This window comes from Cynocephalus volans, chromosome 11, assembly GCF_027409185.1.
Source record: "Cynocephalus volans isolate mCynVol1 chromosome 11, mCynVol1.pri, whole genome shotgun sequence".
NCBI lineage: Eukaryota > Metazoa > Chordata > Mammalia > Dermoptera > Cynocephalidae > Cynocephalus > Cynocephalus volans.
In genome coordinates this window covers 25,030,037-25,088,719 of record NC_084470.1, presented here as the reverse complement: position 1 = coordinate 25,088,719, position 58,683 = coordinate 25,030,037, and the positions used below count along the sequence as shown (strand labels likewise).

At 41.7% G+C, this 58,683-nt stretch overlaps 1 protein-coding gene across 1 annotated transcript; it reads left to right on the top strand.

Moving 5' to 3' along the window:
* The first annotated feature begins 13,605 nt into the window (after positions 1 to 13,605).
* Positions 13,606 to 50,272, top strand: LOC134390576 (serotransferrin-like). The gene is made up of 17 exons (XM_063114073.1): positions 13,606 to 13,757; positions 15,731 to 15,903; positions 20,222 to 20,330; positions 21,147 to 21,323; positions 22,084 to 22,216; positions 22,995 to 23,050; positions 23,588 to 23,766; positions 24,550 to 24,727; positions 26,203 to 26,357; positions 30,576 to 30,666; positions 31,267 to 31,302; positions 33,386 to 33,541; positions 35,096 to 35,231; positions 37,235 to 37,299; positions 46,521 to 46,705; positions 48,145 to 48,334; positions 50,105 to 50,272. The coding sequence occupies exons 1-17, from the start codon at positions 13,715 to 13,717 to the stop codon at positions 50,137 to 50,139; spliced, it is 2,097 nt and encodes a 698-aa protein (XP_062970143.1). The 5' UTR covers positions 13,606 to 13,714; the 3' UTR covers positions 50,140 to 50,272.
* The last annotated feature ends 8,411 nt before the right edge of the window (positions 50,273 to 58,683 follow it).

Below are 58,683 nucleotides of genomic sequence, written 5' to 3'. Positions count from 1 at the left end.
TAAACTTTAAACAACCAGATCTTCATGGTGAAAAAGACCCTGATTTGTAGCATTTTCCAATTTCATAGAGTGAATACTCCTGCCGTGGATGATTTCAAGCTTCCAAAGTGATGTCAATGAATGCAGAGTTGAGAAGAGATGGCACTCCACTGATTCCCACTTTTCTCCTTGTGCTCTTATCCTCACACGTTTTACTTCTCCATATATTAGAAACTCCACAATACATTTTTTATTTTTACATTGAACAGTCCATTTTAAAGAAATTTTAAAATGAAAAATAAAATCTTCTAAATATTTATTCATGCCTTTACCATTTCTGGTTCTCTACATACCTTTGTGTAGGTCACAGATTTTAGCTGTTTGGCGGACACATTGTTCTGGCATATTTTCATTGTAGAGATGTTATTTTGTTCCTTATTCTATGTTTTCTTATAACAACTTTGTATGGGATTTGACTTTGGTATTTTCTATTGCTCAATTTTAAATTAAATTAGGTTTCCCAAATTTTTAGAATAAGGCTGCTTTCAAGAAAGGTTTCCTAACTTTACAAAGCTCCCTCTTCTGTTGTTTTGTGCAGTGTTCAAAGACGTGGCAGCTTGCTCTCTAGGTTTCTCAGTTTTCTTCTCTCATTCACTTTTGTCTAGATCTTCTCTTTGCTTCATTGTTGTTGTCTCTTCCCATTCAATTTTGATTCCACTTCCAGCAGTGTCTCCTGCTCCATATTGCTCCATGCTCTATAGTCCTTTTTATTGTGGAACCCCTATAGTTACCCAGTGGTGTAGGAGGTAAAATCCTCCCAAGTTCATCTGCTGTTCTCAGATTGGTCTGTCATATTTTCTAATAAAACACCTGTTGCTATGTTGGGGTCTCCTGTTCCTACATCCTTCAAATGCTGCCCTCTTTCTCTCTTCTCTCTGCACAGATACCACGACCTTGTAGGTCTTGTAGCTGTTGGTGACGTGGTCCACTTACTATTATTTGGGGGCTTTGAAGGTAATTTTTTTCTAGTATATTGCAATGTTGTCTGTGGGTTTTTGTTTTTGCTGCCTAGTTGTTTTCTCTCTCTTTTTAATATGGAGATTCAGAGAATTTTAAAAACTATGCTGCCACCACTGCTACCATCTTCCCATACCTTTGGGTATATTTAAATTTCTATTTGGATCATTTGTCTTCAGCCTGAAAACTTCTGTTAATATTTTTTTGGAGTTTACATCTTCTGCAGTAAATACCCTCAGCTCTCGTTAATCTGAAAATGTTTTTGTTTTTTGTGCATTTTCGAAGGATGTTTTGTCTGGAATTACAATTCTAGGTTGACGGTTTTTTTCTTTCAACACTTTAATAATGTTTTTCCATTGTCTTCTGGCTTCCATTGTTTCAGATAAGAAGTCAGTTGATTTCTTATGTTTGTTTCCATGCATATTATGTCTTTTTTAAGATTTTTTTCTCTTTATTACTGGTTTTCATCACTTTGGTTATGATCTAAGTGTACTTTTCTTTGTGTTTAGTTGCTTTGGGTTTGTTGAACTTTTAGATTTGTGAATTTATAGTTTTTATCAATTCTGGAAATATTTTGGCCATCATTTCCTTACATGCTATGTCCTCCCCTTTCCAGATTTCCAGTTATCTATATGTAAACCCACTTGATATCAGCCCACAGGTCACAGAGGCCTGCTCTGCTTTTCCTCTTCATGCCCCAGCTTTTTTCCTCTCTATGCTTCAGTTTAGATGGTTTCTATTACCTTGTATTGAGGTTCACTGATCTTTTCTTCTTCAGTGTCTAAACTGCTGATAAGTTTACCCAGCCATTTTAAAATTTTACATAATATATTTTTTCACACTAGAAGGTTCATTTGGTTCTCTTGTATACCTTGCATTTCTTTTCTTATCCTATTCATGTATTCCTTTATATCATTAAATAAATACTTAAAGTTTGTCTCTGTTAATTTTATTATCTCTGTTTTATCTGGGTCTGTTCCTAATGGCTAATTTTCCTCCTACTTATGGACTACATTTTCCTGATTTTCTGCATGACTGATAATTTTTTATTGGTTATTGGACAGTGTGATTATTATGCTGCTGAGTGTCTGAATTATGCTTCTTTAAAAAAGTATGAGATAGGGATTATTTTCTGGCAAGTTAATGTATTTGCAGATCAGTTTGATTCTTTCAAATTGTATATTTAGGCTTTGTTTGAGTGGATGTGGAATAACCTTAACTCTAGAGCTAATTTGGCTGTACACCTAATGTGTGGCCTTTCTTGGTTCTTTCCTGAATGCTGTATGTGTCCAATAAGGTCTTCCCACTGTATCTGGTCAGATCTCAAATCTCTTCTAGCTCTGTAGATCTCCAAAAGATGTTCAATTTATTGTTCCCCAACAGTTGCTCTTTGTCTAGCCTCATGCAGTCACCCTCTTCTCATACACAGCTTAACATATAGCTCACAATTCTTGTGGACTCTATGCAAGTTTTTGGATATCTTTCTCTGCATAGCTCCCTCCTCTTCAGAACTGTGTCCTGTAAATTCTGGTTCTCCCACATTCCCCTAACTCTGATCTCTGCTCCTTTCACACAGTGAGACTGTCATGCTCTGCTTGGATTACCTGTCATTCTCTGCTTGGTTTTCCTGTCCTTGTGGTTCTGAAAAGTGCTTCAAGACAGAAAGTGAGTGGAATTGTAGAGCTCACTTCTCTCTCTCCTCCCAGGTTTTACAACCTGGTACAGTCAAATATCTGAAAACAGATGTTTAAAATCCTTGACTAATTTTCTACTCATTTATGATGAGAGGGCTAGTCCAACACCCATTACTCTATCAAGATTGGAAGATGAGGTTCTCCTAGTAGCTTTTTTGTGTGTGCTCTATTATTTCTTTTCTTCTTCTTCTCCTTTTTTTTTTTTGTTTTTCTTTTTTCTGTGGTCGCTGGCTTTGTGCTCAATTTCAATCCAGGCATCTTGCTTCCAAAGCCAACAATCTTAGCTTTCACGCAGGTTTCCTCCCAGTACACTATATATTCTTCTGGTGAGCAGATCTGGGAATGCACCTAAAAAAGGCCAGACACCTGGGTTATGACTCATATAAATTGGGCCCCTGTAGCTTTGAGGATCTGGAGTCAGAGGAGCACTGGTCTAGCCTAGGGAAATGAAAAAGAGTGATGGCTCCAAAGTAAAACCCTCAGAAACTGCCCCTAAGTCCTGAGCTACTGTCTTAAGCTCTTTGTCTACCCAGTGAGCTACCAAGTTGACTCTCCCAGTTTATTTAGCTGCCAAGGCTGAAGAAGCCAGCAGCAGGACCTTTCCCCAGCCTAGAACTCGGTCCCAAGGAGAGGAGAAGCAGTAAGGGCCCATGGCTCGGGAGCTTCCAGCCCATGGGTTCCAGAGCTGGGGCCTCACTCTTTCTGGGAATGGCATTTTCATATCTGATCCTATGTCATCTCCCTGCAGGCTGCCCCCAAGAAGTCATAGGCATGCCTATCCTTATGCTGGGGCTTCTGGAAGACTCTCCTCTAGAGTTTCACCTGCTGAAAAGTGCTCAAGCTCTGTTGCCCAAAGCCTTAGAGACTGCTGGCTCTGATGGGCTTGAGTTTCTGCCATTAGTTTCTCCCACCAGGAGAGCCAACTTTACAGTCATAAGTGGCACATACCTGAGGCAGAAGCCTGAACACCCTGGTCCAACAGGGGTCTTTTGCTAGCACTGGGGGAGAGCTGTCAAGTACTCCCACCACCACTTCCTCTTAATTCTGACAACTTGGAAAGAAGGCCAGAGCAGATAATTAATGTTTAACATTTCGAGGTACTAAAGGACCCCTTGAGGGTTAGTAAAACCCGGGACTCTCACCCTTGCACACTCCCTTTGTGTGCAATTTTTGTGCATTTATGGCTCCAGTTCAGTGATTCTTCTGCAAGCTCACACCACTCTCCCCCAGATGGTTGAAGGGTGGGGATGAAGGCTTATTATTCTGTTTTTAGGTAGATGCTACCCTGTGGTGCTGGTAAGTCCTGTTAAATTACACATATAAATAAGTTGCATATATTTATATAAAAGGCCTACATGTGGGGAATATTTAGAACAACTAGAAGGGTAAAATTATACAATAGTAGAAACGAATAATTGACACCATTTGTTTGCAAATCTGGATAGGTCAAAGGTTTACTTTGGACAGCTGAGAAACCAGGTGGACTTTAATCTCTTTCCATGGAGCATGAGGACATTAAACAATAGCATTTACTGTGGGGTCAGTAGAGGGATCAGTGGTCTGTTTGTTTGGGCCCCAGGAGCACTGGACTCTGCTCACTGTAATCAGCCATCTCTCATGGGCCCACCTGAAGATCCTGGGACTTCAGATCTCTTGGTAAAAGAGAATGAGAAGTAAAGCCATGAGTAAAAGAAGCAATGAGAAGTAAAATCCCTAAATAATCTAGGAAGAAAACTTAAATGACACAGGACAGTGGGGACAGCTCAAGATATTTAATCCAAAGTCCTATGTTCTAGCCTTCCCCACCCTGCTGGGTGGCCTACCGGTTATGTCCTCTGGCTGGGCTATTTTTCTATCTGTAAAATGAGGTCACTGCACTAGATGGTCTCTCAGGGTGTGTTTTGCTGAAGGGTCCAGTAGCAATGGCAGGAACCATAAGGAAGTCACACAAAGTCACTTCATTAATTCACTGAACATGTATTATGTTATTCATTCTAGGTGTTATATAACAATGATAGTGGTTATTGCCATCTGTTGCCAGCTGCTACATGTCAGACAAGGCGCCAGCACTTCAATAGCAATGAGAGTAATTTTCATAATGACAAGGTAGATATTTGTATTCCTATTACCAGTGAGAAAATGGAGCCTAGGAATAGATAAGCAGCTTCTAAGTGTCCTAAGATTCAAATTTCAGGAGTCTTTGACTCCAATTGCATGCCTGTTTTATTATTCTGCAGATTACATGTGATAATATTCAGACTCTGTCTTTAAAATGAAAAGGAGAATAAAAGGAGGGCGCAAGTAACTGCTATGTAGAGAAAAAAATGCTGCCAGGATCTGCCTGCCCTATTCTCCATGATGCATTGTCTAGGATCTAGTGGTCAGCACCCTTGCAGAGCCCCTGATGTAGTGAAACATGAGGGGCTGGACTCAGAGGCCTCTGCATACAGAACTTAAAGGGGGAAGATGTTGGTCAGTACACAAATAATGAGAATAATAATGTTCTGGGTACTGCACTAGGTGATTCACTTTACTAATTTAGGTCACACAATAAGTCTATAAAGTAGGCATTATTTTCATTTTCTGGATGGGGAAACTGAGGCACTGAGAGATAAACTAACTTGCCTAATTGACTGTCCAACTTGAAAGTCTTAATGTATAGAAGTGAATGACCAAACCAGCTTCAGTGGTGTTTTCAGTCAGGGGGACCCAGGGCAGTGATCCCCTCTTGTCCTAATCTTTGCAGTTGTGATCCCCTCCTGTGTTTACTTAATGCCACTTTCTACCAACACTATGTTCCTTCTTTGCAGATGATTTCCAAATTCATATCTGGGAATAAACTCCACTTCTGGGAGAAAACTCCTGTATCTGAGATTCTTCCTTTATTTTAAAATCCATACTCTTTGTCACCTGGTGCCCTGGCACAATTTATACCATGCTCTCAAAATTCTCCATCCTTCCACTCCCAATCATTCTACTTTGTCACCTGGCAGAGTGGCCTCTGGAGTAAGGGACTGAAGCAGCACCTGTGACAGATTTTGCCTCTTTCACAATTTTGCCTGAAACCAGCCCTGCCATGGAGTACTAAACTGTGCCCTGGCCCTGACCTCTAATCTCCTTCCCATCTTTGCCAGGCCTGTCCAGGTATCCACTAAACAGCGTTCCAGAGAAGACCAGCATTCCTGCATGCCTGCCTTTGATCAGGGACTTTCCTTCCTTTACACGTGAGAGTTCCCAGAGTCCTCTCAGCTCCAGGGTCGGTGCCTCTCCTGCTACAGTGGCCTAGGAGTCAGGTATGGCTGGGTTAGGTTGAACATTGTATTGATGAGGGAAAGGTCTTCTTAGCAGGCTCTTTTGCTCATAAGGTGGATATCTCTGGCTTTTAAGGTGAGGATAAACAGCCCCCAGTCTCTCCCAGGGGTGACAGAAGAATGACAGAGTTGAGGAAAGGGAGCCTGTGGCTTCGTCACACTGAAGACACTGACATCCGTGGTCAGTTGCTGCTCCCTTCCACACACACCATCCTGCTGTCATCCTTTACGGAACCGTGTGCACTGAGGAGAACAAGATAAAAAGTTCCCCTTCCTCTTCCCTTCCCTACTTCCTCCCTTCTCTTTCCTTTTCTTTTCTCTTTTTCACTTTAAAAATCACGTATTCATCCTCTTCCCTTTCCTTTCCCCAAAGAGGCCGGGGGCAGTCGAGAGACAGGGGCTGAGAAGGTGGCTGGAGTGTCAGGAAGGCAGGAATGAGCAAAGAGCTCAAAACTGGGAGAATGTGGGGACCCAAGTCTCTCACTGCCAGAGAGGGGAACTGCAAATAGTACAGGGAAGAAACCAGAATATATGGTGTTCAATTGGAATTGGAGGAATCAGTGTGAAGTCATGTTTGCTAGAGAGCGAGAGAGCAAGAGAGGTATAGACGCATGCGTGTGTGTGTATGTACAGTACATATGTCCTACCTCTGTCTGTTGAAAGGTCCTAGTATCAGTGACTCTCCAATAGCAGTTACCACCCCTCACACCTGGAATTTGCTTTCTAAATACCATTCTCTACTAAAAGGATAAGTCTCCTTGGAGAATGAGTTTCCAGAAATAGAGATTCCAGAGCTGACTCAGGAAAGTACAAGGTGGACCTGCATATCTTATTCTGCCAGAAAGTGAAGTCCTTAAAAAATGATGGGGCTGGAAAAAGTACACAGGAGTCAGCTTGAAGGGCCTCCTATTGGCCAAATATGCAACACTGAGCATTAGAATAGGTAATGATGGTAATGAGTTATAACCCACTGAATAAAATAGGAACCCTTGAGTCCTTGCTGATAAAAACAAGTAAAAGATAAAAACAAATATATGAAGGAATGGGAACTCTTCCTTACTTTAAAATGACAATTGTTAAATGTAGAAGAAATGATATGATCAGAAAGTCATCATTTGGCAACCAAAATAGCACTAATTTATTCTGGCAAGATTCCAATCAATGCAAAAACTAGTGGGTAAAAGGCTATGAGAAAAAAAAAATTAAAGAGTCTCAAAGTATCTCCCTAGAAAATACTCATTAATTATAAAGGAAAAAAACAGTAAAATTGCAGCAGAGAAACCTGTTAGATACCACCTTAATTTAACCAAGCAAGCAAAGTTAACAGAACCAATAAAGTGACAAATCGGTATTGTGCTCCTGGTGATATGACACACTAAGAACACAGCATCACACCTGTGATGTTACTGCCAAAAAGGCACAACCTGAGCCTAATCATGAGGCCACACCAGAACAACCCAGACAGAGGGACTTTCTAAAAATAGCTGTTAAATACAAAATACCATGTTAAATCATACCACAGGGACATACATCAGCCAAATCCAGAATGTTGGAAATTCCAAAGGACAAATGATTTGCAAGTAAATAGCATAAAATGCAGGGGATTATTTTAGAGTAAAATAGGTTTAAGAGATATAACCAACGTAACATGTGGATCTTGCTTAGGATCCAATTTAAACAACCTAATTTAATTTTTTTTTTAGACAACCAGGGAAATTGGTATACAGACTGGTTTATTAAATGATAATAAGGAATAATTGTTCATTTTGATAGGTGTGATAATAGCATTAAGGTCATGTAAAAAAAAAACCTTACATATTAGAGATGCATACTTTAGTGGGGGAAATTATGATTACAGTTATTCTAGAAAAAAGTAAGTGAGAGGGGATAAATGAAATAAGACTGAGGAAAGATCACAGTTGTTGAAATGGGGCAAGTTGTTCATGGGAATTTATTGCATTATTTTCTCTACTTTTGTGTATGTTTGGAAAATGCCATATATATATATATATATGAAAAAGAAAGAGGAGGAAGTAGAGAAGAATCAGAAAAAGGTCTTAAACCATAGCTGGTCAAGAGTTTAATTTACTTTTTAGCATGGAAGAACTGGAATGAATATAAGAATAGAGTGTATAGAAGTTGTGGTGGATATATGTGTACATTATCCTTAAGTATGTGGTCTGAATGTGTATAATTTTCATTTTATACTATTAGCCTAGAATCATGTTAAAGAACACACTTGGGTAATTTTATGCAAGATCAACACCTGAATTCTATGGACCTGACAACTGTAGTACAGATCTTGGTGCTCAGACTTGAGTAGATAAGGATAGAAAAATTAAATACATTCTGTTCTTATCTTGATATGCCTCACCTTACACAACCAACCAAATGTCTATTTTAGTTATTTTTTATTTTGCATTTCCATATAAACTTTAGGATTATATTGTCATTTGCACCAAAACAAACAAACAAACAAACAAAAACCCCAAAAACACTTCTTTGGAATTTGATTGGGAATACATTGAATCTATAAATCAATTTGGGGAGAATTAACATCTTTACAATATCGGTCTTCCACTCCATGTTCAGAGTATAGTCTCCCATTTACTTAAAGGTTATTTTTTCTCAGTACAATTTTATAGTTTGGTGTGTAAAATTTCAGATGTCTTTTGATAGATTTATTTCTAGACATTTGTTCTTATGCTACTTTAGACAGCATTTTTCATGTTTTTTTTAAATTTTGTATATAGAAATATAATTATAATTGATTTTTGTATATTTACCATGCATCGAAGTATATTTCTTAACTCACTCTAATACATAATCTAGTCTCTTTAGAATTTTATACATATGCAATTATATCATCTATAAAAAGAGAGTTTTATTTTTTCCTTTTCAATCCTTTCACTTGCTGTTTCTTCCTCCTGCCTGACTGGACTGGCAAGGACCTCCAGTAAAAATTTTCACTAGAAATGATAATAGTAGACATTCTGGTCTAATTCTTGATCTCAAAGAAAAAGCTTTCATTCAACATTCCATCACTAAGTATGAATTATGTAGGTTTTTATTATACACATTACTTTTTATCAGATTAAGTATAAAGTTTTTTAAGAGGTTTTGTTATAATGTATGTTGAATTTTACCAAAATGATGTTTCTGTACTGATTGATATGGTCATATAATTTTTTTCCATTATTAGTTAAGGTTATCAATTATACTGATTGACATTTCAAAAGATAGGTTGCATTCCAGGAATAAATGCAATTTGGTAATTATTTATTATCCTTTTTAGATTTAGCTAGATTCTTCTTGCTAATCTATTATATAAGATTTTTGCATTTATGTTCATAAAAGATATTTTAAAAAATCTTTGTCATGATGTCTTTGTTGGTTTTTCCTTTCAAAGTATACATACTGCCCTCAAAACATCAGTCAGGGAGTGTTGCTACTTTTCTGTTCCCTGGAACAGTATGTATAAGATTGGTGCAATTCTCCTTAAAAGTTTGGTAGAATCCATTCCACCTGGTCGTAGACTATCCTTTATGAGAAGGGTATTTTTATGGACTCTCCTGTGAAAAGAATGGAAACCTTGAGAATCTTCCATTGTCCAAGGACCTCTAAGGTGTAGAACAGAGAGAGAGAGAGAGAGACAGAAAGACGTGGTGTAATATGCCATTTCAAAATGCCTGACATTTTCCTAAGACCCTGTCCTGGTTCTCACCTACCTCAACATATTTCCCCTGACCCAGGAGGCCTTCAGGGTGACTGCCTGGTCGCTTCCTCCTAAAGATGACTCAGACTCAGGATTTCAGAGGAGAAGGCTCTGGTGCTGGGCTGAGAACACTGAGGGGGAGGGAGAGGAGGGACTCTTGAGGTAGACAGAGGCTCTTTGTTTGCTCTGCTTCTGTGTAAATTGGGCAACACTTGGAAACAACAAATATTGGTTCAGAGGCCCCCTGCCTTCCTGCCCACCCGCTTCTGGCCAGCTTTCCTAATTCCCCTGCACTGCACGTACACACAAGATCAGCTGTTTCTATAAGAGGGCAAGCTTTGTGGGTGGAATTGAAGAGTTTTATTCCCTTTGTGGTAGAACATTTGGGTCATGCCTGGGTTGGTCAGGAACTGGACGCTCCCTTAACTGCTCTTTCAAGCTCTCTCAAGCCCTCTCAAGCTCCCTCTCTCACTTGCCTCCTTCCCTCCCCTCCTCCTCCAAATAAATGAATAAATAAAGAGAAGATCAATATCAAGGATGGGGGGTAAGAGAGGGTGGGGGCGGGGTTGGGGCTGGCAGGGCTGGCTGGTTAGCTCAGTTGGTTAGAGCACAGCCTTGTAACACCAAGGTTATGGGTATGGATCCTCACACTTGGCAGCCACAAAAAAAAAAAAAAAAAAAAGTCAGCTATGGTCTAGAGAAGGCTGGGAGTTAGGACAGGAAATTTGAGTTCAGGTTCCAGAACTCTATGAACAAAGACCCACCATTTCGTTGCAGTGTCCACATCTGAAAAATGGGGGTACTGATCTTATCTTGTAGAGCTGTTGGTCAAGATCACAAGATCTTGTCTCAGAACTGTGTCTGAAACATGTGAGAAGCTAAAAACATGATACTTGCTTCAAGCTGTGCATAATAAAGCCAGTCTCTATCTGAGATTCTGTAGTCAGGCCATCAGACCTGTCCCAGACTGACAAGCTCCTCTGCAGGTAGAGACCCAGGGCTACGTGTCTGTGAAGACATGGCAAGGCTGGGAGTGTCCTGTCTGTGTCCCTCTCTCTCAGTGTGACCCCAGGTGAACCCCTTGGCCTCTGTGTATCCTGGGAGGGGCAGTGTCTCTGGTGGATGGGCACGTTCTGGAACCAGACTGCCTGATTTTGCATTTTGACTTTGTAGCGGACCTTAGGCAAGGTATTATCCTCTCTGTTCCTCAGTTTCCTTATCTCATCTGTAAGATGGAGATTCTAAAGCACCGATGTCAGAGGCTTGTGGTAAGCGCTCAGTGATGCTCTCAGGAAGTCTCAGCCATCGGTAAGCTGTAAAGAAGGACAACAAGTGTCCTGACTCCAGAGGGTGTCTGGTATAGACTTAAATGACAAGCACAAGTGTCATGGGCCACCAAGGACCGGAGCACTGTAATGTTACCCTCTTACTTCCACATGCCTCTAGAGACATATGACACACCATACAATCAGGGTTGTGCACACAAGTACACCCCCCAGGCCAGCCTCACCCCTGCCTACCCCTCTGAGGAATGGCAGACACAGGGCTCTGCTGCTGCCCTTCTCCTGGGCCAGAACAAGGCCCTGGATCTCTCCACCCAGGTGTGAGCAGATGACATGGGTGCTCCTGTTCTCCGTGTCTCCACTGAGTTCTCTCCATACCCCATGAGGCTGTGCACTTCCATCCCAGAACCCGTCTTGGGCTTGGACTCAGAGGACCCCACCGAAGGCAGGTTATAGGGCTCAGCCTGGCCAGAGGTTTTCCCTGCTGAGGGTCTCTGCTTAGGCTGTGGGCTGTGGCTGGAGGCATGGACTCAGGAGGGAGGATCATTGTCCATCTGCCTTCCGTGACCTGCATGGAGCTTCCCTGAGTTTGTGGCATTAGCTCAACATTTGGCAACTCCCCTTCCTGCTTCCTGGCAGAACTCTCAAGCTCACTGCAGGGCCTGTCCAAGGCATTGGCTGAATGTGCGCATGCTACACTGCTGGGGACACAGCCAGCCCTGACCCTGACTTTCCCCCCTCCATTTTCATGTCCCTACCTCAAGGTCTCCATATGAATCCAGACCACCCCCTAATGCCTGCTGCAGAGAGCTAGAAAGAATATGCCCCTCCTGCCAGAGGTCTTATTTTCCCATGGCTTAAGCACAAGGGGTCCATGAAGGGAGCAGGGGGGCAGTAAGACAGGCCGTAGTCAGTGGTCTCTCATCCTCATCGGTGAAGCACATGTGTGTAACCCCTTTGTGTATGAGACAATCTAACCTAACTTCCAGCTATATTTTTTGTTATTGCAAAAGATAAACGAATTATCATTCATTCATATTTAATGTGTGGATTGGCCTTGTGTCCCCATCTGGATCTGCAGGCCAGACAGTAGCACGTCAGGTGAAGCCTTTGAGGTGTCCTAAGGGAAGATGGGGACCACCTCACCATGGAAGGGGTTAGGGAAGAGGGTGCTGGATGGCTGTGGCCCCCTTGTTTTTGGCATTTTTTGTTTCCACGTTTTGTGGTTTGCATGTGCCAATTTAAATGGATGTACAGATTAGATAATCTGGCTTTAATTCTCCAACCCTCACAAGACACACAAGGGCCTTAAAAAGATTACTGCAAAGAAACCAGAATTAATAATTCTGATAACACAAACATAAGCAAACAAAAATAAAACAGCTGAACTGACACAGCAACTAGGCCTGACATAAGCTCTTCATCAGCTAAAGTATGAGGGAGAATCAGTGACCATCTGATCAGATTGGATAAGAAGTAAAAATAGTCAATTATTTTGATGACTCTATGAATTCTGGATTTACACTTGGTTTGAGGAAACTTGACCTTTCAATAAGTATACATTGTGCTTTAAGATATTATTCCTGTTATTTAAGGAAGTATAAGCAGAACTACATTTAAAAACAAGTGTGAGGCTGGCCAGTTAGCTCGGTTGGTTACAGCATGGTGTTATAATCCCAAGGTCAAGGGTTCGGATTCCAGTATTGGCCAGCCACCAAAAAACAAACAAACAAAAAAAAGAGTGTTTCATTTTTATCTTATCCTTTTATGAATTTCTTTTCCTTGGGCATGATTGAAATGTACATAATTTTTAGTTAAAAAAATACATATAGAGAAGAAACAAGCTCGATATTTTTCGTGATAAGAATATGCAATCAAAACAGTCTGGAGACAGCTTGGCGAGAGGGGGACCAGGCGGCCCAGAGTCTGTAAGAACAGGCCACATCCCTCACAGCCACTTTCTTGGTGCTAACATGGCACATTCTGAGTTTTGCACTGTCTTGACTACATTCCTGGCAGCTTCTTATGGGAGGGAGTGCATCTTTCCTGTGACTTTGTCTCTAGCCCAAGGTGTCCCACAGGAAGCTTGAGGGCAGGAAGTTTTCCAGCTCAGCAGTCTTGGAGAGAGAGCAGTTCTTCAGGGTGGGCCTTTGAGAGCTCTGGAGCAGGATTTCCAGGACACCTGGGGAGGAGCAAAGGGTGCTGAGTCTGACCTCTTCTACCTTGAGCCCAGCTTTCTTCTACATCCTCTCCCACGATGGGCTTCGCCTGTCATTCTCTGGTTCTAGCCTGGGGCCTGGGGCAGTTCCCTTCCCTCTCCAGGCCTCAGAGTCTCTACCTGTGGACTAAGCAGACAGGACTGTGGCACGGAGCAGCTCTGGCAGCTCTGGATTCAGGAGCGGAGCCAGCCCCGCTTCCACCCCACCATAGTCAGGCTCCTGGCACAAAAGGAGCAGCAAATAACAAGGGGCGGAACTTGCTTTATTTCGCTTCCAGTCAGCATTTTTGTGCTGGATTCCATCTGCGGGTCTGTCCCAGAGTTCAGGAAATGAGGTGATCAGCGGGGAGAGTAAGGAAGGGGGACTGGAGAGGGGCGATTGGGCAACCGGGCTGCGCAAACACAGGAGGTCAAAGATTGCGCCCAGCCAGCCCCGGCGGGGGATAAAGGGGCGCGGGGAGGCTGCGCAGAAGCCACTCCACTCCGCAGACCCCAGGATGAGGCTCGCCGTCCGCGCCCTGCTGGCCTGCGCCGTCCTGGGTGAGTGCGGGCTCAGGGAAGGACCGCAGAATCGCCGGCCCAGGGCGTCTCCTGCAGCCGGACCGGCCACCGCGCCGCCCCGGCTCCGCACTCAGGGGGTGCCTCTCAGGCTGGGATCGATGTGCCTCAGGCTGGAAGCGGGGTGCCTCTCCCTCGCTCGTCCCCGCCATGCCCTTCTCACTTTCTACATCGCTGTCCCAGGAGCAGCCCTCCCCGCGCGCCCCTGCTGGCCCCTGCGTGGGCCTTCGGTCACCTTTCGCTGCGCTCCTTGCCTCCTCGTTTGTGCGCAGATCTGGCAGCAGTGGAATACGATAAATCAGAGCCCTTTTTTTTTTTTTTTTTTAAATTTTTCTGACCGGTAAGGGGATCGCAACCCTCGGCACGGTGAAGTCCGCACCACACTCAGCCAGTGAGCGCACCGGCCATCCTATATGCTCCCAGCGCCACACTCTCCCGAGTGAGCCACGGGGCCGGCCCTAAATCAGAGCATTTATAATCACAGTTTATCAAAACTCTTAGCTGCTGCCTCTTCAGTCAAGTCCAAACTCAGCGAGGCATTCGGGGCTTCCTGGGATCCCACCGTACTCCCGACCCCCTCCCCTCATAGTCTGATTTCCGATGGGTGCCTTGCTGAGGAGGCAGTGTCGTCGAGTGGTTCAGAGCAGATTTGACACCAGACTTCTTGGTCCAAATCCTGGCCCGGCTCCTCACCAGTGAGAGGGGTAATAGCAGGAACACTTGCCTGAGAGCGTCAGGTGAGGGTGGATGAGGGCTTGATGCCAGGCCCCAGCAAGCTACAGGAATCCGGCTGTGGGTACTCTTCCTGGTGGCCTTCCCTGTCGCTGCCGCTGAGGTTGTTGGGCCTCCTGGGCACTCTTTTGCCTGTCACTCATGGGGCATTTGTCACACTGCTGGAGCCTTCCATATGTGGTGATTTGTCTCTCCTGAAGAACTATCAGCTCCTTCAGAGAGGGCCCTCTTACCCCCTCAAGACACTTCACAGGGCTGTGCAAGGTGACGCATGACTGAGGACAAATTCTTTCCTATGGAAACTCAGGAGGGGTGGTTTTGGGGAGGGTCTGCCACTGACTTGTGATGCCACCTATGATATCCCATGGGCCGAGGTGGAATAAAGGGGGCGGTTGGGGCAGTCAGTCGCTCGTGGTCTCTCCTTATCCATCCCGCAGAACTGCTGGCCCCGCCATCTCATGTTTTGTGCTTTGAGGATCTTCCTCAGAGTCAGTCCTGCTATGTTGGCTCTCAGGGAGCGGAGATGGCTTGGGCATGGTGCCAAAGCTCATGTGATAGGGACAAAAGCTCTGCAACCACATGGATATAGCTATGACAGATGAGTGTCACAGGCAAATACATCATCTTTTCATTTTTTCACCCCAATTACTGGCCATGGAGGGCCAAAGCAACTCCAGATGTTATTTTCTTTTGTGCCCTGGACAGCAGACCAAAAGTCTGGTGACCTAGGTTCTAGGCCTGGGTTGGTGGCCTTGGGCAAAAAAGCATGATTCTCTGAGTCCAGTTTCCTCATTTCTAAACGATGCTAATTCCTACCCTGCTGACTTCCCAGAGTTGTAGTATCGAGCCAATGTATTGAGGTGGCTGAAAATGCCAAGCGCACACCGAGGCTTACATTCCATGGCAGGCCGGGAGGCGTGACAGTGAGGGAAGGAGGGAAGAATACTGAGGAGCAGACTGTCATCTCCAGTTGGGAGTTGATGGTCATGCTTTCATCCCTCTGGCCAGTACAGAGGGTTAGCAGGAAACCAGGAGCCTGTTAAGGTGCCCTTCTGTTGGCCCAGTCTCAGAATGCAGTGGAACCTGTGCCCTGTGGTGTTCATGGACAAGAGTGAGAGGAGGGCAGGACAGAAGGTGGTGGCTGTCAAGGCTTTCCAGGGTGGTGCTGTCTCTCCTCCAGCTCAGGGAGTGGGTCCCTTATACCTCTGGCCTCTCTCCTGCAGGGTTGTGTCTGGCTGTCCCTGAGAATACCGTGAGATGGTGCGCCGTGTCGGATCATGAGGCCAGTAAGTGCCACAGTTTCCGTGACAATATGAAAAAAGTCCTTCCAGCAGATGGTCTCCGCGTTGTTTGTGTGAAGAAAGCATCTTACCTTGACTGTATCAAGGCCATTGCGGTAAGTCGCTGCTGCCTAAAAGAGAGTGGAAGAAAATCCAGTCTTTCTCTTTCTACCGTCATTTGGAACAATTCTCTACTCACAGGTAGAAGGCTGATGCCTGGGGCAGTCAGCCTCCACTGCTATTAAAATCACTCCAAAAACAGAAATAGGAGAGGCCATCTTTAAAATGTCTGGAAAGTAAAAGTCAGTGTACTCTGAAAGGTGACTATTTTGAGACACTTAAGTTCTGTGAACTCAGGGGAAAAACAAGGATATCTGCTATCAAAATGATTATCTAACTTTGTTTGGAATTTCTTCATCAGGAAGGTGAGTTACGTGCACAGGGAGGAAGAATAAAGTGTCAGGATTGCAGGTGATGGTGGATCCCTTAGTTTTCTAGGTTTACAAAACTACTCTTCACTCTGTCAGCATCGCTCCTGCGCATCTGAACGCGGGTCAGACCCTGTGCTAGGCAATGGGGCTGCAGTGGTGAATTAAACCCGTATGGTCCTCACCCTCAAGGAGCTCACGACCAAGTCAGAAGAGGAAAAAAATACACAAACAAGTAGACAAATTTCAAAATGTGGGATGTGCAATGACGGGAAAGAGTAGAGCATTCTGCCAGGGACTCACAGAGAAACCCGCTTCGGCCTGGGTGGTCAGGGACAATCTGAGAGGGAAGCAATGAAGCTGAGACCCAAGGGACAAGCCTGCAAAGACCCACGGGTAAAAGATACCAGGCAGGGTGCAAAGGGCCTGAGGCCAGGCAGAGCTGGGCTTGTTCAAGTTGCTAGGGAAGCTGGGGTGATGAGAATGGTCAGAGATATACACAGCCAAACAGTGGATAAAGCAGTAAAAACAGATTTTATTCAGTAATTACTGACAGTAAGGGAAAGAGCTGAGCTCTATTCTGAGTTGTGCAGAGGTGACTTGGGTGTTCTACAGGAAGCATGAGGAAGGGGGGAGCACAGGGATTCAGTAGAGTCAGAAACGTAAAAAAGTACAAAGGGTTGGTCAGTATAAATGTGATTAGGACAGTTATGTCAGCTATCTGGCAGTTCTCTAAGTTAGGGTTCTATCCTCCCACAGAGACTGGGACACAGACGCCCTATCCTTCCTGATGATCGTGTTTCAAAGGAATGGCTCTCAGGTCCTTGAGAGAGATGTTTCTGAATTGGAAGAGATATATATTCACCATTGCAAGCCCTTTTTAGTGAATGCTTTTAGAAAGAGCAGTCAGGGGCCTATCATCAGGTGCGTGTTGGCTAGAAGAAACTAAATTTTCCTGTTAGCATTGAGCTTTCTCAGGCAGGCACATTACGAGAGGCTGGGGCTGTTCTAGAGATACAGCCTTATGCTGCTTGAAGCCATAAGAGACTTCAGTCAAGTCTCTTAGTGCAGGGGTTTGGACAGACTTCTCATGTGCAGAAAGTTCTGCAGTTCTCAGAGTAAAGCAGGAAGAGACTGGCAAGAGGGAGGAGGTAGAAGTAGACACAGCCAGATGGAGCCTGGTTTACCTCGAGTTATTGGTGCTGGTGTATAAGAACTGATCTGTTGTGTTTCTCCTCTTCTCTTCAGTCTCTTCCTGCTTGCTGCACTCCTGTCACCCAGGCTTCTCCCCCACCCACTCACTGTGGCTTACTTCTTCTGGCTTTGGTTATCTTGATCTGTGACATCATGCTTGATTTTAATCCTGTGCTGACTTTAATCCTGTCCCTCCCTACTGGTTCAGGTCCCCTGGGAATCTCTGCTGCTCTAGCGCTAGATCCATGTTTTAGTCCTTGGTTTGTTGGCTTCTCGAGCCCTTGAGTCTCCAGTGATTCCTCCCCAGGATCCTGGTGTCTTGGCCAAAAAAACCCAGGTTTCTGAACACTCTCCCCAACCCCCACTGCACTGTGCAAAGCTTTTATTTGTTGGCTTATTCGCTGTGAGGGATGGGGTGGGGAAAGTTTCTGCAGGTTTTGACAAAGCCACAAGAGTGGGGGGTTTTTTGTTTTTGTTTTTTCTTTTGGTTGCTGGCCAGCATGGGGATCTGAACCTTTACCTCAGTGTTATAACGCTGCACTGTAACAGTGTAATGATAAGAAACAAACCCAGGCTTCGTGGATTCAAATCCCAGCTCCATGACTTCGCTACACAGCCCAGGGAAGTGACTTAACCTTTCTGTGCCTCAGTTTTCTCACTTGTAAAATGGAGCTGAGAGGGAAAGAGAGGTGGGCTGCCCAGGTACGAGAGTAAACGATTGTACCAAAAATGAGCGAAAATGGAAGTCATAATCAAGATTTTTATCACTGAGGACATAATATAACCAAGAAGCTAAACCCAGAGAAAATGCCCAGTCCCTAACCAACAGTGCCCTAACCAACTGAGCTAACTGGCCAGTCCAAAAGTGTTTTGTATCTGGGGTCTTGTTGTTGTGGAACAGAAAGGTCCATCATGTCTTCTAATTGTTTATGGCACCGAAAGTAGATGTTTCAATTATTTTTTAAACATTTTTTGTTGTGTATTTGCATATTAAGAATGTTTTATAACCCAAATGTCCATTCATGGGTGAATGAATAAACAAATATGGTACGTAATAAAATATTTTTCAGTCTTAAAAATAAATGAAATTCTGATACATGTCACAATATGGATAAACCTTGAAAACATAAGTGAAGCAAACCAAATATAAAAGGACAAATATTGTATGATTCCCCTTATATAAGGTACCTAGACTAGTCAAATTCATAGATACAGAAAGTAGAATAATGGTTACCAGTGGCTGGAGCAGGGGGTAAGTGGGGAGTAATTGTTTAATGGGTACATTAATGGATTTTAATTATGGAAGATGAAAGAGTCTTGGACGTGGATAGTGGTGATGGGTACGCAACAGTGGGAATTTAATTAATGCCACTAAAATGTACACTTAAAAATGGTTAAATGGTAAATTTTATGTTACATATACTTTATTACAATAAAACAACAACAAAAACAACCCCAGCCATTAAAAAAAAAAAATTTCAGCTAGACAAAGACATAGTTTGGCTTACATCAATATGTTATTTCATTTAGAAATACTATTGTCTTATTACTTACCTGTAACATGACAAAAATCATGGAGCTATAGTTTTTGCCTTGTAATTTGATCACTAAGAACTATACCTAGAGAACTGTAAGAGCTTCTGGAAAAATAATTTTGATTAAAGATATTTGAAGCAAAAAAAAGTAAAAGTAAAAATATGTTTTTAAGTGTCTACATAAAAGATGGTTTGGCTCACTTTAAGAATTCATGTAAAGAGAAAGTTATTAACCTAGTGGGAAGACAGCTATAATTTTTTAAGTGACCTGTTGATTTAAAGATGAGGTTTCACAGAAACATAAAGTAAAAAAATAAATAAAAATTAAAAAAAAAAAAAAAATATATATATATAACCTGAAGTAACAGTGTAATGATAAGAAATAAACCCAGACTTCCTGGATTCAAATCCCAGCTCCATGACTTTGCTACACGGCCCAGGGAAGTGACTTAACCTTTCTGTGCCTCAGTTTTCTCACGTGTAAAGTGGAGCTGAGATGGAAAGAGAGGCGAGCTGCCCAGGTGTGAGAATAAACGATTATACCAAAAATGAGTGAAAACAGAAATCATAATCAATCCTTTTATCACTGAGGACATAGTATAACTAAGAAGCTAAACCCAGAGAAAGTGCCCATTCCTGAACAGAAGGCCCCGGCAGTGTTACTGACCCAGGACAGGAAGAAAAATTACTGAGTGCTGAGTCAGAGTGGAGACGAGTGTCTTCAGGGTTTCCGTCCTCCCCCTGCAGGAGGTCCCCGCACAGCCAAGTGAGGAAGACCTCATAGGAAGTCTCAAATAAAGAGGCCTCTGAATGAAGGCCACGGGCCAGGAATGTAAGCAGGTGTACGAGCGCGGCCATCCAGAGGCACCCGAGTCCTCGGCTGAATCCCCTTCAGAGACTGCAGTGCTCTGGCTGTGTAGCAGGTCTGGGGTAGGGAGGGCAGCTTTCCCCCACGAGGTCTGCCATATCAAAAGCCTTTGTAATCGCCTAGGGTAAATCCGATAGGATTTTTGGCCAGGAGCTGGATACCTCACCAGGGAAAGGAGAAAAAGCAATCCACCCCTCCTATGCAGGAGAAATAGGACGATGGTGGCCTAGTGCCCTTTTGAGAGAGAGAGTCAGCTGAAACCAGCGGCGTTGTGTGTGGTCTGGCCATCTTGAGGGTTCTTCTGGCCCTAGACCTGTAGAGTCCCACTGAGTCACTCCCTATTTGTCCGCGTTTAGGGGGCCTTCCTCGGAAGTGAGGCTTCATGGAGGTCTGGTCCGTTCTCTTTCAGGCAAACGAAGCAGATGCCGTGACGCTGGATGCAGGTTTGGTGTATGAGGCAGGCCTGACTCCCAACAACCTGAAGCCCGTGGTGGCAGAGTTCTATGGGTCAAAAGAGCGTAAGTTCTCCCTGGGAGTCCAGGAGGGAGCGTGTGGCCCTTGTTCTCTCCTGGTAGATGCTAAGTCTTGTGTTCTACAGGCAGATATTGGATATTAGATACTAAGGAACATTCATGTTTGGGATTGAGTGAGGAATGAAGGGCCCTGTCACCTGCCACAGGCACAAATCAAGGCCTCTGGGGGCTTTGGGTTAGTTGAGGGCTAGTGATCCTGCCACTGATCCCCTGGGCTAAGAATGTGCTCCCTGGAGAAACAGAGCAGGCTGTGTGCAGCTTGCCCTGAAGGCTATTGGGGTCTAGTGTTGTGTTTAGGGTCCCTGGAGGCCCCCTGCAACCACAGGTGTCACACATAAGGGAGAGACCACTCTGGATCTCACACTCACACCCAACAGCCCTGCAAGTCTTCTAAGACTTTTGAGATCAACCCGACTGTCCCTGGGCCTGTGCCAGGGGACAGGAGATACTTTGAAGGAGGCAGGAATATTGTGGTCCTCTGTTGCCACAGCTCCAGTTTCCTAGTAGGCTTGGTTGATAGGTGTAGGCAGACACACTGCAGGGCCAGGGTAGGCAAAGCACTCAGGAGCACATGTGCACGTGGCCTTCTTGCCCCTGTGTTTGTGGAGGGGTATTACAAATGTATCTGCTGTGGTTTTTCTTTCCCCTGCAAGCCTGGGAAGGTTTTCTTGATTCCTCCCTCCTTACCACTGAACCCAAAGTGTGGCCTCTGGGTTCTTCTTCCCTTCTCAAGAATCTAGTGATGAGCAGTATTTCCCTGTGCCAGGCAGAGGGTCTTCCATTCACACTGTCCCTTTGCAGGTCCACAAACCTTCTATTATGCTGTGGCCGTGGTGAAGAAAGGCAGCGACTTCCAGCTGAACCAGCTCCGAGGCAAGAAGTCCTGCCACACGGGCCTCGGAAGGTCTGCTGGGTGGAACATCCCCATGGGCTTACTTTATTGTGACTTACCTGAGCCACGTAAGCCTCTTGAGAAAGGTAAGTTGGCAGGAGGGTGGGTGCCCTCAGCAGGCATCTCTACTTCAGATGCCCATGCAGGCCACACTTGGGTCACACAGTCATGATCAGCTGGACATGTGTGAGGAACTCTGGGGTGGAGGAGGTAGGTTAACCAGCTTTAAGCTGGCAGGTCTGCTGCACTAGAGGCCCTTGGGAGGTGGCAGCCGAGCCTTTTCTGCTTTGAGCTTCCAGCACCCTAGCAGAGGCTGGCCTGATAATCAGAAGAAAGGACACAAGAGCCTGACAGAGGGTTTCAGTCTGGACTTCAGTGGCTGGGCCTTCTTGTCTCCTTCCCTGGAGTTCCTTCCTGTCAGTGCTGATGTGTGTCTCATTCTGCTGGAGGTTTCTCTGGTGGCCATTTGCTGGCCACGAGGTTGGCCTGTATCTCTCTAGATGGTTTTACCATCTCTGGTGCATGGGTCCCAGAGAAGACTGCTTTCTGAGCTGTTCCAGCCTATGACAAGGCTGGGATGGAGGTAAGCTGACAAAGGCCTGAGACAGGCCTCAGTTGGTGGGAAGTACAGGCCTGTTTCCTTGGATGGGTCGTGGTGAGGCAGAGGTTAACTCGTTCCTGTTTGGAAATCCTTGATTTTGATGAGTTAGCACATGTAAGCTGGGACTGGGTTTAGTGGTTTTGATTTAGTCTCTCTCCATTTCCTAATGAACCTGGGCTGGGAGATGTTGTTGGCTGTGGCCAGCTTTGTTCATGCCCTGTGGTCTGTTTTTCTGTGTTGAGCAGCAGCAGCCAATTTCTTCTCGGGCAGCTGCGTTCCCTGTGCAGATGGGGCAGACTTCCCCCAACTGTGTCAACTGTGTCCAGGGTGTGGCTGCTCAACCCTTCAACCATACTTCGGTTACTCAGGCGCCTTCAAGTGAGTGAGATTGTCTGCTACTCCACGGATGCCAAATGTCCTCAGGCTGAGAGTTCTCTGCTGGCCCAGAGCAGAGCCCTGCCTGCCAATAGGGGTGTCAAGGAGGCCTAATCCCCTCCCATGAGTCAGTGCTATAATTTGGGACTCCTGAGAGCAGGCCAGCCCATGCTCCCTTTCATCTGACCCTGACAAGCAAGCCCCTCTCCTGGGGGCCTTTTCTCTTTCCCCATAACCTTCGAGCCTGGCAGTGTCTTCTCTCACTGGACCAGGCAGAGCCTGACAAGGACAGGTACATCCCTAGTGCTCCTGTTCAGTGACTGATCCTCTCTTTCTATTCCAGCAATGTTACCTGCTCAATGCACTGGCCTCTCTCCTGCCTGCTCACTACCCCTATCCAGACAGCTCATGGGGCTGATTTCTTACTCCATCTTTTCACCTTGGTTATATCCTAAAGTTTTATAGCCAGCCAAAGGCACATTTCCACTCTCAGGAGACACTATGCTGTTATCTTCTATTCCAGAAGTTTAAAAACTCTTTTCTACATTAAAATATCTTCAATTGTTTTTTGCTGCTTTGGGGTATATGGTGAGGGACCTTCATCTCACGTGAGCTCATCCTCCCATCTCCATGGTACCCTAGATGTCAGCACCCCATGGTGTTGCCTTAGCTGTGGGGGCTGCATGGAGACCTCCCCCAGGCTCTGTGCTTGTCCAAGGGCTGGACAGTGTGATCAAGACCCTGCCCCACAGGAGCCCTCTAATATGTTCCTTTTGTATAGGTGTCTGAAGGATGATGCTGGGGAGGTGGCCTTTGTCAAGCACTCGACCATATTTGGTAAGTGATGGGAGAAGAATCTGGCAGGTCCTCTCCAAGCAGTGGGCATCCTTTTTTCCTGCCTCTTTTTTCATCCTCCGTAATAAGTCATGAGCATACTGTGTTTTACCTTTATCACTGCTTGGGATTTTTACCTGTGCAGAGGTAGGTGCCTTTGGGTTCCCACCTGGATTTCTGGGCCTCTTTCCATCATTGAACCTTTCTACACAGTGACTTAGTCTCTGGGGCAGTGTTGCCACAGCAAAGGATTGGGGGCTGGTCTGGCTGACCTTGGCCTGCCAGTCATCCTGCTGAGAGCAGACTCATGATGAGATGTGAGGCAGCCACTGCTGCACTGGGCATCAGAATCCTCCATGCCTCTATCTGGCTGCAGGATCTCAAGCAAGCCATTTTCCTGCCTATTTCCTGGCCCTCAATGATTGCTCCAGGCATCTCAGCTCACACTTTCTATGATGAATGGTATTGCAAGGGGGGTGAGGAGGTACCATAGCACATGGCTCTGCCCCCGGTTGGCTCATCTGGGCTTTCCCTCCTCAGAGAACCTGGAACAGAAGGCTGACAGGGACCAATATGAGCTGCTCTGCCGGGACAACACCCGGAGGCCGGTGGACGAATATGAGACGTGCCACTTGGCCCGGGTCCCTTCTCACGCCGTCGTGGCCCGAAGTGTGGGCGGCAAGGAGGACTTAATCTGGGAGCTTCTCGATAAGGCTCAGGTATCCCCATCCACTGTCCTCCCCTGCTGCTTAGTCCTCCCTGCTTGGATTTGGGGGTTTTCCTCCTTGCTCTCTTGCCACTGTCTAGAGGCCCTTGTGTGTTCAGGACACAGCGGGAACCATGGCACACATCATCAACCTCTCTAAAAGCCCCCAGCTGGGACTCCTCACAGAGCAGCAGGGAGCCCCTCTGGTATTACCTTTACCTTTCCAGCCAGTGCTGTCTGCAGAGGCTGCTTATTGCTCTATTCCATTCCTTTCTATCTAAACCATGCCTTCAAGGCCCAAGGCAAACACCCCTCCCCAGTGAAACCTTCCATGACCCCCCCAGAAAGAAATGATCTGTCTCCCCACATCCCTCAGTCTGACAAGGAGGGGGCTTCCTGCGCAGCTGACTTGCCTCCTTGGAGCGGAGGGAGGTGGGGGGCTGAGCCAGCTTCTTTGCATCCAGCCCTCCTGCCTGTCCCTCAAGTTAAAGTGGCAACACACCGTGCTGGCCTCTGGATTAGACATACTTCTTATTCCCAGTAATCTCTCAGTCCATGCAAGGAGACAGGCACAGAAACACGCTCAGGGAGGCAGGGCATGGCATGGTCCTAGAGGGTGATGAGCAGACAGGGTGCCCCGTGTGTGGCATCTGCCCGGCTGCCTTCTCTCCTGGTCTCTTGAAATTTCTCATGGTTTTTCATTTTGCCTTCTGGGGTTTTTGTTTTCTCTTCGGTCCCATTTCTTAGCCTCCCTTGTTCTCTGTTGCTGCTCACTATTCTGTTTTATTATGAACAGGAACATTTTGGCAGAGACACGTCAGCAGACTTCCAACTGTTCAGCTCTCCTCATGGGAAGGACCTGCTGTTTAAGGACTCGGCCCACGGATTTTTAAAGGTGCCCCCTAGGATGGACGCCAGCCTGTACCTGGGATATGAGTATGTCACTGCCGTTCGGAATCTACGGGAAGGCAAATGTAAGTACTCAGGAAGTACCAGGTGACCACAGGAGCTTGGGAAACCTGGCAAGGGCGGAGACCAGTGGTAGAGTCTTTCCAGGGACCTGAACGCTTCTGCTGATGTTCTTTACTGCCCTGCTCGTGAGCCCGGTATTAGACTGATGCTAAATGGCATTAGTCATTCTGAGATGGCCTGGACATTACCAAGGGCTTTAATGGAAATTCACATTTAAAATGACTTGTGAGAAAAGGGGAAGAGGAGGGGACATGAGGGAGAAATTGGTAAAGGGCCATGACAAGCGATTACATTGTATAATGTTGAATATACTAATTATCCTGATTTGAGCATCGCATAGTGCACACAGTTATTGATATTCGACTCTGTACCCCACAGATATGTACAATCAACTATGTTTCGATAAATAAATAAATAAATAAAATTAATGAAGGAAAAAGATAAAAAAAGACTGCAACATAGAAACCCTGAAAAACATACAAATAAAATCACTTGGATTGGTACCAGCATTCTTTCTCTTGCATAAATCAGGACTGCCCCACCCACTTTGTGAAGCCCATTAGCCTAGCACAAAATAAGTGAAATAGAATGAAATTGCTACAAATTGCACGTTTCCACTATGGTCAACATGTGCCATAATGAAGTTGGCTTTCTGGAGAGATCGATCCCAGTCCTGAATTTCATTGGTCACTGAGCTTTTGCCTGATCATTCAGTGGACATTTATTAAACATCTAGCCATAAACTCTGCTAGGTGCTGGGCATACAATGGTATGACCAACATATATTAGCTTCTGCTGTCCTGGAACTCAGACAGGGGAGAAAACAAATGTTTAATGAATAGTCATACTATTCAATGATCAATTACAAAATGAGAGATCTGCTCAGAAGGGAATAAAACCACAACAAAATACCATGGTCCTATAAGAGTGCAAAACAAAGAAAAACCCTGGACTGTGGGTTGAGGTAAAGCTTCTCTGAGGATGTGACTCTTGAACTGAGTCTGAAAGAGGAGCAGATGTCCGGTTATTCAGCAGACATTTATTACTCTGACCATGTGCTAGCACCACTGTAAACACTGAGGGTGCCCTGGTGAACAAGACAGGCTTGGTCCTTTCCCTGTTGGAGCTTATGTTCTCCTGCAGAGAAACGGATGATAAACAATGAGCACATAAATAAGAACACACCTGGTGGTTAAGTGCTATTTGGAAAAACAAACAGCCAGCCAGAGGTCATAGAGTGCCCAGAGTTTGGAGAGGGGAGTTTGCTTCTCAGAAGAAGTAAAAAGCTAAATCTAAATGAAGAAGAAGCCAACCAAGAGACTGTGTATTGACTTTGCTTTCCAAGATGATTCACTCCTTGAATGGGATCTATTTACACTGGCAAATCCCAGCATTTGCATGAAGACCGTAGCATTAACAAACACCAGTCAACAGCTGAGGCTTTTTCTGATCTCCGGTTCTTTTTCTTATGCTGTAGGCCCAGAAGCCACAAAGGATGAATGCAAGCCAGTGAAGTGGTGTGCCCTGAGCCACCACGAGAGGCAAAAGTGTGATGAGTGGAGTGCGAACAGTGATGGGCAAATAGAGTGTGAATCAGCAGAGACCACCGAAGACTGCATTGCCAAGATCATGGTATGTCACTCCTGCCTTCCTAGGGCACTGTCCCTGCCACTGCTGCCTGCTGGCCCATAAGGCTGAGCTAGTGAATGTTCCTAGCATGATGTGGAAACCCCAGTTCTCAGGAACCTTCCCTGACTGTGCGAGCATAGCCCCACAGGAGGTTCAGAACCCTTGAGCTTGTGGATCTGAAGGATGCCTTTTAGGGCTCAGTTTCCTTCTTGCATCAGCATATGGTGGGAACACAATCTGAACAGTGTCCTGCTTAGGGAGTCTCAGCCATGGTATGGGTGTTCTGAGACCCGTGGTGTGCCTTGACTAGTGTGGTAGGATCCTGTGTTTATTTTGCAACCGTGTGCAAATTTCCTTTGTTGATCAAGCAAGTATTCTATGTTTGCTTACAGAGAATTTTGAAAATTCCTAATGATATAAAGAGGAAAATAAAAAACACTTATAAGCATGTAACTAAGAGAAGATCCTGAGTTGGGAGCATATCGTATAGGTTGCTTACTACCTTTTACTAACCTTGTGATAGCTAGTGAGCTTTTCCCATGTCATAAATCATTCCTTAAAAACGTGATTTGGAACTTCTGTGTTGATGCACACGTGGAAGTGCTAGGTGGGTGGCATGCCTGGAGAGGGCATGGAAGCGCCAAGCTCCGTGCCCCTCCCTTCCCTCTGCATCTCTTCCATTTGGCTGTTCTTGAATTGGACCCTATAATAAACTAGTAAATGTTTTGAAACAAAGCAGTGTATCTTGAAGGCAGTAGTACCTCCTGCCATTGTCAACTGATTCTTGCTGATATCTGTTAATTCTACTTTTTGAGCATTTATGAATAACCACGTGTCTTCAAAACCATCTACTATGATGCAAAAACAGACCATCAACTTTATTCTTTTATATTTCACACATTTTATAATATCACTTTATATTATTTTAACATACATTCCATTTTATTTTTTGTCTGAGTCAAGACAAGAAAAATCAAATCGAATTAAAGCAAAGCCTGCAAATTTAAAACCTGAGTCTATATACTGATCTGTTAACAGTTTGGATGGTTTGGCTTCAGTATTATACCCTGGATGTGATACACTGCATAAAATTTTTATGTATGCAAAAATCATATTTAAGGACTAAAGACTCCTGGGAACATGTGAAATCTTAAATGAGGAAGATGAAGTACAACCAAATGGAAACATTTTTTAAAAGATTATTCTTGGCCACTTTTCTATGAAGATGTCATCATTGGAGCTTTTAATTTTGGAAACACCATACAGATGTTGGGTCAGAAACCAAAGACCAACATTGCCACATTCTGTGAGACCAGAGCTGAGTGGACGATTGCCGCACAGGCATGTTTTATGTATACTGTTCATCTTGTTACATTATATGCTGCTGTACGAGTTCCAGCAATTGTTCATGGATTAAATGAAACAGAAGTGACCAGCATCAGTGCTAGTAAAGAATTTTTGGAAACAATGTTGAAGGATATATTATTTGGTCCTACACCTGTGGCATATCATCATTGTCTGTGGGAAGCCACTGACCTGTCCAAGTTCCCCAAGCATGTTATCGTGCACACCATGGCTGCAGTGCAAAGTGAAAGTGAGCATGAAAAGCAGACCACGTAGCAAACCACTGCCCTCAGATATTGCAGTAATCATGTACACAAGTGGGTATACAGGACTTCCAAAGGGAGTCATAATCTTGCATAGTAACATTATTACTGTTATCACTGGGATGGCAGAAATGAGTTCAGGAAGAGAAAGATGTCTACAATGGATATTTGCCACTTGTCTGTGTTCTAGAATTATGTGCTGAGCTTGTTTATCTTTCTCATGGATAGACCTAATTGAATACTCTTCATCCCAGACTTTAGTGGATCTGTCTTTAAAAATTTTTAAAAAGGAAGCAAAAGAGAGACATCCAGGTTGAAACCAACACTGATGGCAGCCATTCTGGAAATTATGAATCAGATCTACAAGAATGTCATGAATAAAGAGTATGCAAAGAGTAGTTTTCAATGCAATCTGTTTATTCTGGCCTATAATTACAAAACAGACTTCAAGAGGCCATAGTACTCCACTGTATGACAGCTTTGTTTTCTGGAAATGTTGAAGCTTGCTAGGTGGAAATATTTGGATTTTATTGTATGGAGGTACTCTACTTTCTGCAACCATACAGTGACTGATGAATCTCTGTTTTTGCTGTCTTGCTGGTCAGGGATATGGATCCACTAGATCTGCCAGGGCTAGAATAATTACAGAAGTGTGGGGTTACGATACTGGCAGAATGGGAGCCCCATTAGTTTGCTGTGTAATAAAATTAAAGAACTGGGAGGAAGGTAGATACTTCAGTATTGGTAAACCATAAGCCAGAGGTGAAGTTCTTACTGGTGGCCAAAATTTGACAATGAGATATTATAAAAATGAGCAAAAACAAAAGGTAATTTCTTTGAAAATGAAAATGGACAGAAGTAGCTCTGTACTGGAGACACTGAAGAGTTTGATGGCTGTTTAAAGATTATTGACCATAAAAAGGACCTAGTAAAACTACAGGCAGGAGAATATGTTTCTCTCGAGAAAGTAGAGACAGCTTTGAAGACTCTCCCTCTAATAGATGGCATTTGTGCATATGCAAACGGTAAACATTCTTATGTCATTGATTTGTTGTGCCAAATCAAAAGGAACTAACAGAACTAACTACCTCAAAAGAAAGAACTTAAAGTAACTTGGGAGGAATTGTTTAACAGTCGTGAAACAGAAAACAAGGTACAGTACTCCATGGTTTCACTTTCCACTGTTTCAGTGACCTGTGGTCAACTGCAGTTCAAAAACATTAAGAAATTTTGAGAGAGAGAAAGACGACGTTCATGTAACTTTTATTATAGTATATTGTTATAATTGTCCTATTTTATTATTCATTGTTGTTGTTAATCTCTTACTGTGCCTAATTTATAAATTAAAATTTATCACATGTATGTATGTATAGGAAAAAACATAGTACAGTCATGCACCGCATAGCAGTGTTTCAGTCAATGATGGAATGCATATATGATGGTGGTCCTATAAGATTATAATGGAGCTAAAAAATTCCTATTGCCTAATGATAGATGTTGTGGCAATCATAATGCAGCACAATGCATTACTCACATAGAGCAGCTCTACCAGATAACCTAGGGATGTAGAAGGCTATACCATCTATGTTTGTGTACACCATGATGTTAGGACAATGACAAAATCGCCTAAAGACACATTTCTCAGAATGTATCCCTGTCGTTAAGCCATGAATGGCTGTATATATAGAGTTTAGTACTATCCTCAATTTCAGGAATCCACTGGGGGTCTTAGAACATATCCCCCATAGATCAGGGAGATCTATCTACTGTATTTAAACTCCTCTCTGAACTGCTATTTCAGCAAGTCTGGAAAGGAAAAAAAGCCATATTTTAATGTTGATATCTATTCCATAGCATGGATTTACTGCAATCTATATAGCCATTTCTCTATTATTGAGCATTTGGTTTTGTTCTTTTTGCTTGCTATTATAAATTTCATTTATTGCTTTTGCCTACATACATTTTGTCCAAATAGTTGTCCACATATCTGATTACTACTTTAGAGTGTATTCCTAGAAAGTATATCGCCAGGCCCAAGAGAAATCTCGCAAATTTTGTTGAATCTAAGAATCTCTGAAATTTCGGGTTTATTAGCTCTGAGTGTTAGATCGTTTGAGAATATTTGACTCATTCATTGAACTTCTGTAAACACCAAGCACTGAAACAGCACTCAGCCAAACAGGCTAGAATTAGGGGCTAGAGCCCCCACCACGAGGTGCTCTATTCCATAGACACAGCTGTAAGTCCCTGACTCCACTCATCTGTCTCACAAATGAGAATTGTTGGTGTCAGAAAGGTGTCGTAGGAGTGTCTCTGGGACAGTGTATCTTATACGAAAGTAGGAGGACAACTGTGGGTCTTTGCTCTTGAATAAATTTTGCAAGGCGCTTGGAGTTGATCATCAGTTCACGATGGTTGAGTGAAAATGAAAGTAAATTTTATTTCCTAGGCTGGGTCTGCCTGATCGATCCTTTTGGCATTCAGTACCAGCACCTGCTCTCTCCCTGGCATTCATGAGTTTTGCTGGGAAAGCTGCTTCAAGGAAACAGCTGGAAGGGCAAGGGTACAGGAAATGGCCTCTTTTAATCTGCTGTTACTTGCTGTGTCTTTGCAGAATGGAGAAGCTGATGCCATGAGCATGGATGGAGGATATGTCTACATAGCGGGCAAATGTGGTCTGGTGCCTGTCATGGCAGAAAACTACAGTAAGTGGAGGGGAGCAACTCTTCATGTTTTCTTCCAGCTGGGCCCTGGAGAGAGAAGATGGGAAAATCGCAGCCTGATTCATATCACAGCTGCCATAAAGCTCTGCCTTACTGAGAACCTCCTACTTTCCAGGCTCTGACTTCCCTCATCTTGAATCCTCAGTCTGGAAGGATGGAAGTTATTATACCTTCCAGCCATGGGAAATGTAAGCTCTGTGCTGTGAAGTCCCTGCTAAAAGTGACCCTGCTGCAGAGGACAGTTGGGATTTCTGGCAGTTCTTCCAGCTTCTAAAACTCATGCTTATCCTGCTGCCCTGTTATAGGGATTTAAATGTAGTCAGCCAGCAACCTGCTGTGGGCTCAGTGCAGACAGAGCAGAAAACTTTAAATTTCTAGAATTTATCAGTCTGTGGATAAATTCTAGAGGCCAGCAGCTGAAAATGACTTGCATCATCCAGAGACTCTGGACTTGTTGGGAATTGGTGACATGTGTAGATAGTTTTATCTAACTCTTTTTATTCTTAGCTGCAGCATGCAAAAGGCATGATCTCCCCATCTATATATAAGCGTCTAATGCCTTCTTCATTTTCTTTTCTCCAGAAAAAGGCTCTGACTGTGTCGGTTCACCAGAGGAAGGTGAGTTGGGACTGGCAACCTCTGGAGTTAAAAGGTAAATTCCCACTGTTTGGGGGAAGTATTTAGGTAAGTTTAAAATCCAAATCACAAGTAGATAAAGGCACTGGAAGAGACTAATTTTTAGAGTGGAAAAGGAAGGATAGTAATTGATAATAATGGTTATTCCTTTACACTTGTCATGACTTGCACACAAGATTTCTCGTTTAATCTTATTAGGTAGGTATTAGCATCCTCTGACTATGCATAAGAGGAGCCTAGGGCTTGGGGAATTTACAGATTGTCTAGATCCAGGAACAAATCGAGGTCCTTCCCACTGATTCCCACTGCTCCCCCACCATCTTGCACTACATGAGGATGGCACATTTTTAGATGAGAGCACCAGTCAAGAAATGTTGTTTAATGTGTTCCTTACAGGGCTGAATAGAGAGCCTTGCACAGGCAGATGTCTAGGAGCATGAAATTGCTCAACCTCCCAGCCAGGGTTGGGCCCAGGAATCCAGGCCAACCTGGTTCTCACCCAGGGTTCTGGCCAGGGGTGGATCTGGAAAGATGGGGCAAGAGCAAGTCAGGAAGTCTAATACCAAGGTGAGCACTGGGCCACAGAGCCCTTGTGCTCAGGCCCCACAGGTCCCATTCCAGACAACCATTAGTGTGCAAGTTTGTCCTTGTCACTTCCACTAATTACAATCTCCCAGCCTCTCCCATCACTCAGGGAGCCAAGCTCTTTAGCAGATATAGTAAGAGCCATTCTTAGTCCACGTATAATAAGGATTATTTTCTGTCTCCATTAATTAAATCAGAAAACTGAAATCGTGGGTTGATGCCCTATTCTCTGCTTTAAGGACCAGCATATATCTGCTGCTGAAAATGGCAGCTGACATGATTTTGATATTTTCCACTTTGCATATTTGATTTGGTATAAAATTATATTTTCCTTTATCAGAAAATGTCTTGCCCAATTGTTCCCTGTTGTTTATTGGTTTTTTTACTACTCTGCTCTGTAGAGGGTTAGAAATCTTGATTCTCATTTGATTTTTAGAATAGGGTTTTTAGGTAAATGCATGTGTGGGGCAACAGTCCTCAGTTAAGAGACAACAGTCTACAGACAGCATGGCAACAGCCCATCTAATCAACTCTAACCACTGTTCAAGTACGGGATTGTATACTTTAATGATTTTAGAGCTAACAGGTGGTTGTCATACCAATCCTGTTAAGAGATTTTAAGAATTGCTGAAGGGAAAGATGTGAAAAAATGTTTGCTAGGGGCAAGCTGTCTGTTGGTGGAAACTTTAGAGACAATTATACTTAGATTTGATCATAAGAATGTAACTTTGCTTAAATCACTTGAGGAGAGGTTATATTTTAGATAATGATCGCAGTTTGACCAACTTAGCTTTTCACATATTGTACTTTGGAATGTCACGTTGTTAATTTTACTGATGTTACTAGTTTCCACTGTTTAAGCTATACTTAGCCATAAATAACTTTTGTCACACTGCCTGTCTTTGTGTCCTTTTGAAATGACTGAATCAACTCATTTTTCCTGTGAAACTTCCTTGTCTTTACAATAAAAAACAGAAGCTAACTTTGAACCGGGGCTGTACCCAGTTTTCTCCTTCTAGCAGAGGAATTGCTGAAGTGCGGTCCCTTCAGGTTCTCATCGCATTCATGGTGCTTTGAGTAATTAATCCTTTTTTTTCATCTCCGTTACACAGTGAGAAGTGTAACATATCTCAATACATGCTAATTTATAAAATGTTGGACTTACATTAGCTGTTCAGTAACCATTCCTCTGATATAACACATTAGAGTGTGAATTGCTGGCTTATAACTTCAGTAACTTTATGCGTTATACACAAGACACTGCTCTAGTGATAATAGATTCTTAGTATTCATTTTTAAAGTTCAGATTAATCTCCTCCTGAAGAGTACCCTGTACTTCACCTCAGTTAATTACTGGGGTGTCCCTTCAATGATTAAGGACATCTTTGCTTCCCTAGGGAGATGGTGCCTTTAACTGGAAGCAGATGCATTGGAGGCCCCAGAAGTGTTAATACTTCCTTTTCTGGTGTTTTTCTTGTAGGGTATTTGGCTGTGGCAGTAGTGAAGAAATCAGATGCTGACCTCACTTGGAACTCTCTGAAAGGCAAGAAGTCCTGCCACACTGCCGTGGATAGAACTGCGGGCTGGAACATCCCCATGGGCTTGCTCTACAACAAGATCAACCACTGCCAATTTGGTGAGTGAGTCTTGGAAGGAGCTGTGGTGAGGGCCATGCCAGAAAGAAGGGTCCTGGTGGGAGACGGGTGTGGTACAAGATGCTGTGGGCTCTGGTTTTACAGAAGTGAAATTTGATAAAAGTGAACCTTCAGGAAATATCGAAAAGCTCTAGGGGGGCCGGAAGCTGGGTTGCTGAGTCAGGCTGGTTCATTTCAGTTACTCATGATGGCTTAAGTGAATATCCATTTACTTTTCTTTCTCATGAAAAAGACCAGAGGTAAGCAGTCCATGGCTGGTATGGTCATGAGAAACCTAGGCTCCTTTTCTCTTTCTGCTCCACCAGTCTTAGCATGAGGCTTTCATATTCAAGGTCACCCATGGTTGCTATCACATCCATGATGCAGGCAGCTCCAAGCACCAAGGGGTTAGAGAAAATGGAAGTTTATGCCAGCCGTTGTCAACTCTTTAAGGGAGCCTTCCAGGAAGTCTAACCAATTATTTCAGCTAACTTCTCACTGCCAAGAACTTAGGTATATCAACACACCCAGCGGTAAAAGAAATGTTTTGTATTTGGGCATGTTCTTACCCAAAATAAAACTAGCTTCTATTACTGTGGAACAAGGGGAAATGCATACTGGGGTGACAGCTAGCAATCCTGCCTCAGGGTTTTGTAGGCGATGTGAGTTTGGGTGATCCTCAGATCTCCTTAAGTTGTTGGCAGTCTCACTGAGTCACTGCCCAGTTCCTAGCATCCTTCTAAGGGGTAGAAATCAGTTTATTCTCTGTGTCCTCTGAATATTATCACCGACAAGTTTATTTCTACCCCTTTAAACTTCTAGGTGTAAGTTCCCCACAGACAAATGTTTTCCAATGTTTCTGATTTACATTAGTTTCCTGAGTAATTTCTCCCTGCCACCTCCAAATTTGGGCAATTCCTTAAAAAGGAGAGGCCTCTAAATCTGGTTATGAACCCAACAAACCCCGTGTGTGTGAGGATTGGAGATCTTCTGCTCCAAGTTGCTCTGTGACACGAGTTTGACATGAAGCAAAATGCAGCTGGGGTGGCATCCAAAAAGCTCAGGATCCCCACCAGCAAAAGCCCTACCTTTGCTTTCTGAGTCTCCTGGAAACTTTTACAGCCAGGAGAGAGCTGCTGAGCTGCAAGGAAAATTCCTTTCTTGAGCTTGGGGATGTAGTAAAGGCTCCTCTAAAGAATGGTAGGGGAAGGGGACAACTGAAAACAGGTGGCACAAGCTCAGAAAGTGAGACCTTCAATCTCCAAACCTTTTATGTCCCCTTTCGTGTCATTTCCATTTCTTCTTTCTTTAGGTTAGTGATGGTGCTTAAGGAATCCCCTCCACCCTGAATTGTAATGGTCACTACTCCTTTTCCCAACCTCAGTAAGATTCCTTTTAAAGCCTATGGCTTGGCAGGTCCTAAGCTGGTGGTGGCAGGTCACAGAATTATTGAAAATGTTCTACCTCTCCTGGGCCATGCAGCCCTGCTGTGTGTTAGATGAAAGCTGCTTGTATTGATTCAGGAAGAGCTAACTTCCTCTTATTCTTCTGTGCAGGTGAATTTTTCAGTCAAAGCTGTGCCCCTGGATCTGACAAAAATTCCAACCTCTGTGAGCTATGCATGGGCTCAGGCCCAAACAAGTGTGAGCCTAACAACAAAGAGGGATACTATGGCTACACAGGGGCTTTCAGGTGAGTCTTTAACCCTGACACAAATATAATAATATCCTAGGCTTGACCAGATTCCTTTTAGGAACTAAAGTGAGATTCTTATGTTCCTGGTACATTACTGCTACATGTATTAGGGTGGGAGATTTTGCAACTAAATGTAGAGCAGCGTGTGGAGAAGCATCCAGGATCCTCCAGGGCACTGTCTGCCAGACCTGGCTGTCACAGACAGCAGAGACAGGTGTATGGTACAGTTTAGCAATTCTCAACTAGGGGCAATTTGTCCCCCAAAGAACATTTGCCAATATCTGGAGATGCTTGTGACAATGTTGCAGGGGGAGGTGAGTGCTACTGACATCTAATGGGTAGAAGCAACTAAACATCCTACAATGCATAGGACAGCACTGTACAACAAAGAATTATCCAGCCCCAAATGTCACTAGTGCAAAGGTGATGAAACCTTACTATAGTTGAATAAATATTGAATCAGGAGTTTGGTTCAAGCTCTTCCCTGTACCTCTTGGTAACCTAGACTCATACTCATCTGGAAATATATAATAGTGAAGTACATGGTTTCTAAATTCCTAACTACAATTGTACTTAATGGAATGTCTATCATTTTCATAGAGACTCCTGTGTACCTTACCACCTTATTACTTTTTAACTATACTTTCTGCTTCAGGCCTTCTGTTATCTGGTAGTTCATGAGTCCATGAAATGCACAATGATGGTGGTGTTGTAATTGAACCTCCCAGTAATGAAGTGAAAAACAAAGGTTATCCCTATTTTCCAGTTAGAACCACCATGAGTTAGAGTAAGTACGATTCAGACTCTACAAGTTTCCAATTTTACAAAGTAGAGTGTGTTGTCAAATCCACAGAGATTTAAGAGTATGTGAGACTTACAATGTAGTCCCCCTTTCCATCTTTACCTTGTCTTTTTCTGGTGGTAACATATATTTGAGAATTACAGTTAAGAGAAAAGGCTCAAACTTTGCTTACATAAACATGTATAAAGGCTTCTTTTTCTAAATATGTCTTATAAAACTTAGCTATGAAGTAATACATATCAAATTGACAAACAGACTCCAAACTCAAAAGAAAACAAAATGAAATCAATATATGGCACAATAGGTACCCCACCTTCTCAGCTAGCTATCCCCCAAAACTCTCGAGTCCCTGCAGGAAGAGACAGATTCTTTTCCTTGAAACAAGGAGGTTAAAATAGATGGAGAGCAAGACTGGGCCTACTGTACATGAGTCTGATCCCCCTGGGCCTTGTGTAGATATTGACAGGTATACTAGCTCATCATCTGTATGGTATGAATTTTCAAAGGATTGGAATATGGTAAAATTTAATGTTAGAACCATAGAAAACAGAGTTCATTTTGTTATTATTTCTTTTCTGAAACTCCTTGGAGACTTGCAGTGGCTCAGAGTTGTTTATAATTCCATACCATACCCAGAGATATGTGAACTGGGAACTAGTAGAGTCAACTGCCTTTATATCAGGTTTTACCAAACTCTCTGCATTTCTCAAAAAAACCCACAAAACATAACAAATGCTCTGTGAATGTTAAAGTTCTTTTTCAAAGGGATGAAGGATATCACAAATTGAAATTTGTGATGGAGTTTTAGTCCCTCACAAATGTTGCATAGACATTTGCATCTTATAAGAATTTGAAGGAATTGAGTTTTTTATTCACATTTCATGTGCTCGGGGAGGCATCACCTGACTGGAAAACTGGCTCTCTACTATCTGTGTTAACCCTGGGAAAATGATGTGATCTGTCAGAGAAGCTGTAGCAAAAATTATGATTTAGAATGTGGAACTGAGATTGTATAACTACATAGCAATTCAGAGCCTTTGTTTTCTTTTTTGTTATTCCTTATTTTGCTTAATGATAGAATGGAAATTACAATTGCTGATATCAGATGGCCAGCCTGGATCTATATGGTGGCCCCTGAATGAAAGATGTATTACTCTGACCTCTTTTCTTCTCTCTCCCCCTGTCTGGACCTCTGTAGGTGTCTGGTTGAAAAGGGAGATGTAGCCTTTGTGAAACACAACACTGTCGCGCAGAACACTAATGGTATGTGCACATGCTTCTCTGTCCCCATAAAATCTGAGTCACTGGGATTCACTTGTATTCAGGGATACCTTCATGGAAGTACTGGGGACACTGTCATGCTCCAGAGCTCTAATTCTCAACCTGTCTGTTCAGTGAAGAGAAAGGTGTTCGCTTGGTAGGCAGAATGATCTCCCACGCACACCTCCACAGCTGCAGGCCTGTGTCCCCCTTTTATTTTATTTTATTTTGTCAATATACAATGTGGTTGATTATTGTGGCCCATTACCGAAACCTCCCTCCCTCCTCTCTCTCACCCCCCCTCTCCACAACAACCTCATATCTGTTTGCTTGTCATATCAACTTCAAGGAATTGTAATTGTTGTGTCTTCTTCCCTCTCCACCCCCCAGTTTATTTGTGTATTTATTTATTTATTTTTAGCTCCCACAAATAAGTGAGAACATGTGCTATTTCTCTTTCTGTGCCTGACATGTTTCACTTAATATAATTCTCTCTAGGTCCGTCCATGTTGTTGCAAATGGCAGTATTTCATTCTTTTTTATAGCAGAGTAGTATTCCACTGTGCAGATATACCACGTTTTCCATATCCTCTCATCTGATGATGGACATTTGGGCCATCATCTCTTAGCTACTATAAATAGTGCTGCAGTGAACACTGGAGAGCAGGTATCCCTTCGACTTGATGATTTCCATTCCTCTGGGTATATTCCCAGCAGTGCGATAGCTGGGTCATATGGTGGATCTATCTGCAATTGTTTGAGGAACCTCCATACCATTTCCCATAAGGGCTGCACCATTTTACAGTCGCACCAACAATGTATGAGAGTCCCTTTTTCTCCGCAACCTCGCCAGCATTTATCATTCACAGTCTTTTGGATTTTAGCCATCCTAACTGGGGTTAGATGGTATCTCAGTGTGGTTTTGATTTGCATTTCCCAAATGCTGAGTGATATTGAACATTTTTTTATGTGTCTGTTGGCCAATCATATATCTTCCTTTGAGAAATACCTATTTAGGTCTTTTGCTCATTTTTTAATTGGGTTACTTGTTTTTTTGTTGTAAAGTTCTTTCAGTTCCTTGTATATTCTGGATATTAATCCTCTGTCAGAAGCATATTTTGCAAATATTTTATCCCACTCTGTTGGTTGTCTTTTAACTCTGTTAATTGTTTCTTTTGCTGTGCAGAAGCCTTTTAGCTTGATATAATTGCATTTATTTATTTTTCCTTTGGTTGCCCACGGTTTTGGGGTTGTATTCATGAAGTCTATGCCCAGTCCTACTTCCTGAAGTGTTTCTCCTATGTTTTCTTTAAGAAGTTTTATTGTTTCAGGGTGTATATTTAATTCTTTAATCCATTTTGAGTTGGTTTTAGTATATGGTGGGAGGTATGGGTCTAGTTTCGTTCTCCTGCATAATGATATCCAGTTCTCCCAGCACCATTTGCTAAAGAGGCAGTCTCTTCCCCAGTGTATAGGTTTGGTGCCTTTGTCAAAGATCAGATGGCTGTAGGTGTGTGGGTTGATTTCTGGATGCTCTATTCTATTCCATTGATCAGTGTGTCTGTTTTTATGCCAGCACCATGCTGTTTTGGTTATTATAGCTTTATAGTATATTTTACAGTCAGGTAGTGTTATGCCTCCAGCTTTATTTATTTATTTTTTTGCTCAGAATTGCTTTGGCTATGCCTGGTCTTTTGTTATTCCTTATAAATGTCTGGATAGTTTTTTCCATTTCTGAGAAAGATGTCATTGGAATTTTGACGGGGATTGCATTGAATTTTTATATCACTTTGGGTAGTATGGACATTTTCACAATGTTGATTCTTCCAATCCAAGAACATGGGATATCTTTCCATCTTCTTGTGTCCTCTTTAGTTTCTCTCAGTAGAGGTTTGTTGTTCTCTTTATAGAGATTTTTCACATCCTTGGTTAATTCTATTCCTAAGTATTTTATTTTTTTGGTGGCTATTGTAAATGGGCAAGCTTTCTTGATTTCTCTTGATATATAGGATCATGTCATCCGCAAACAACGACAGTTTGACTTCATCTTTTCTAGTCTGGATGCTCTTTATTTCCTTCTCTTCTCTGATTGCTCTGGCTAGTACTTCCAACACTATGTTGAATAGGAGTGGTGAGAGTGGGCATCCTTGTCTAGTTTGTGTTCTTAAAGGAAAAGCTTTCAGCTTTTCCCCATTCAGGATGATATTGGCAGTGGGTTTATCATATATGGCTTTAATTATGTTGAGATACTTTCCATCTATACCTAACTTGTAGAGAGTCTTTATCATGAATGAGTGTTGAATTTTATCAAATGCTTTTTCTGCATCTATAGAGATGATCATATGGTCCTTGTGTTTGATTTTATTGATATAGTGTACCGCATTTATTGATTTGTGTATGTTGAACCATCCTTGCATCCCTGGGATGAATCCCACTTGATCATGGTATATAATTTTGCGTATGTGTTGCTGTATTCTGTTAGCTAGTATTTTATTGAGGATTTTTGTGTCTATATTCATCAAGAATATTGGCCTGTAGTTTTCTTTTTTAGTTGTATCTTTACCTGGTTTTGGTATCAGGATGATGTTTGCTTCATAGAATGAGTTTGGGAGAATTACCTCTGTTTCAATCTTTTGGAATAGTTTGTAGAGAATTGGTGTCAATTCCTCTTTGAATGTTTGGTAGAATTCTGCTGTGAATCCATCTGGTCCTGGGCTTTTCTTCGTTGGGAGCCTTCTGATAACAGCTTTGATCTCTTTTATTGTTATTGGTCTGTTCAGGTTTTCTACATCTTCTTGACTTAGTTTTGGTAGTTTGTGTGTATCCAGAAATTTATCCATTTCCTCCAGATTTTCAAATTTGTTGTCATATAGTTGTTTATAGTAGTCTCTAATGATTCCTTGTATTTCAGAGGTATTGGTTGTAATGTCACCTTTTTCATTTCTAATTTTTGTTATTTGGGTCTTCTCTCTTCTTTTTTTAGTTAGCCATGCTAATGGTTTGTCAATTTTATTTATCTTTTCATAAAACCAACTTTTTGACTCATTGATCTTTTGTACCATTTTTTGGGTTTCAATTTCATTAAGTTCTGCTCTGATCTTAATGATTTCTTTCAGTCTGCTGACTTTGGGTTTGGATTGTTCTTGTTTTTCTAGTTCTTTAAGGTGAAGTATTAGGTTGTTCATTTGCCATCTTTCCATTCTTCTGAAGTAAGCATTTAATGCAATAAATTTCCCCCTTAGTACTGCTTTTGCAGTATCCCACAGGTTTTAGTATGATGTATCATTGTTTTCATTAGTTTCAAGACATTTTTTGATTTCCTGTTCAATTTCTTCTTGGACCCATATGTCATTAAGTAGAATGCTGTTTAATTTCCATGTGTTTGTATAGTTTCCAGAATTTCATTTGTCATTGATTTCTAATTTTAACCCACTGTGGTCTGAAAAAATACAGGGGATATTTCCAATTTTTTTGAACTGTTCAGGCTTGATTTGTGACCTAACATGTGATCTATCCTGGAGAATGATCCATGTGCTGATGAGAAGAATGAATATTCTGAGATTGTTGGATGGAATGTTCTGTAGATATCTGCCAAGTCCAATTGGCCTAGAATGTTGTTTAGATCTTGTGTTTCTCTGCTGATTCTTTGCCTAGATGATCGGTCCAATATTGATAGTGGGCTGTTCAGGTCCCCTGCTATTATGGTATTAGTGTCTATCTCCTCCTTTAGGTCTAATAGCGTTTGCTGTATAAATCTGGCTGCTCCGACACTGGGTGCGTATATATTTATGATTGTTATGTCTTCTTGATGGATCTATCCTTTTATCATTATGTAGTGGCCCTCATTATCTCTTTTATGGTTTTTAGTTTAAAGTCTATTTTGTCAGATATAAGAATAGCTACTCCAGCTCATTTTTCTTTTCTGTTTGCATGGTAAATCTTTTTCCATCCTTTCACTCTTAGTCTATGTGAGTCTTTATGGGTGAGGTGGGTCTCTTGAAGGCAGCATATAGTTGGGTCCTCCTTTTTAATTCAATCAGCAAGTCCGTGTCTTTTGATTGGGGAATTTAATCCTTTTACATTAAGAATTGTTATTGAAAAGTGTTGATTTACTCCTAGCATTTTATTGATTTTTGTTTGGATGTTTTAAGTGTCTTTTTTTCCTTTCTTTCTGATTTACTGTTTGTCTTCTGTGTTTGTTGGTTCCTTGGGTTGTAGATAAACTTTTTTTTCTCTTCATTGTTGGCATTTTTATTTTACTAGTGGGTTTTTATTTTTCTTGAGTTTTTATGGCAGTGGTAGTTATTTTTCAGGAACCAAACCCAGTACTCCCTTGAGAATTTCTTGTAAGGGTGGTTGTGTGGTAGTGAACTCCCACAGTTTTTGTTTGTCTGAGAAATATACTATTTGCCCTTCATTTCAGGAGGATAGCCTTGCGGGGTAGAGTATTTTTGGCTGACAATCTCTGTCTTTTAGTATTTTGAATATATCATCCCATTCCTTTCTGGCTTTTAGGGTTTGTGACGAAAAGTCTGATGTTAGTCTGATTTGGGCTCTCTTATAGGTGATTTGACACTTCTCTCTTGCAGCTTTTAAGATTCTCTCTTTGTCTTTGAGTTTTGCCAGTCTGACTATAATATATCTTGGAGAAGACTTTTTTGGGTTGAATAAATTTGGGGATCTTTGAGCTTCCTGAATCTGAAGATCTGTGTCTTTTCCTATACCTGGGAAGTTTTCTGCCACTATTTTGCTGAATATGTTTTCAATGCAATCCCCTTTTTTCTCCCCTTCTGGATTACCCATGACTTGGATATTCAAGCATTTAAGGTTGTCTGATATCTCTCTTAGATTTTCTTCAATGTTTTTAATTCTTTTTTCTTTTCTTTTTTTTTTCTGCCTGTGTTATTTGAAACGGCCCATCTTCAAGGTGAGAAGTTCTCTCTTCTGCTCTGCTAGCCTGCTGGTTAAACTCTCTGTTGTGTTTTTTATTTCGCTGAATGAATTATTCAGCTTCGCAAGCTCTGCTACATTCTTTTTCAGGGCATTGATTTCCTTGTAAATTTCTTCTTTCAGGTCCTGTATACTTTTCCTCATTTCATTGTGTTGTCTAGCTGAGTTTTCTTGTATCTCACTTAGTTTCCTTAGAATTATCACTCAAAATTCCTTGTCTGACATTTCAAGGGCTTCTTGTTCTAAAGGATCTAGAGCTTGAGAGTTATTACCCTTTGGTGGTGTACTTTCTTGATTTTTCATATTTCTGGTATCTTTCATTTGAGGTTTAGTCATTGTGGCAAGGGATTTCACAGTCCACTGGTTCAATACTATTGTCTGGCTAGGATGCTGCTGGGGCTGCCAATTTGGCATGGCTGCCTTAGTGTCTGCTTGGTCGCCCACTGGTGCCTTGAGTCTTGGGCCTCTCCGGGGAGGCACCTCTCTGGTCGGCACACACTCGGCTGGGCTGGGGATGGAGTCCAGCGGCAGTGAGGCCTACCTGCTCAGTTGCATGCTGGCACCTGTGTCCCTTTCCCTTAAGTAGTTCAGTGTCTACTTCCCAAGAACAAGAGATTATCTTACATATCTACAGTACAATTACCAAGGTCAGGGAATTTTACATTACATAAATGTAATACTCATTACGTCCACAATCCAAATTCAAATACTTCAATCATCATCAGTAGGAATGAGCACCAAGATATTGGCTTCTAAATACTCTTCTCCACTAAAAGGCACTAGGACTCCTTAGAAAAATAGCTAATTCCAGGGTGTGAGCAGGAAAAATATACAGTGAGCCTAGAACATCACAGTGAAGTGCTCAAAGACTGATGGGATGTTTGAAAGCATGCAGGTGCCAATTTGAAGGACCTCCTACTACCACACTGGGGAATTTTGAACATTAAAATAAGTAATGTGAGCAGTAAGGGATAATAATCCATTGAATAAAATAAGAATCTATGAGGCAACACTGATTAGACACATGAAGTAGGGAAAGCTTGTCCTGTATCACAGAATGCTAACTAATGAATGTGGATGGACTGACAAAGTCTGAGAACTGTCACTTGGCAACCAATATATTAATCATTGATTCAGGTAAGAACCATCCATGGGTGTTAACTTGTGGGTGAAGGTTGGATGACCTTGACAGTAAACAAACAAACACAATAAAACAAACATTAGTAAGAATGAGCATTCCACACCTCACCCCTCAGTATCACTGAGTACTAGTGGAACCTACTAGAATCCAGGCTGTTAGTTACTTCCCTGCCTTCTCTCATGTCCCCCATCCCATCTTTCCTGGGCAACTCATCTAGAATGAAATAGCTCAGCACCGACTCCTATAAGAAACCTTCCTGGATGGCACATCCCTACACAAGAATCCTCTCTCCATATTGCTATTATTATTGAATTCACCATATTCTATAAAATACTTTGGTGACAGAAATTCTTTGAGCTCTTTTTCCTTCTCTTATATTCTCAGAACCTGGCATAACACATGGTACAGAGTAGTTGCTAAGAATTTATTTGAAGGAATATTGGGTTGGTTAATTTTCCTTTCTTCCCTCATATTATTTTTGCTTTTCCTTCACAGGCTCTCCTTCCTGCTACAAGAGTGTCACCCTGGTTCTCTTTCACTCTCAATTTCTTTTTGTACTCGTTCAAGTAGGGCTCCCATCTCTAGGCCTTTACTCTCCACTCTTTACAATGACTCCAAAATCCTTACCTCCTTAATAAAATTAATTAATTAGTTTGTTTTTGGCAGCTAATCAGCCAGCATGGAATCTTGTGTGGCTTTTTTTCTTTTTAAATAAATACAATTTAGATGAGAGGCCTGACCTCCCATTTAAATTCCATTCCAGTATCTCTATTTCTCGACATGTAATTTTTATGTACAGAGTACACTGGCATTGCAAGTTCAACTTGCATACATCCAAATTCCTCATCTCTCTCTCAACGTTCTCTCTTTTTCTCACAGTCTCTATCTGTATAGAGAGTCTTGTTATACTCCCTGCCAGTCAGACCTAGATTAAGTCTGTCAGTCAATGTTTTATTTTTTCTTCAAAATATGTCTTAAATGCTATGGTAGGCTATGGTATAGAAGAAGCAAGATATAAAAGCACGTGGGCTGTTTGATATTAATTACATGAATATGTGTGTATATATTGTATGTGTGAGTAGTATAAAGACTGGAAGAAATGTACCAATTTTGAAGGTATATAGGTATATACTGTGGAATTATAAATGTTTCAAAATTTTCTTCCTGATACTATACAGCATTTCAAAAATTCCCATCAGTGATCAAGTATTACTTTTATTGGAAAAAAACTTATTTTTAACATGGCCTTCTAGATGGCCACTGCTACCCTCCTAGCCCAGACCGTGTCAGTTCCCATCTAATTCTTCTTAATTTTCTTCCTTCTGGTCCTGGCTCATTCATTAACATTGATTTCCATTCATAAGTCCTCACAGACCCACTTTTCCTCCTGCCTGAGCACATCACTCACTGCCCCAACTCAAGGCCCCACTGCCCTAGACTCTGTTCCAGGGGGCTAGTGTCCTCTCACCCACTGTGCCTGAGTCTTGCCTGCACCCTTCTTCTCTCCTACAGGGAGGCATTCCTTCCTCCTCTCATCCTACATGTATTACAAGACACACCCAAAAAAACCTTTGCCTCTTCCAGCCAGCTTCCCTAATTAATCTGCTCTCAAAGCCCTGGTCCTGAGCTCACATAGCATTTAAAGTGTGTTCCACAAATATATAAAATGTTATTTTCCCTGCTCTAAATTTTTGGTTTTGGTATGTGTGTTCTTTTTGCCCTCCAAAAAGACTGTGCCTTGCAGAAGGTTGAGGACATAGTATTGTTCCATAATGCTGAAATTACTAAATAGAATAGAATGCGTTAGGAAGGAATGATGATGGATTCCATTTAGAAGGTGTGAGCTTGAGAAACAAGTAAGAAAGGGAAGGAGAAATGATAGAAGATGATTGAAGAGGTGTGTGTGTGTGTTACTTGGTGGGGGGAGGACAGGCAATTTGGCTCTTTCCATTAAGATAAAAATACACATATCTTTTGAGCTAGCCATTCCACTTTTACTTACGCACAGTCATATGCAGTAATACTCATTTTAATCCTATTGCAGTGGCAAAAAATTGTAAACATGCCAAATGTCCATTAATGGAGAAATGGTTTTTAAAAAGACTATCTTATAGCCATACTATGGCATATGATATAGTATGATAGTTAAAAAGAATGAGCTCAATTTATCTATACTGACACAGAAGAATCTATAAGATGTGTCAATAGCTGGGGGAAAAAAAGCTACAGAATTTTATGTTCGTTGGGGTCCAACACTAAACAAAATAGTAAACATGAAACATCCATATAGACATATACGTAAATGCATATAACAAGGCATGGACAGAAACATGCAAATGTGATAATCAAGGATTAGAGCTACAGCACTGAGTGAGATTTGAGGAGTGTAGGAAAGGAGGGCTTTTAGTTTATATATAAATATATTCCAAAATTTATGAGTGTGATCTCATGTACCAATTAAAGAGAGAAAATTAAATAAAAAATGAATGAATAAAAAAGGTTGCAATCTTGCGTTATGGGAGAGAAATAAAAGTTGGCAAAATGTATTTGAAAACTGTCTCAGGAGGAGGAAGCTGAAACCCTGAGAATGGATGAGATTTTTTTTCCAGAGGGAATACCGAGAAGATGAGTCAAGAGGCTGAGACAGGATACGGACCTGTGTACAGCATCAGCATGTGCACATTTTCACTTACAACTAGTATGAGCGAGTCAGAGTTAAAATGCTGATGCAGATTCCAAAAGTGTCTCCTGAGGAAAAGTTCTTTTGTTTGGAGATGCCATATGCTATAGCACAGAGGTTATAAACATTCTTCCTATGCCAGAGCAAGAAGTACAAAAGCCTTTGCAAGTTAGTAGAAATGATTATTTTGAACATCCACAGAACGTAGTTCACTCTCACCTGGCTGGGTGAGGAAGGTTGGAAGGGGAGGTCACCATTAATATCTGGTAAGTATGAGTCAAGTGTCACCCTCTGGACACTTCCTCTCCACATTGCTATAACACCGATGTGGGCACTTCTGTGCGGTTCCAGGTCTCCCGTACACCAGTGGATCAGTAGGTCACATCCCCACAGTGAGAGCACCTGCATGAAAGCCATCAGGTGTGGCTGGATCCACTTTCTTTCTTTCCCCAGGGGCAAACCCTGACGCGTGGGCTAAGGATCTGCAGGAGACAGACTTTGACTTGCTGTGCCCCGATGGCACCAGGAAGCCTGTGGCCGAGGCCCACAGCTGCTACCTGGCCCGAGGCCCGAATCATGCTGTGGTCTCACGGGAAGATAAGGCAGCTTGTGTTAAGAAAGTATTACACAACCAGCAGGTATGGACCAGCTAGGGCGTCTCACTTTTTCTTACTAGACGGGTGTGGGTTATTTGGGGAAATTCACAGCTTAGTGCAGCCCTGACTCCAGCATTTTCTTTCTGAAAACTAGAATTGAGATGCCATGCATTGTGGGCTAGAATATCTGGGTTTGGATCTCAGGTCAGCAGCTTCCTAGCTGTGCCAACTTGGATATATGATTTAACCTCTTCATGCCTCAGTTTTCTCACATATAAAATAGGAATAATAACAGTTTTGCCCACATCTCGGTTAATATGAAGATTAAGTGAAGTAATGCACTCAAAGGTCATAGGAAAATGCCTGGACCTCAGGAAGTGCTCAAAACCCGCTAGCTGTATAACTACGGGACTGGATCTCCCAGGCCTGCTTATATCTCCTGGTCACTGGAGATAAGTTCCCATGTGATCCATGTGCCCTTGGGAACAGATATATACCTTCCGGCTCCCCCTGACTTTGCTCATGGTACCCTCATTTTCTCCACTCTCTTCTTTCTGAAAATGAAGGAACAGACTGATCCTGTGTCCCAGCATTCTTTGATAGAAGTCATGAAGACTAGATTTCTGTTTCTCTTGCCTAGGCAGACTGAGCACTGTTCTTAACAGTTTGAAAAACACAGGACCCCTACCCTCAGAGAGCCTGCCCTCTGGGGAGATCCACCATCTCAGGGTCAGCCTTGTGGGGGAGTGGGGGGGCTGCCTAAGTATTTCAATCCTGAAGGCCCCTCTACACATAAACATCACCTTCCTTTCAGCCTTTCAGGTATAGTTTCCTGCCTGTTGATTCACCATTAGCTTTTTTTTTTTTTTTTTTAAATTAAGGTCGCATATCTTCAGAAGTCCTTTTAAGGCACGTAATGACAATACTGAGCTGTTTATGAACATTTCCTAGGTGCTACATAAGTGCTAAACTTTTTGTAGTCACCATTTCATTTCAACTTAGGGGGCCTGGACAAGTTAAGTGGCTTGCCTAAGATAGGATTCAAAATGCAGTCAAACAGGAACTTTTAACAACTACCTCTACCACTTCTCTGGTAGGGCTCACATTTAATGTTTTCTTTGACAGTATGAGGAACAAGGGAAGGGACATGTTATTGTCCTCTCATTTCCTCTAAGCAGCCCCCAAGGGATATGGGCAATGAAGTGAGGAAGAGAGATCAGAGAAGGCCGGAGGGGTGGGTGGGTGAGAGGGGCTTCTCAGAGGAAGATAGGACCGGCATCCTACAAAGGATTTTGTAAAAGCATGGAGTTGGGGCCCCAAGTGGGTAAATGGCAGGTGAAGGAGGTAGAAAATTCCTGAAGTATACTTTGTAGCTTCTCTTTTTACCCAGAGCTGGTTCAGGGCTTTCAGCCTCCTCTGGTCCATGTGTTCCCAGCTGCTCAAGGCCACAGGTCCTCATGTACTTTCTGTCTATTTGATAGGTTGAGTATGGAAGCAATGTAACAGACTGTTCGAGAAAGTTTTGTTTGTTCCAGTCTGAAACCAAGGACCTTCTGTTCAGGGATGACACAGTATGTTTGGCCAAACTTCCAGACAAAACCACATATGAAAAATACTTAGGAGCACAGTATGTCGAGGCCGTTGGTAACCTGAAAAAATGCTCAACTTCACGTGAGTAGGAGGAACAGCCTGGGAAAGTTGCAAACCAAACAAGGTGGTGGGTTCTGGGGTGCCAGATGCAAAAGGAGGAGTAGACTGTGGCCCTCGGGATATGACTACATGGACAAGAAGAAATAGTGAGAGAATGACCTAAAAACAGTATGTATGATAGGCTAGTTTGTCTGGGTAGATAGTAAAGGGGACACAGGCTCAGGGCACTGAGAAAGCAAACTTACTGAACATGTAGAATTCCATTTTATTTCTAAGAAAATGAAGAGGTTTGTGTGTACATGCCCATTGCCCTGCAGTAGACTTTTTTTTATTAGAGTTGCCTTGTCCATCATGGTAGCCACCCACAAGATGTGGCTATTTAAATTTAAATTAATTAAAATTAAATTAAAATTTTATTTCCTCAGTCCCACCCAGCCATATTTCAAGTACTCAGTAGCCACTTGTGGCTCAATATTGGTAAGCAAAGAGAATATTCCCATCATCACAGAAAGTTCTTTCAGACAGTGCTGATCTAGAGAGGTTCAACAGTAAGTGCTGGTGACTATAAAGTTGCCATGTGTACTACGCATCTGGAACACCAGATTCTAAGAACTGAAATAGAATAAAATACACCTTTGCAGTATTACTATGTGGGGCATAATCGAATCCCTTGAAAGCATTTGGAAGATGTGGGGGAATAACACATGGTGTAGGGCGGTTATTCTTCAATGGTATGTGCAGTAAGTGAGTCTTGGTTCTTATCAAAATGCTGATTCCCAAGCCCTGGAGATACTGATTCACTAAGTCTCTCCTAGGTTAGGGTGTCTGCATTTTAAAAGTTGCCCCACATAATTCTTTTTTTATCATTTATTTGTGCATATTTGTGGGGTACAGTATGTTGTTTCAATACATGCATATACTGTACAATGTTTCACTGAGGGTAGATAGCACAGTTTTGTACCCATTAGTCTACCACTTTTCCTGCCTCCCTCCCACCTGCCACCTCTGGTGACCATTATTCTACTCTCTATTTCCATGAGAACCCCCCCCCCTTTTTTTAGATTCCACATATGAGTGACATCATGTGGTATTTGTCTTTTTTGCCTGACTTACTTCACGTAACATGATGGTTTCCAGTTCCATCCATGTTGCTGCAGATGATATCTTTCTTTTTAATAGCTGAGTAGTATTCCACTGTGTATATATAACACAGTATTTTTATCCATCCATTGATGGACATTTAGGTTGATTCCATCTCTTGGCTATTGTGCACCATGTGATTCTGATATAAGCAATGTGCTTATCTAGGCCCACTGTTGTGAGAACCAAATTAATATTTACCTAAACTGTGTCCTCTGCAAGGGGAGACAGTCTGGCTCCACTGTTCTCTGCTCCATCCCTAGCCCCCAGCGCAGAAACTGGCACATTCTAGGTGCCTCCTGCTATGTCACTTCCTCACTTGCCTGAAGAGGCCAGGGAGGACAGTCTTCCTGGGCAACTTCTAGCCACATGAACTCAGGTGTGTGAGCCCTGCCCATAAGAAACAAGGTAAGGATTCTGTAGGGCAGGAAATCATATTACAGCCTTGGAGTGGGCACTCCCCAGGGCAGGCACAGGAGCTGAGCAGGCAAGTGGAGGCGGGCACTGGGAGAATGGCCCAGTCCACACATCAGAAGAGCATGCCAATGGTCTGAGCACTTTCGTGCTACTCTTAACTGTTCATTCTCTCAACAGTTCATACATATATATAGGTAGATTTCAAATGTCCTACCTCTCTGCTCTGCTCCACAGGACTCCTGGAAGCCTGCACTTTCCACAAAGTTTAAAATCCAAGAGGTGGAGCTACCACCCAGATGGAGATGGGAGCTCAAAAGACCCACAGGCTCCCCCTGGTCTTGCTGGCCAGAGTGGTTTGTGTTAACCATGTCCATTTTCACAGCTCTGCGTTGCCATGTGCACAGACACAAAATAAAAATTATTATTGATTTTATATTTCAAAAACTCCATTCTTTCCCAAAATGTTTGCAACAGAAGAATTTCTTTATATTATCTGACTAACTATCTGTGCAACTGAGCTCGAGATTCATCTGGTCTTTCCCGACAGCTTTGTGTGGTGCCACAGCCACCTCTCCTGGGTACAATCCAGGGAGGAATCCTTTCAAAAGGGTCTACATGATCGTTATAATAGAATCAAATGTATATGGTCATTTGTGTGTGTGTGTTGTATATATGTGTGTGCATACCTGCATGTCTGTTTGTATTGCCAGGGAAGGGACAGGAAAGAGGTTGCAGTGAGTTCAGGGATCAAGCACTTGATTGAGTATAGAAAGACTATACAAGACTTACCATTATTTTGACATTTTTAATGAATTCCATCAGGCATAGCCAAGGTCCTGATCCTAACTGGTTAAAAAAAGTGAAACACTGAAATATCTTTTGCTAAAAATTATACCTGGAGCCTGATGCCACAGCAGTTACTGTCCTCTCTTCTCCCCTTCTCAGCCCAGCTTCCTGTAAGGTGGAAGCTCACTTTTCCACATCTCACTTATTATTATAGGCTGAACACAGAGAAATTAGTCTTCTGTTCCACTCACTTCCCTGAAGCCACTCTGGCAAATATCACCATCTACCTGTTAAACCAATTTAGTTCTTTCATTCCTGAGCCTGTTTCCTGCACGTAATATAGCTGAACACTCACTTCCTCGGAACCCTTTCCCTCTTTTCCTTAGCTTCTCTGACACAGCAGCTCTCTGAGCCTATCAACACCCTGCCTTCATACTGGCCAGTTGCCAAAAAAACCACAAAAACAAAACAAAACAAAACACCCTTCCTTACTTAATATTCCCCTGAACTCCACCATTAGCCCAAATCCTATTATTTCCATCTTGTCTTTTGTTTGGGGAGATGTCCCACGGTTCCTCTGGGATGTGGTCTTTCTGATTGCCAAGGCCATAAACCTAACTTTGTTACACTACAGGTATGTTCCTGGAAATCTTAGGCAATTGGGCTAGAACAATAACATTCAACATCCATTATTAATTATTAAATTAATTACTAAAATAGAATGGACAGGTGTTAGTAGGCCATGATTTTATAAATATATAATCAAAATCTCATATATACGTAATGGTAAAGAAATAGAAGCATTCCCACTAAAGTTAGGAACATGAAAAAAACATTGATTACTATCAATATTTCACAATGTTGTAGAGCTGGTGGCCAATCTAATTACATAAAAAAATTAAATAAGATATAATATTTAAAGAAACACCAAAATTTGCTATTATTTTTAAATGATGATTGTACAAATAGAAAATCCATGAGAATAAAATAATAAAATAGAAAAAGTGGTAAAATAAAATTCAGTAAGTGGAAGGAGAATGAAAATATAAAATAATTTTCCTTTATACAAATAAAAGTGAGTTAGAACAATAATAATTAACAAGACTAAGTGAGCCATATCATTTAGTAAATAAAAGCCACATTTAAAAAATTTAAATCACACTTAACAAAGTAAAAAATAGTGTAAAAAAGACATTGTCTTGAATAGGAAGACTCAATATTTTAAAGATGTCAATTCTCCCTAAATTAATCAATTAAAAACAAATTTTTTACCTTGACAAAATAATACTAATGCTCAACTAAAAAATAAGCAACACATAAGAAAAATTCTGAGAAAAGAATAGTAAGAGTTGACTAGCTCTTCCAGGTATTAGAATGTATAATAAGCTCTTGGACACCGGCCTTAGCAATGATTTTTTGGATATCATACCAAAAGCTCAGGCCACGAAAGCAAAAACAAATAAATGGTACCATATCAAACTAACAAGCTTCTGCACAGCAAAGGAAACTATCAACAAAATAAAATAGTAGTGTATGGACTGGGAAGAAATATATGCAAACTATATACCTGATATGGGGTTAATAACCAAAATTTATAAATAAATCATACAACTCAATACTAGACAAGCAAATAACCCAATTAAAAATGGGCAAAAGCCCTACAGAGACATTTCTTCGAAGAAGAAAAATGGACAGCAGGTATATGAAAAGGTGTTCAACATGATTAATCAGCAGGGAAATGCAAATCAAAACCACTGTGAGATACCTCCTCACACCCATTAGGATGGCTATTATCAAAAGGTCAGGCTGGCCAGTTAGTGTCATTACAGGTGGCAAAATAAAAAAGAAAAGAAAATGCACCATCCCATTTCCAGGTCATCAAAACTGCCTATATGCTTCCTTGTTACCTGCATAGGAAGGACAAGCCACAGCTGATGGGAGAAAGGATTCACCCAGAGGTTGGTGAATCTTTGCCAGGGACTTGTGTGGGCCCAACCATGGGAAATGTTTGCAGTGGTGGGGGAGGGTGATCCACCAGAGGTGCATCAGGGAGTAGTGTAGACAACTGATCTGTCTTCCCCTTGGCACTGGCACCACACAGTGAAGAGCAGTCAGTGAGACAGAACTGCAGGGGGCATGGTTTTCAGGAAAGACTCTGTCCCTGTCTGGAATTTCCACAGCTCAGTTGCTTCTGTGGTGATCCCACATGATCCAGAAGTAACTAAAAGGCTGACAATTAAAATCCAATCTGCACAAAAAGTTTTTCCCAGTCTGAGAAACAACAGTAAGGCAGCAATTTAGCTCAAGCACAGAGTTCAAGTTCTGCAGGAAGTTTCCTCCAATCTGGGAACTAACCACAGAACAGCAAATTAGTTCCAGGGCAGTGCTTAAGTAGTGGTGGTTGCTATTAATCCACACAGAACAGGTAAAAACCACGGACTAGAGACAAAGTTCTAGTATTGAGCATTAAAGGTCTAACACCACCAAACAGCACCTATAAAACCTGGAAGAGGTAGTCATCTCCTCAAATGTGCAGGCATCAGTGTAAATATACAAAGATCAACAAAGAACAGAAAAACATGACATTACCAAAGGAAACCAACAAAGCACCAGTAATGGACCCAGATGAACAGTGGATTTATGACATGTCTGACAGAGAATTCAGAATAATCCTCCTAAAGATGTTTGGGGGGTCACAGAAAATACAGATAGATAGAAAATTAAGTGATATTTGGAAAACAATGCAGGAGCAGAACAAGAAACTTGACAAAGAAAATCAGTTTAAAAAACAAAATAGAAATTCTAGAAATAAAGAATAATGTTATCTGAACTGAAAAGCTTAATAGAAAGCTCCAACAGCAGACTTGATCAAATAGAGGAAAGAATCAGTGAGCTTGAAGACAGAACATATGAAATTATCCAATCAGAGGAGCAAAAAGAAAAAAGAATTAGAAAAAATGAAACAGAACTGCAGCAATTGTGGGAATCCTTTAAGTGAAATAATCTCCACATGATTGGTATACCTGAAGGAGATGAAAAGGAAATGAACTAGAAAGCATATTTAAGAAAATAATGGCTGAAATTTTCCCAAGAATCGAGAAAGGTGACCATATCCACATACAGGATGCTCAGAGGTCACCAATCAAATTCAACCCAAAGAGGAACACCCCAAGGCACATCATAATCAAATTATCAAAAGCCAAAGGCAAAGTAAGAATACTGAAAGTAGCAAGAGAAAAACACATAACACTCAACAGAGCCCTAAGAAGGCTCTGAGTGGATTTCTCAGCAGAAACCCTGTAGCACAGCAGAAAGTGGACTGATACATTGAAAGTGCTGAAGGAAAAAGACTGTCAATGAAGAATTCAGTATCCAGCAAAACTAATCTTCAAATATAAAGGAGAAATAAAGTTTTTCTCAGACAACTCTAAATATAAATGGATTAAATTCCCTAATAAAAAGACAGAGTGGCTGAATGGATTATAAGACAAGAACCAACAATATGCTGCCTATAAGAAACTCACTTCACCTGTAAAGACACACATTGACTGAAAATGAAGGGATGGGTAAAGTTATTTCATGAAAATGGAAATCAAAAAAGAATAGAAGTGACTATACCTATATCAAAAATAGACTTTAAGCCAAGGAAAGTAAAAAAAGATAAGGAACGTTATTATATGATAAAGGGATCAATTCAACAAGAGTATATAACAATTCTAAATATATGTGCACTCAACTCCAGAGCACCCAGCTATATTAAGCAAATACTACTAGACTTAATGTGAGACTCCAACCCAATAATAGTTGGGGATTTTAATACCCCTCTTTCAGCAAAGGACAGATCATCCAGACATAAAATTAACTAAAAAACATCAGAATTAATGTTCACTCTAGTCTGTTAGACCTAATGGACATTTATAGAACACTTTTTTCAACAGCTGCAGAGTACACATTCTCCTCAGCAACACATGGAACATTCTCTAGAATAGCCTATATGTTAGATCACAAAAAAAGTCTCAACAATTTTTTAAAAATTGAAATCATACCAACTATCTTGTCTGACTACAATGGAATAAAACTGAAATCAATAACAGAAGGAAATTGTACAAATACATGGAAATTAAACAACATGCTTCTGTAAACAACAAGTGGGTCAAAGAAGAAATTAAAAAGGAAATTAAAAAATTCCTGGAGACAAATGAAAATGAAAACACAACACACCAGAACCTATGGGACACAACAAAAGCAATTCTAAGAGGAAAGTGTATAGCAATAAAGGCACAAATCAAAAAGGAAGAAAGACTTCAAATAAACAACCTAACATTACACCTCAAGGAATTAGAAAAACAAAAATAAACAAAATCCCGAATTAGTAGGAAGAGAGAAATAACAAAGATCAGAGCAGGAATAAATGAATTAGAGATTTAAAAAAATACAAAAAACAGTTGATTTTTTGAAAAGATAAACAAAATCAATAAACCTTTAGCTAGACTAACAAAGAAAAAAGAAGACTCATATAAAATCAGAATTGGAAATGGAGACATTAAAACTGATAACTGCAGAAATATAATAAATCCTAAGAGACTATTGTGAATAACTATATGCTAACAAACTGGAAAATCTAGAAGAAATGGATAAATTCTTGGATAAATACAACTTACCAAGGATGAATCATGAAGAATTAGAAAACTTAAACAGACAAATAACAAGTAATGAGATTGAAGCAATCACAAAAAGTCTCCCAACAAATAAAACACTACGACCAGACTGCTTCAATGCTGAATTTTACCAAAATATTTAAAGAACTTATACCAATTCTTCTCAGACTCTTCAGAAAAATTAAAGAGGAGGGATTACTTCCAAACTCATTCTACAAGGCCAGCATTAACCTCATACCAAAACTGGAAAAAGACAACAACAAAAAAGAAACCTACAGACCATTATCCCTAATGAATATAGATGTGAAAATCCTTAAGAAAAGACTAGCAAATTGAATCCAACAATACATTCAAAAGATCATTCATCATGATCAAGTGGGATTCATCTAAGAGATGCAAGGATAGTTCAACATATGCAAATCAATAAATGTGACACACTACCATCAACAGAATGAAGGGAAAAAAACATACGATCATTTCAATAAACGCAGAAAAAACATTTGATAAAATACAACATCCCCCTTCATGATAAAAACACTCAACAAGATAGGTATAAAAGAAATGTACCTCAACACAATAAAGACCATATATGACAAACTCACAGATAATATGCTGAATGGACAAAAATTGGAGGCTTTTCCTCTAAGATCTGGAACAAGACAAGGATGCCCACTTTCCCCACTCATATTCAACTTAGTACTGGAAGTTCTAGCCAGTGCATTAAGGCAAGAGAAAGAAATAAAGTGCATCCAAATTGGAAAAGAGGAAGTCAAACTATCTCTATTTGCAGATGATATAATCATATACGTAAAAAAAACTTGAAGGCTCCACCAAAAAATTACTAGAACTAATAATAAATTCAGTAAAGTGGCAGGATACAAAATCAACACACAAAAATCAATAGCCTTCCTATATACACCAATAACAAAATATCTGAAGGTGAAATCAAGAAAGTAATCCTATTTACGCTAGCTACCAAAAAAAATGAAATACCTGGGAGTAAATTTAACCAAGGAGGTGAAAGACCTCTACAAAGAAAACTATAAAACATTAGAGAAAGAAGTTGAAGAAGACAGAAATAAGTGGAAAGATATCCCCTGTTCATAGGTTGAAAACATTAATATCATCAAGATGTCCATATTACCCTAAGCAGTCTACAGATTCAATGCAATCCCTACCAAAATACCAATGACATTCTTCACAGAAATAGAAAAAAAAAGATCTTAAAATTTGTATGGAACCACAAAAGACCCCATAGAGCTAAAGCAATCTTAAACAAAAAGAACAAAGTTGGAGGCATCTCACTACCTGACTGCAAAATATACTATAAAGCTACAGTAACCAAAATGGTATGGTACTGGCATAAAAAGAGAAAAATTAACTAATGGAACAAAATAGAGAGCCCAGAAATAAACCTACACATTTACAGCCAACTAATTTTCAACAAAAGTGCCAAAAATATACACTGGGGAAAGGACAGCCTCTTCAATAAATGGTGCTGGGAAAACTGTATATTTACATACACAGATTGAAACTAGACCCTTATCTTCCACAAATATCAAAACTCAAGGGGGTGGCCGGTAAGCTCAGCTGGGTAGAGAGCAGCCTTGTAACACCAAGGTTAAGGGTTTGGTTCCCTATACTGACCAGCCACCAAAAATAAATAAATAAATAAATAATAACAGGAAAAAAAACCAACTCAAAATGGATTAAAGACTTAAATTTAAGACCCCAAATTATGCAACTACTAGAAGAAAACATAGGGGAAATACTATACAAAATGGGAATGGGCAGCACATTCTTGAACAACTATAAAGGCACAGGCAACTAATGCAAAACTAGCCAAATGGGACTACATCAAACCAAAAAGCTTCTGCACAGCAACGGACATAAACAATAAAGTGAAGAAACATCCTACAGAATAGGAGACAGTGTTTGCAAACTATACATCAGACAAGGGGCTAATATCCAGAATATCTAAGGAACTCAAACAACTCAACAACAAAATAATAATAATAATAATAATAATCCAATTTTTAAAAGGGCAAAGGACCTAAACAGACACTTCTTAAAAGAAGGCATACAAACGGTCTAGAGGCACCTGAAAAAATGCTCAACATCACTAATCATCAGGGAAATACAAATTAAAATCACAGGAGATATCATCTTAAACCAGTTAGAATGGTTATTATTAAAAAGACAGTTATTTTCTGGCAACGAGGCAAAGAAGAGGGAACACTCCTACCTTGTTGGTGGAAATGTAAATTGGTACATCCATTGTAGAAAACAGTATGTTCCTCAGAGAACTAAAGATTGAACTACCATATGAACCAGCTATCTCACTACTGGGTATATATCCAAAGGAAATGAAATCAATGTATCAAAGAGACACCTACACTCCCATGTTCACTGCAATACTATTCATAATAGCCAAGAGACAGAATCAACCTAAATGCCCATCAAGGGGATGAATGGATAAAAAACAAACAAACAAACAAACAAAAAACCTGTTGTACATATATGCACAACAGAATACTATTCAGGTACGAGAAAAAGGAAATCTCATCATTTGCAGCAACATGTATACAACTGGAGGCTATTACCTTAAGTGAGTAAGGCAGGCACAGAAAGACAAATACCACATGATCTCACTCACATACAGAATGTAAAAAAAAAAAAAAAAAAAAAAAAAAAGTGGTTCTCATAGAAGCAGAGAGTAGAACAATGGTTATCAGAGGCCAGAAGCGGAGGGGAAGTAATAGATTAACAGGTGCATAGCCATACTATCTATTCCAAGTGAATCCTTGTATAGGATATACATGTACTGAAACAACACAGCACCCCACAAATATGTACATTTAAATGTTAAAATAAAAAGAAAGGCATAGAGAAAAGAGAACTCTTGTACACTGTTGGTGGGAATGTAGATTGGTACAGCCATTGTGGAAAACAGTATGGAGGTTTCTAAAGAAATTAAAAATAGAACTACCATATGACCCAACAATCCCACTTCTGGGTATATAACCCAAAGGAAATGAAATCACCAGCTCATAATGATATCTCCCAAGTTCACTGTAGCATTATTCACAATAGCCAACCTAAGTGTCCGTCAATGGACAAATGGACAAAGAAACTGTGAGACGTATGTATCACAGATCATCTGTGGACTATTATTCAGCCCTAAAAAAGAACAAGATCTTGCCATTCACCACAATGTAGATAAGCCTGAAGGACACTATGCTAAATGAAATAAGCCAGACACGGAAAGAAAAATATTGCATGACCTCACTTATATGTGGAATCTTTAAAAATAGATTCAAATATACTGAGATAGAAAACAAAACTGGTTACTGGGGTTATGGGTGAAGG

Bases quoted from the DNA above. Each gene is read 5' to 3' on its own strand.
- LOC134390576 (XM_063114073.1), top strand. From the start codon at position 13,715: ATGAGGCTCGCCGTCCGCGCCCTGCTGGCCTGCGCCGTCCTGG. The intron at 21,324-22,083 runs GTAAGTTGGCAG...TGTGTTGAGCAG, and splicing joins ACGTAAGCCTCTTGAGAAAG to CAGCAGCCAATTTCTTCTCG. The intron at 26,358-30,575 runs GTATGTCACTCC...GTGTCTTTGCAG, and splicing joins ACTGCATTGCCAAGATCATG to AATGGAGAAGCTGATGCCAT.